The sequence below is a fragment of the Miscanthus floridulus genome, chromosome 3 (genome assembly GCF_019320115.1).
Source record: "Miscanthus floridulus cultivar M001 chromosome 3, ASM1932011v1, whole genome shotgun sequence".
Classification (NCBI taxonomy): Eukaryota; Viridiplantae; Streptophyta; class Magnoliopsida; order Poales; family Poaceae; genus Miscanthus; species Miscanthus floridulus.
This window is the reverse complement of record NC_089582.1, coordinates 45,253-103,324: the sequence shown is the minus strand read 5'-3', so window position 1 is coordinate 103,324 and position 58,072 is coordinate 45,253. Positions and strand designations below refer to the sequence as shown.

The window sequence follows — 58,072 nt, the reverse complement described above, 5'->3', positions numbered from 1 at the left end:
CTGACCATCTGTCTGAGGATGATAAGCGGTACTGCGAATTAAACTAGTTCCTAAGCCTTTGTGTAAATGTTCCCAAAAATGAGCCGTGAACTGTGAGCCTCTATCAGATATTATGGTCTTGGGTATACCATGCAACCTCACAATTTCTGCGATATACTTCTCGGCATATTGAGGTGGTCGATAATCTGTTTTGACAGGCAAGAAATGAGCGGTCTTGGTAAGACGGTCCACAATTACCCAAATCGAATCATGTCCTTTTTGAGTAGTGGGCAAACCCGTGATAAAATCCATACTGATATCGTCCCACTTCCAACTAGGGACTGATAAGGGTTGCAACATACCGGCAGGTTTCATGTGAATGGCTTTCACTCGACAACATGTGTCACATCTGACAACATATGCTGTAATTTCTTTCTTCATTTTGGTCCACCAATAACGAGATCTTAGTTCTTGATACATCTTACTACTTTCGGGATGGATAGATAGCTTAGACAGGTGAGCTTCATCCATGAGTTTATTCCTAAGCTCTCGATCCTTGGGAACCACAAGACGGTTGTCAAACCACAACACACCCTGTTCATCCACTTTAAAGTGTTGAGACGGCTTTTCTTTTATTTTCTCTTTGATGTGGAATATCCCCTTGTCAATTTTCTGACCTTCTATTATCTTACTCTCCAAAGAGCAACTAATCTGAATACTACTTAACACAGCAGGATGCATTAGATCGAATCCATCTTCAAGTAAGGGCTGCACAGTCAAGTAATGTGACTTTCTGCTCAAAGCATCTGCCACTACATTGGCTTTGCCAGGATGATATTGCACATTCAAGTTGTAATCTTTGATCAATTCCAACCATCTACGTTGTCTCATGTTTAGCTCTGGTTGGGTAAAGATATACTTAAGACTCTTGTGATCCATGAAAATATTGCACACATTACCAAGTAGGTAATGTCTCCAAATTTTTAGGGCGTGCACAACTGCAGCAAGTTCAAGATCATGTGTTGGATAGTTGACCTCGTGCTTTCTCAATTGACGTGATGCATAAGCTATGACTCTCCTTTCTTGCATAAGAACACAACCCAATCCAGTCTTTGATGCGTCGCAAAACACATCAAATGGTTTCTCTATATCCGGTTGTGCTAGAACAGGAGCAGTGGTCAACAGTTTCCGCAAAGTGTGGAAAGCTGCTTCACACTCCTCTGTCCACACAAACTTGTGATCCTTCTGTAGGAGACTCGTCATCGGTTTGGCGATCTTTGAGAAATCTGGTATAAAGCGACGGTAATAACCCGCTAGTCCTAAGAAACTTCTAATCTCAGGAACTGTGGTCGGTGCTTTCCAATTCATAACTTCTTGCACCTTACTTGGATCGACTGAAACTCCATTCTCTGACAGAATGTGACCAAGGAAAGGAACTTCCTTCAACCAGAATTCGCATTTGCTAAACTTAGCATACAATTGATGATCTCTAAGTCTGGTCAAGACAGTTCTCAGATGCTCTTCGTGATCTTTCTCATTCTCGGAGTACACCAGAATGTCATCGATGAACACTACCACAAACTTATCCAATTCTGGCATGAAAACTGTATTCATCAAAAACATAAAGTATGCGGGAGCATTTGTCAAGCCAAAAGACATGACAAGATACTCATACAACCCGTATCTGGTGGAAAATGCAGTTTTTGGTATATCCTGTGGCCTAATCTTGATCTGATGATAACCGGATCTCAAATCTATTTTTGAGAACACCTTGGCCTTGGATAATTGGTCAAACAGAACATCAATATGTGGCAAGGGATATTTATTCTTGACGGTCACAGCATTGAGTGGCCTATAATCTACGCACATTCTCAATGTGCCCTCTTTCTTTTTCTTCACAAACAAAGCTGGACATCCCCATTCAGACTTGCTTGGCCGAATAAACCCCTTTTTCGACAAATCTTCTAATTGCTTCTTTAGCTCAGCTAACTCGTCGGGAGGCATCCGATAGGGCCTCCTTGAAATCGGAGCTGTTCCGGGGACTAACTCAATTCCAAACTCAATCTCTCTATCTGGCGGAAGACCAGGTAGCTCATCCGGGAATACGTCCGGGAATTCACACACTACCGGAATCTGATGAATAGGAATGACTGCCGTAGCGCATGTAACACTTATAAGGTCTGTTCTTCGAGGCAATGGTACTTGGAAAGTACCCTCACCCAGGGGATCCTTAAGGGTAAGTACTCGACCTCCAGTATCTATGACTGCTCCCCAATCCTTCATCCAATTCATCCCTATAATGACATCCAAGACTAACCCAGGCATAACTATCAAGTTCACTCGGAACTTTCTGCTACCTAATTCAAGGGTTGCCCCTCGAACCATCCGGTTGGTCAAAACATCAGCCCCTGCTGAACTTATACGGTAACCATAACCCAATTCTGTGCATAGTTGTTCATATTTCTGTGCAAATGCTTGACTCATAAAAGAATGCGATGATCCGGAATCAAATAGAACAACTGCAGGGTTTTCATTGACAGTAAACTTACTAGCAGTGACGGGCTCTCCCTCTGGAATTTCATCCACTGTTGTACTGTGCACTCTAGCATTATAAGTCTGCTGCTTCTTCTTGGGCGGGTATGGACAAAACCTCGAGAAATGACCGGGTTGATCGCAGTTATAGCAGGGTCCTCTCACTGTCCCGGCAGATCCCACAGCTCCCTTGGAACTGCCTTGTACCGCAGTTGCGGCTGCTTTGTTGGGCTGTACTGCCATCTTGTACGGCTTTTGAGGTCCACGGAAATTCTGGCTTCTTGGCTGAGGTGGCCTGAATCTAGCGCCAGGTGCCAATGGGCGATAAGGAGGACGACCTCCCATAGGTGCTCTAGCTTGAGACGGCCCACCTTCGAAGGCTCTCTTGCGTGTCTTGGCTGCGGTGCTGGCGTTGTTATTCTTCTCCTGCTTCAGACAGTCACTGATGAAATCGTTGAATCTGACGCGGTTGTTGATACCAACATGCTTCATCATTTTTGGATTGAGACCCCTCTTAAAACTGGCTATTCTCTTAGCATCTGTGTCAACCATGTCGGGAGCATAGCGACATAAGTTGTTGAAAGCATGCAGGTATTGCGTCACGGTCTTGGTACCCTGGTTCAATGCCAGAAACTCTCCCAACTTCATCTCTGTCAGCCCGGGTGGAATATAGACTCCGCGGAAGGCCTCAGCAAACTCTCTCCAAGAAATCTGAGCATTTGGAGGGAAGGTGGTGCGATGGTGCTTCCACCACATTCCCGCCGGTCCTTGCAATTGAAGTGCAGCATACTCCGTTTTTAGCACCTCAGTCATTCTCAACACACGGAATTTATCTTCCATCGTGTTGATCCATTCCTCAGCATCAAGTGGCTCTGTTGCTTCCTTGAAGACTGGTGGCCTGGTGTCCATGAAATCTTTGAAGCTGCTATATTGGTTCCCTCCCATGCCACCACCTTGATTGTTACCACGTTGAACGTTGTTGGCGATGGTTCTGAGAAGATCCTCCATGTTCTTCTGAGATTGTTCTGTGTTGCGCTGACTCCCGAGTAGCTGTGCGAGGAACATTTCGGGGGTAAACGGGGGCGGAGGTGGCAAATGCGGTTCATGGGGAGGTTCATTGTTGTTGCTGTGGTTTCCACCACCACCACCACCACCACCGGTCCCTGCACCGTTGGCACCGGGCTCAGCGGCCTCATACGTGGTTCGGCGAGTGTTTGTCATCTGCATATTTCAGCAACAAGTATGATTGAGTGAAGCTGTAATAATTGCGAGTGAGGGAAAAATTATGCCATACTGAATTTACTGGAGAGAATAAATTCATACAATAAAAACAGAGGCACAACAATCGCAATTCTAATTAAAACAACAGCACTTAATTGAGTTACTTAAACGGCAAACATCGCGTCCATACAATCACATTGCCAGTATACATACACTGGACTTTTTATGCGTTCAGATATCGCATTCGAAAATCAAGTTCCAAACACATGCCAATTCTCATACGTTCGAAGCAACATACGATAGATTACATGCCAACAAAAGAAAGGTCATCGCGACAAGACCTAGATACTAGCGCAAAGCTACTAGCCTACTCCTCGGGGCCATCGTCGGGATCGGAGACGTCACCATCGCCTCCAGGTGAAACTACAGGCTCATCCTGGTTGTCGTCGTCGATGTCCATGCCAGCGGCGTTCGGTGGAGCATATGGGCCAACCCCATTGTAGAGCGCGTGAAACTCCTTGTGCAAGTAGCCGTTGTATTCCTCTAGCTCATCGACTCTCTGCAACAGAAGGTTTCTTGCGTTCCAGGCTTTATTCCTTTCCTGAACCAACTGTCCAATCATGCGATCTGCATTGTTGTTGGCTTGAGTCAACGTATGCACTCGCTGCATAGCTCTATCACCTCTTTCAACCGCCTGATCTCGCTGTAGATTCATATCAGCCAACTGCTCCTGCAAGCTAGCTATAGCTCGAGCCTGTCTCTTCTTCTGCTTCTTCCCTTTGAGCTTATCCTCACTACGCAAGCCAGTCAAAGTCCAGTAGGTACTCTCAAGACCCTCATACGCTCTGATGGCGGCGAACATAGCACTCATTGCCTGGTTGTCGCTAGCCTGTCCCTCAGCTGGACCTCTGACCAATGCGCTTCCTTCAGGCTGAACCCAAATGGCATCGCGGGGATCATCCCTAGGAAAAGTACCAGCTAAAGCTGCTGCAAGCTCACTGGGAAATCTGCTCATAATGTCCCTGATGACACGGAAGGCTGCTCCCTCTGCACCCTCAGCTGGAGTGCGACCCTCAAACTCCAAATGCCAACCATCCCAATCTGGAGCATCACCGAGAGCAGGAACCGTGATCTCCACCACTGCAAGTCCATCATCTGCTAACTGGCTCTCATTCCAAGAGTACACCGGCTCCTGACCCTCTGGGTACCCCACATCATGGAGCACTCTCCAAAGCAAAGTCGGCATGCCAAACTCGCTCAAGAAGGTGTCCGTGGTGCGGTGCTCCCTCAGGGCCAACGGACGTCGAGGTGCTCTTCCTCCGGTGGACTTACGGGCGGTCTGCTTCGTGCGGGCCATCTGTAGCAAAAGCTCTCTTATTACCTCGGGGAAACATATTTTAGGTGATACAACTTTTATCAAAATGAGATAATCAATTTATAAGGGGAGGTATGCATGAGATGAATGAGATGCACAAGTACATGATGTATGTACGGGTCGTACGTTCTCACAAACTTAGGAAATAAATAATTTCTAACGACGAATTCGGTGGCATAACAACGATCTCTCATTTACGTAGCTAATACGTTCTACACGATAGCGTTGTTATGTACCTGCAGAAGATTCATTTCAGCCCAATTCCCAATGAATGCATAAAAGCAGTAAAATTTTATCTACACGCTCTACATGAATCCCCAGATACGTGTACAACGGTAGTAACTACCCGAATCATCATCCTAATGATGGCATCGCCTCCACAGACGGAAGACCCTCACATGAGATACCTTGGTAAAACATGCATAGAACATGTAATTACTCCAGTATCATATAAGCATTCACCCTAGATCGGCGGTGTATCCGATCATGCTCTCACAACTCACACTTACCGAGGCGTAGAGGCAATTGATCCATTCATTACCACTCAAACAAGTGGCACTCATACAATAGCACGCCGTATGAGCGACGAAAGAGAAATATGATGCAAGAACCCCAGTTAGTACTTAATTAAGCCACCTAAAGTCCTTAACTAGGCATAACGGATATGATCACTGGCACACTTTATAGTTTTAAAATCACGTTTTCCAATGCCTTTTTGTTTTAAATACACTTGTGAACAGTAACACGCTAAACCATGCTCTGATACCAGCTGTGACAGAACCGACCAATTATACGAAATTAAGTAAGAAAATCATCCGCCAGCGCAGACGCTTTAGCAAACTTAAGCCCGTATAACCCGGTAGTCCGTGAAATCACGAAGGATTTCAAACCAACTCATGTCCCAGCCATGATCGTACTAAGTTTAGCGGTCACCAATCACATATTACATAAAAGTTTGCATAACAGATACATCAGAGTTTAAACATAGTTATTACAAAACAAGTTCGAATAAAAAGTAGCGGAAGTCATTTGCTTAAAACCACACACACTCACACGGAGTTCAAATATAGTGCCAGCAAATGATCATCTCCAACAAAAGCATCAGATGAGACGTAAGGAATGACCATGCCCATGGTCCTAAGCATCACCCATCGCAGGATACAGGCAGTTGATACAGTAGCCATAGTACATTTGCCCATCTGCAACAAGTGGGAATAAAACCCTGAGTACGAGAATGTACTCAGCCAGACTTACCCGACATAACCGAAAATAATGACACCAAGGATTATGAAGGGCTTTATAGTAGGGTAGCTGACTCATTTGCAAAAAGAAGCATTTTTAGCAATTCAAGAACCTGTCTAAAAGCATTATTGCCAAGTTAATTATTATTAACCTGTCAACTAGGTTTGCACCTATGCTAGAGTAAACATGTGATTAAGCAGAGAATGATAACCAATGATCATTAAACAACTTCCATACTGTCATATTCACTATAACTGTCCAAGTGTTCCATAGCATTTACTACGATGAAGTAACTCAAGTCAAGTGCTCACTATCCAGGAGCGATGGCGATTCGAATCGATTCCTAACCAGCTGGTGATTTATTCCTTACACAAACCTCACTCACCCGCTAAAGTGAGATATTGATCACCGAGTCAACTTTCCAGGAATCTCGAGTTTGCCAGGAACCACATGTACCCGGGGGCCGACCGACTGCACTTTGGTCTTATCATCCCGCCCCCGTGTCCTACCACACCTGCTCCGGTACAGTGCGTTGCGGGCAATCTACTCGGCCCGAAAAATCTCCCAGCTTCGCGGTCGGAAGGTACTTTATCCGGCCAGCTAAATGTAAGGCATGCGTTCAACATGACTCGAGGCCCAACAACGGTCGGTCCTTAATCGACACAGACGGAAACACTACAGTTCAAAACTCTGCAAGTCTCCGTCCGGTCTCAACTTCATTTAACACTTAGTTATACTATGACTTCATAGTCATCCAAGCAGATCCAGGTAACCACCTATAGCTCGCAGGTGACAGGAAATCACCCGACTTCTACCGGTCTAAGCCAGCTAAGCATTGACTCGACTGCGGATACCAGGGTAACAAGGATATAGTATAACAAAGGTAAACAAGGTATAATGCAGCAACGGTTGCAAACAACTCCTGAACGTAATGCATCAATTAAAGTAAAGCATTTAATTGATTAATTGCAAACCGGGAGAAAAATGCTCCGGGGCTTGCCTCTCTCGAAGGAGCTCGGACGGTGATCGGGGCACTCCGGAAGTTCCTCAACGTCCTCCTCGTCGGCTTCTGGCACTTCCTGCTGCTGCACCTCGAGCTGCTCCTCGGGCTCCTCGGGTATGACGACTGGGTTCTCGGTTTGCGATCCTGTATGATGCAATGCGTGAAAGTGATTATGCAAACGGTGCATCGAAGGAGATGAATGCAATGGATATGTTGAAATGCAAGGTAGTCAACATCATCGAAGAACTATACTACAAGCACATGTCATCTACTGCATTCTCTTCTACTACTAATATGTTAAGTTAACCTATCTTATGAAATGCTTCAAAGATACACCAAAGCTTTACGACTTTCTTAATCACACTTAAAGCGACACTGGCTTAAACCCTAGTTAATAATAGGTTTGAATAGCAACCTATGTTTCTGATGCTCCTAAAAATCTGAGAAAATTGCAGTAGCATACTACTACCCTAAACAGACTACCATAAAAATTTCATGGCATTTGGATAAGTAAACCATCCTACACAAAAATGACAAGCTATAGCATAAAAATGAGCATGAAATTACTTTGTACTATGAAAAGTGTCAAACAACAGAATTAGTATTTTTCCTAAGTTCTTAATAGCATATAGTGACTGTACAAAAATTACCACATGCATGTTTTATACAAAGTTTGCTCTCTAGCAAAAATAACAAAAATCAGTTATAAAAGGAGCTTGAACTACACCTCAAAATTTTTCCACAGCACATGCATGAAACATATTTTTCCTAAGGAGTACATGACACAAGAAGATTAACAAACTTGAAATCATATTTTTCTGAAGCCTATATATTTTTCTACATATTTTTCAAGTGATCAGCAATATTCATGATTAAATAAAGTTCTACAGAAAAGTATCTCAAAAATGACATGCATAATTTTTCCCAAGTAGATCTGGTGATAAGGAACCTAGCAAATTTTGTTTCAACAAATTTGGAACAAGTTTGATCATCCAAACATTTTTCAAACCATTCTTGATTTCAAATAACAAATAATAAATGGAAAACAATTCGCTTAAGTGTTGCTGGGCCGGCCCGAAGGGACCCGACGGCCCACGACACGACGCAGCCCAAGCCTGGCTCTCTTTGGCTCGGCGGCTGACACGCGGGACCCCCGTGTCAATGACACAAAACAGGGGAGACGGCACACGTCGGCGCGGCGATGATCGAGCTCGCCGACGGTGATCTCCCCGGCGAAACCGACGGCACCAACGTGACCTACGTGAAGAACCGCGTCGATTGGTACCCTAACCTTGCTCCCTACTGACCCCTAAGCACTCCAGCCACGGAGCGCGGCGGCTCGGCCATGGCGCACGGCGGTGCGCGGCCGCGTTCCGGCCAGACGGAGCCGGCGAGGACGGTGACACCATCACTCGAGCAATAGCGCGCGACGGAGAAGACAAAACAAGAGGTAGGGAAGGCAGAGAGAAGCTGTGCCGTGCTAGCCACGGTGAGCTCCAACTCCGGCGAGTTGCGGTGGCGGCGGGAACTCAATTAGGCCACTACCTTGGGTTATCCGGCTCGACGGTGAGATGGAGTAGCTAGGGGAGGTGAAGACGGAGCTGAGCGCTAACTGGAGGCGGCAACGACACGGAGGCGAGCGAGCTGAGCAGCGGCGACTCTCCCTGCGGCAATGGCGGAAGCGCGAGCTCGGCTCGGAGGGGACTGACGATGCGAAGGAGCGCGGGCGAACCAAATAGGCCAGCTGCGGGGCGCGTGGCGATGTCGTGGCAGCGACGGTCTGACCTGCGGGGGCTGCGACGGCGTACGGACTCCACTTGGCGCACTGGGCCTGACGGCGGTCGGCCACTCGGCCTGACGAAGACGATCATCAGACCCGCGATCAGAGCCTGACGACGCCATTTGACAACGTTCTTTCTACTAAACCGTGAAGTATTAGCTCATACCATCTACACAAGAGTGGTAGCTCTAAGTACCATCTGTAATTCATCTTAAATGATCAAGACCTAATTCGCAAAGGACAGAGAGTAAAATCATGTCAAAGTCGGGTTCAAGAAACTGAAAACTGAAACTTACACTTAGAAATTTCTAAGTGTTGAAATCAACCCAAATTCTGACTTGTGGGACCATTTTGAGCATGTTGTGCACATTTTCATGACTTGGTCACAAAATAACTTTTGTTCCTTATGTAATTTGCTACAACTTTGTTTTAGGTTGCTCTGACATGCAAACATTCCAAGTGGTACTTTTTAAACAGTCAAACCAAAAAGTCCTAGGGTCAAAACAAGTCAAACCATGATTTGAAATCTTAATTGGGCAAAATGATCAACTTGAACATTGTTCCTAATGACTTTCTAAGCATAGCTAAGATGTTTAACAATAGATTTAGCTATATCACACATTGGTCATACAATAATCAAGCACTAAAAGTGCTAAAATGATGAAAACACTTGAAATGATACATTTGTTTCAAAGTCATGTTTCCCATGTTTCAAGTGACATATGCTCATGAATTGATGAATGATGCTCATGAATATGAAATGCAAGTGCAATTAGGCAAGAATAACACCAGGGTGTTACAAAGGATTCTGGGAAGATCAGAGTCTGTATTGATTTTAGAGATCTGAATAGAGCTGCTCCAAAAGATGAATATCTTATGCCTATAGCCGATATGCTTATCAATGATGCCTTAGGACACCGGATTATTAGCTTTCTTGATGGTAATGCCGGTTATAATCAGATTTTCATGGCTGAGGAAGACATGTCTAAGACGGCCTTCATATGTCCTGGGTTTGTTGGTCTCTTTGAGTGGGTTGTGATGATGTTTGGGCTGAAGAATGTAGGTGCTACTTATCAAAGGGCTATGAATTTGATTTTCCATGATCTAATTGGGGTGATTATGGAGGTATACATTGATGATATTGTGATTAAATCGGCTGCCCATAAATCTCATTTGGCCGATTTGCGTCTTGCTTTTGAGAGGATGCGCCGCTATGGATTGAAGATGAACCCACTCAAATGTGCTTTTGGAGTATCGGCTGGAAAGTTCTTAGGCTTTATTATTCATGATAAAGGCATAGAGGTTGATCCCAAGAGGATAGAGAAGATCAAGAATGTTCAGGCGCCTACATGCAAGAGGGACTTGCAAAAGTTCTTAGGGAAGGTGAACTACTTGAGAAGATTTATTGCTAACTTGTCCAGGAAAATTATTCCTTTCACCCCCATATTAAAGCTGAAGGATGAATCTAAATTCACTTGGGGGGCAAAGCAACAAGAGGCATTTGAGAAAATAAAGGAATATTTGTCAACACCACCGGTTCTTCGTGCACCTAGAAGAGGAGTTCCTTTCAAATTATATATTGCTGCCGAAGAGAAGATAATTGGGGCTGTTTTTACTCAAGAAGACGAAGGTAAAGAATATGTGATTGCTTATCTTGGTCGCCGTCTTCTTGATCCTGAGACAAGGTATGCCCATATAGAGAAATTATGCTTATCATTGTACTTTGCTTGTGCTAAGATGAGACATTATCTTTTGTCTAGTGCATGTGTTGTTGCTTGCTAGGCCGTTGTGATAAAGCACATGTTATATCGGCCAATTCTTCGTGGAAGGATAGACAAATGGGCATACACACTAATAGAATATGACTTGACTTTTGAACCATTGAAAACATTGAATGGTCAAGATCTTGTTGATTTTATTGTTGAGCATGGTATTGATTTAGATGATAAAGTTAATTACCTTACTTTTACTCCATGGAAATTATACTTTGATGGATCAGTTTGTATAGATGGCCAAGGTGTTGATATTATTCTTGTTTTTCCTAATGGTGCTGAAATTGGGATGTCAAGCCGATTAGATTTCTCTGGTACCAACAATCAAACCGAATATGAAGCTTTATTATTCGGGTTGATCATGTTGCGGTCCATGGAAGTAAAACATGTTGAATCCTATGGTGATTCCTTGCTGGTGGTATAGCAAGTTGTTGGTGAATTTCAATGTTTAGAAGGATCACTAAGAGCTTGTCTTGATGTTATTGACTATTTTGCAGAATTCCGAATTCGTCATATTCCAAGGCATGAAAATCAAAAGGCCAACATGTTAGCTCAACAAGCATCTGGCTATTACGTCGATGGGCGTAATTTCCATATTCAAGAACAGTCGATGCATAAAAATTTCAATTTTTCCTATGCAGGTGCAGACCAGTCGGCTCAGCTGAAGCCCAGTCAGCTAAGCCGACTACCCTAGTCGGCCAAGCTGACACCTCCAAGTTGGCTCAGCCGACTCCCCTATGACCAGCCCGGTCAATTCGCCCGAGAAGCTACCAAATCTGCCTGATGTAACTTTCAGTGATGTTGAGGCCGATTTAGAAGATTGGAGGACTCCCTTGTTGAGATATTTACGTGATCCAAGTGCTAAGGTTGATAAAAGTGTTTGATGGAGCGCTTTCAAGTATGTGTTGCATAATGATAAACTCTATCGGAGAACTGCCGAAGACTTGTTGCTTAAGTGCTTGGGATCAGATCAGGCAAGAGTGGCTGTGGGAGAAGTCCATGAAGGCATTTGTGGTACGCATCAATCGGGCCCAAAAATGAAGTGGTTATTGCGTAGAGCCGGTTTTTATTGGCCTACTATGATGTCCGATTGCTTTCGTTACTATAGAGGATGCGAAGAGTGCCAGAAGTTTAGAAATATTCAGCTTGTGCCTGCTGCTATGCTTCATCCTATCATCAAACCATGGCCTTTTCGTGGTTGGGGGCTAGACTTCATTGGCCAAATACATCCCCATCTTCAAAGGGATACCGATTTGTGTTGGTTGCTATGAATTACTTTACTAAGTGGACTGAAGCAGTTTCTTTAAAGAATATGACTCACAAGGAGGTAATTGAGTTCATCACTGAGCATATTATTCATAGATTCGGCATCCCTCAAGCATTAACTACAGATCAAGGGACCTCGTTTGTGTCCAAAGAAGTGAGGGAATTTGCCAAATTATATAAGATCAAGTTGCTTAATTCATCTCCATATTATGCTCAAGCCAATGGCCAGCTGAGTCTAATAATAAGATTTTGATCAAGCTCATCAAAAAGAAGATTGAGGAGAATCCAAAGAGGTGGCATGAAGTTTTGTCTGAGGCTCTATGGGCACATCGTATTTCAAGGCATGGTGCTACAAAGGTTACTCCTTTTGAGTTAGTATATGGTCAAGAGGCCGTGTTGCCTATCGAGGTGAATTTGGATGCATATAGGCTTGCTAAACAAAATGATCTATCAGCTGTTGTGTATCATGATTTGATGATGAATAACATCGATGAGGTGACTGATATGAGATTAAAAGCTCTCAAGGAAACAGAGAAAGATAAAGCTTGAGTTGCCAAAGCATACAACAAAAAAGTCAAGAGCAAATCCTTCCAAGTGGAAGAATTAGTATGGAAAACCATACTACCAATTGGATCTAAGAGCAATCAGTTTGGCAAGTGGTCACCAAATTGGGAGCGTCCTTACAAAGTGATCAAAGTCATATACGGTAATTCTTATTTGCTAGAGACATTACAAGGTGAACGTCTCACAAGAGCAATCAATGGGAGGTATTTGAAAAGATACTTTTCAAATGTTTGGCAAGAAGCCTAAGTGCTCTCCGAACAATGGCCAATACATGTATCGCCCTTAGAATAAAAATGGCCGATGTATACATCGCCCTTAGTCGCTGAGCAGCCGATGAGATGGGTATCGTCGCTGCTTGGCTTTGTTTTGTTTGATTAAGTGTTTTCAGGTTTATGCATCATTCACCTGAAAATAGAGGGCATATGTTGACAAACAAAATTTTCTATTTTGTGAAGTTGTCAAAATATGGAACTGACTTCACCATTGCGTTCCTCTCGTTAAGACGGTCAAAAAACATATATGGAACGCCTAATTCGGAGTTTGGATGAAGTAGTTGTTCCCTCAAGAAAATCTCACCTTACCAGAACTTCTGACCCCTTGTCAGAACCTCTGATTTTCGCTTGGAGGTTCTGAGTTTGTGCGAAAATCAGAACTTCTGACCACCTATTAGAACTTCTGATTTTCGCCTAGAAGTGCTAGCTTTGTGCGGAAATCAGAACTTCTGACCCCCGTCAGAACTTCTGATGTTTGCCTGGAGGTGCTGGCTTTACGCGAAAATCAGAACTTCTGACCCCCTGTCAGAACTTCTGATTTTCGCAGTCTGAATCAGTGAGAGTCCAAACTCGATCCCAACTCTTCCAAACTCATGGGAAACTTGGAGATTAAGTCTTGGGGAGGTTTCCTACTGGGATAAGACCACCCCCTCTATATATATGAGATGATCATGGCCGATTGAGTTCCCATCTATCCAATCGTCATACAAACCAATCTATCAACTCCTTTTGCCCTAATTCCCCTCTCTCAACCCCTCTTGCTCTTTGTTGAGTTTTCTGGCGAGATTCAACGGCATCCTAGGCGACCTTGCTGGTCCTAGGAGATCCTCCCCGATGGGTCTTCCCGGGAGAAGTTCGAGAGCTTTTCCAGACGAGAACAGGTTCTACATCGGTCTCATCGGTCTCTAGATCGGTTTGATCGATTACGTCGCGTTCTTGCTGCGTTGCAGGTTGTGTGCAATCTCTTTGGGCGTCCAAGGCCCTGCCGGTGTGTTGGCTTGGGGTCATCTTCAACGTCAACAGAATCAAATTGATGTCCACCCTCACGTGTACTGGTGTATAAATGTCAAGAGTGAAGAAGATACGGTGGTTATAACGTACGAAAGGTCTTCTCTATCATGAGTATAATACTCCCTCCGTTCCAGTTTTGGGTTTTTTAGATTCATAGTTTTTTCTATGTACCTAGATATATATTATATCTAGATACATAATAAAATATATGCATCTACAAATGACAAAATGTCTTATAATTTGGAACAAAGGAAGTATAATATAGTCACAAAATGTAGCGTCACGTTCACGGTTCACACAAAAAAGAAAACAATAATCAACATTGCTATAGTATATGTATATGTACAATAGGGTACTATATAAAGTTCAAAGGACTCAAATGGTCAAAATTCTGGAACGGATCTGATGTGTTTATATAAAATAACTTTGAGTGATACGTGTAATGTTTTATTTTCGTTTTTCTTTTGAGAACGTGCGTGCGTGGCATGCGTTTCATTATTTGGTTCCGCTAGGTTTAAGGTGGTGGAATCAAGCAACATGCGTTAAATTCTGCGGCATATTTTGGTTTCAAATATGAATTGCTTTTACTTCCAAAAGTTGGGTTAATTCCTCTGGAATTCTGGCAGTAAAGCTCCGCTGCCTAGCATGAAAGGCCGGCAGTGCTGCGTGAGATCCAGTCCCAATCAAATCTTCTGTGACGGTAGAGACTAGAGACACAGAAAAAGGTTGTCCCCCAAGGTCCCAACATATGGCTACACCATGTATGTTGATCTTTGGACCGAATGGTAGCTAGGGATGGCCTTTATCTTCTGGACATGCCATGGTCGTCGTACCTATTTTTTCAGAAAAGTATAGCTAGCTATACTACTAGAAGAATTAGCTTACTTACCATCCTGAGCATTGAGAATTAGGTTATCTAATAACATGCTATCTCTGTTCTAAAAAACAATTTTTAGAATCACCGAAATCAAATTGCAAGTTTGATCAATTTTATAGGAAATAATAGTGAAGGCAGAATGCCAACTGACTTGAATTATGTTTACACAGGGATTACAAATATATAGAGCCTTAGCCTAGGAAGGCCAGGGGCTAAGCCCACATAGGGTGGCGCATAGCAGAGTAATTAGGAGTAACTAACACAATAACCAAGGAGACACTATGGTAATCTAACCCCCCCCCCCCCCCCCCCCCGCAGTCGGAACGTCACTAGAGCGGACATTCAGACTAGAACGAAATTCTTGAAACACAGAAGAAGGAAGACCCTTGGTGAAGACATTAGTGAACTAGGAGGTGGTGGGCACATGAAGCACACGGACAGCACCAATGGCAACGCGTTCTCGGACGAAATGGAGGTCGATTTCCACATGCTTGGTGCGCTGATATTGTATAGGGTTGGTGGAGAGGTAGACGGCGCTGACGTTGTCACAGTAGACGATGCAGGCGGAGTCGAGTGGGTGGTGTAGTTCCTGGAGAAGCTACCGCAATCAGGAAGCTTCAGCGACGCCGTTGGCGACAGCACGGTACTCTGCCTCAGTGCTAGAGCGAGAGACAGTGGGCTGTCGTTTAGAAGACCAGGAGATAAGGCTGCCACCTAGGAATACAACATAACTAGAGGTGGATCGGCGAGTGTCCGGGCAGCCAGCCCAGTCAGCATCAGTGTAGACGACGAGCTGTGTCGGAGAAGTCCGAGGAATAATGAGACCATGATCAAGAGTACCCTGGAGATAGAGGAGGATCCGTTTGGCAGCAACAAAGTGAAACTCCCGAGGATCGTGCATGTGAAGGCAAACTTGCTGGACGACATAAGCAATGTCGGGCCGGGTGAAGGTCAAGTACTGAAGAGCTCCCACAAGGCTACGGTAGGCTGTGGGATCAGCAACAGGAGGACCATCATCAGCAGAAGCCTTGGCGTAGGTATCAACAGGGGTGGAGCATGGTTTGTAGTCACTCATGCCATGGCGAGCCAGGATGTCTAGAGCATATTGGTGCTAGGAGAGAAATAAAGTGTCACCCCGTCGTTGGACTGCCATGCCAAGGAAGTGGTGAAGTGGGCCAAGATCCTTCATGGCGAATTCCTTCATCAGAGCATCAATGACCCGGCGAAGGAGCTGCTGGGAGGATGCAATGAGCACAATGTCATCCACATAGAGCAGCAAATAAATGGTCTCTGTACCGCGACGGTAAACAAAGAGAGATGTATCTGATCTTGCTTCAGTGAAACCCAGGGAGAGCAAGAATGAAGCAAAACGGCTATACCATGTACAGGGGGCTTGCTTCAAGCCATAGAGAGATTTGTTGAGCCTGCAGACGTGCTGAGGAAGAGCTGAGTTGGCGAACCCTGTTGGCTGAGAGCAGTACACTGTTTCTGAAAGAGTCCCATGGAGAAAAGCATTTTTGACGTCTAGTTGATGAATTGGCCAGTCCCGGGAATGAGCCAAAGTGAGGACTGTGCGAACAGTTGCAGGTTTGACAACGGGGCTGAATGTTTCATCGTAGTCAATACCGGGACACTGTGTAAAGCCACGAAGAACCCAACGAGCCTTGTATCTGTCCAGCGAGCCATCAGCGTGAAATTTATGTTTGAAAATCCACTTGCCTGTGACCACGTTGGCCTTGTCGGGGCGAGGAACAAGGTTCCAAGTGTGATTTTCCATGAGAGCAGCATATTCATCTTCCATGGCGCGACGCCAGTGAGGATCAGTAAGGGCGTCGTGGCAAGACCGGGGAATCGAGGATAGAGCCTCGGCGTGGAGATGGAGGTGCGACTGTATGTATCCAGACTTCCCACGGGTCATCATGCCATGAGTATTGTCGACCGGTGGGATGGGGACAGCACCAACAGGACGTGGAGGATCAGCTTTGATGAACTATGGTGGAGATGGGATGATGTTGGAGCGGCGAGGAGGAGCGGCAGCTGGTGGTGGTGTCGGCGGGGAAGGAGGAGCAGCTGGTGAAGGGCGTCGGGAGTAGACGTTGTTGAAACGGGAAGCAGGCAGGACCACAGGGGGCACTGGGGATGCTGCCAGAGGCGGCACAGGGGGTGCTGCTGGGGCCGGGGCAGCTGCCAGAGGCAGCACAGGGGGTGCTGCTGGTGCCGACGGGAGCACCTGGGAGGGCGCTGAAGGCACCGTTTGTGGCTGTTGTGCCACGGGCGGTGCGTGCCGAGGCGCGGAGAAGCCTGGTGGAGGAGGCCGGGACGCTGGCCCAGCCGGGCTGAGGGGCCAGAGCACCGATGATGTGTCATCAGGCAACTCGGACGCAGCCTGCGGCACGGTCTGCAGAGGGGCGTCGAGAGGCCGCACAGATGTACCTGCAGAAGGTGAAAGAGCTGGTAGAGGCTCACCATTAGTTAGAAAGTCAAGCTCTTCGGGAGGTGAGGTCCGGTGTCCAGAGAAAGGAAAAGTCATCTCGTCGAAGATGACATGACGAGAGATGATGACACGGTTGGAGGTGAGGTCGAGACACCGGTAGCCTTTGTGATCGGGGGAGTAGCCGATGAAGACACACAAAGTGGAGCGTGGGGCAAGTTTGTGGGGGGTGGTGGCAGTGAGGTTGGGATAGCAGGTGCACCAAAAAACTCGAAGTTCATGGTAGGAGGGTGGAGTACCATGGAGTGCGAAGAAGGGAGTAGTCATGTTGAGGGTCTTGGTGGGAAGACGGTTAAGAACATATGTGGCAGTGGAAAGGGCGTCGGCCTAGTAGGAGGGGGGCATGGACGCTTGGAAGAGTAGCGTGCGGATGACATTGTTAGTGGTGCGGAGGGTGCGCTTAGCTTTGCCATTTTGCTGAGAGGTGTAGGGACATGACATGCGAAGAGAGGCACCGTGAGAGAGGAAGAAGATGTGGGAGACAGAATTGTCAAACTCGCGACCGTTGTCACATTGGACAGATTTGATGGGGCACCCAAATTGAGTACGAACATACGCGAAGAAACTAGAAAGAGCGGAAAAGGTGTCCGACTTAAGGCGAAGTGGAAAGGTCCATAGAAAATGAGAAAAATCATCAAGGATAACTAAATAATATTTGAATCCAGATACACTGAGAACAGGCGATGTCCATAAATCACAATGTATCAGATCAAATGGTTTGGAAGCCCTCGACGAAGAACTAGTAAACGGAAGACGCACATGACGTCCTAGCTGACAGGCATGGCATAAATGGTCGTCAGCAGGCTGACTGCAGGCGATCGAAGAAGAGTGAGTGAGGCATTGAAGAGCTTCCTTGCCGGGGTGACCAAGACGGCGGTGCCAGATGGACGATGAAGGAGTGGCGACAAGAGTGCAGGGAGCAGAAGGCGTCGATGGTAGCTACAAGGTGTAGAGGGGCCCGAGCTGTTACATCGAAGGAGGACGTTCCTGGTACAAAGATCCTTCACAGAAATGCCAGAAGGGTCAAACTCAATAGAAAAATGATTATCAGTAGTGAATTGGTGAACTGATAAAAGGTTTTTAATAATGCCCGGAGCAAGAAGAACATTGTTAAGGCGAAAAGGACCGGGAATGATCGAGTAGCCAGTGCCAACAACAGGGAGAGTGGCACCATTACCCACCACGATGGAGGGGGGAAAGGGGGAAGAGGATGTGCGGGTAACAATACCAGGGTTGGAGGCGCCGGAGTCGAAAACCCAGTCCGTGCTGTTCGGTGGAGTGGGTGGAGTGAGCGAGACGGTGCTGAAAGCCTGGGCGAGGGAATGAGGATCCCAGGGAGACCACACTGGAGGTGGCGCATGAGGAGTAGGTAGCAGCGGCGGTGAGTAGAGGCCCGGCCCTGGTGGAGGTGCCAGGTAGCCAGGGGAAGGCATGCCAGCCATCATGGCGTGCTGCTGAGGAGGAGGGACGCCGGCGCGTGCTGGTGGAGTGCGAGGACCGCCAGGCGTGGGGCCGGGCCACATGTGAATGGATCCGGACCACGGGTTGTAGAGGGACGGCCACTAGGGGCCGCCTTGGTTGCCCTGGTTGCGCTCGCCGCGGCGACGCCGGCCACGGCCACTGCCTGAAGAGCCCCTACCGGTAGGGAGCATGCCCTGAGGATGAGGGGGGTGCGGAGAGGCAGAACTGGGTGCCGGCGCAGTGGAGGGCGACCTACTTGATGAGGAGGCGAAAAGGGCAGAAGGAGCCGCTGAGGGCTGCACCATGTTGAGCTCGGCGAGACGAAGATCAGTGCGGACGTCCGCAAACGGAGGGAACGGCTTCTGCCGAGTGATGAGTTGAGCCATGAACTGGAACCGCTCATTGAGGCCCCGCAGGACGTTCAGCACCAGTGTGCGGTCGTTGAGGGGTTCACCAAGATCAGCGAGGGCGTCAGACATGCCCTTCATCTTGTGGCAGTAGTCATCAACGGAGAGATCGCCTTGAGAGAGGTTGCGGAATTCAGCATCAAGGAGCAAAGCCCGAGACTCACGGTTCCCCAGGAATTGCTGCTCAACCCCGAGCCAAGCCACCCGAGCAGTGACACCGTCGTGCTCGTGGATGATGTCGAGGAGGTCGGTGGAGATGCTGTTGAAGATCCAGGAGACGACCACGCAGTCCATGCGGTACCAGACTGGATCGGTGGGGCGGGAATCGTCGCTGAGGACATGGTCCTTCAGGGAGTACCGACCAAGAGCAAGGAGAAGGTAGCCACGCCACTTGGAGTAGTGGGGGGACTTGAGGTCGAGGACGATGGGTACCAGATACTTGATGTTCTGGACGGCGCAGGCCTGGCTGTGCAGGTGCGCAATAGCAGCAGCCTCAGAGGAGACAGAGTGCTCGTCGTCGTCGTGAGCTTCATCGTCGTGGATGGCCTCTAGACGAAGTCGCTCCCGGATGGCAGCCGCTTGCGCCTTCAGGGCGTCGGCCTGTGCGCGCTCCTTGGACAGGGTGTCGGCAGCAGCACGGACGTGCTCCTGGGCGGCGACGGCGGACTTGAGAAGGTCCGCCTCCTTCTGGAGCTGGACGGCGCGCTCGGTGTTGGCTGCTCGAGTGGCGGTGGCTTCTTCCTCGAGCCGCAGGGCGGCCGCGGTGGCATCGTCGCGCAGCAGGGCCGCGTTGGCGGCAGTAGCAGCGGCTGCGGCAGCCGAGGCGCCGGTGCTGGAATCGCTGGTGAGAGGAGGCGGTGCGGCGGCTAAAGCGGCCATGGGCGCGAGCGGAAGCAGAGGAGAGGAAGGGGTGGAAGCAGAGGAGAGGTGGGCGGGAGAGGAAGGGTCGACACAGGACCCGAATTAGACGTCTGATACCATGAAGCCAGAATGCCAACTGACTTGAATTATGTTTACACAGGGATTACAAATATATAGAGCCTTAGCCTAGGAAGGCCAGGGGCTAAGCCCACATAGGGTGGCGCATAGCAGAGTATTAGGAGTAACTAACACAATAACCAAGGAGACACTACGGTAATCTAACAAATAGCATCGCTTATGATACTAAAGAAATACGTTATGAAAATATATTTCATGATATATCTAGTTATACTAATTTGGTGTCATAAATATTGGTGTATTTTTTCTCTATAAATTTGATTAAACTTGAAATTATTTTACTTAGGATCACTCTAAAAGTTATTTTATTTTGAGACAGAGGTAATACATTATGATTATGAAAGTAGGCTTGTTTCCTCTTTTTTAGCTGAGCACTTGGTTTTAATCACAGGGCCATAAGTGGCTGCTGAGTAAAAAAAAAAACTCGGCTGCCTATATTCATCTATACATATGGTCCCGTACGTGCCGTGCAGCAGCATCAAAGCCCGGCAATGCTGCGTGAGCTATAGTCCCAATCAAATCATCTCCACGACGAAGGGACCCAGAAAAGGTAGTCCCGGTCAACGTCATGGCTTGCAAGATGTGTTGATCTTAGAACAGGATGCAAGCTAGAGCCAGGTCCAGTCTAGCGAGTAGAACAGGATGGCAGCTAGAGCTAGGTCCAGTCTAGCGAGATCGAGATGGCCTTGATTTATCTTCTGGACATACATGGTGTGGACAAATTCTAAGCAATTAGTTGTCGTCGTCTAACTTTGTAGTTGAAAACGTATGTTTTTATCAATCGGTGGTAGGCTTGTGTAATTATTTTAGTGATTTTCAGTTTAACTATGTATATGCTCTTTCTTCGAGGTACGTCGAGGGATTCTAAAAAAAATAGAATATTATAGATTAAGAGTTTTTCTGGCAAAATAATCAGTATAAGAAAAAAATATAGACTTAAAATGAGGTTTAGCGTGCCAACCTAGGGAACAAGGATGGTTAAGAATTCAGAATCTAGATTTATAAGCGTCTCCTCAGTGAATGGTTATACACACTTTGTCATGAAGATAGAACGTGACACGAATTATTGCAAAATAAGTACCTAAAAAATAAAACACTTTCTCAAGTTCATAAGAAAAAGCTGAGGATTCTCATTTTTGGATGGGCTTAATGGCGACGAAGGATCAATCCTTAAGCTACAAATTGTGTAGATTAAGGGTGGGTTCCCTAAGCTACAAATTCCCGAATTTGTTCAACATAGTTCACAAAAAATATGCAACAATAGCCGAAGTATTCAACACTGTTCCCCTTAGTAATCTGATTGCAAGTATGACAGAATGTAAACTTACAAGCAGAGAAGGATACTATCATATGGACTTTAAGTAAAAGTGTTAGTTTTATAGTTAGGTTGATGTATAGATACCTAATTACTAATGACATCATGGTAATACAGGAAATTTGGAGAGTAAAAGTACCTCTTAAAATTAGGATATTTCTTTAGTTCCTCAAAAAGACGTAATATTAACTAAAGACAACCTAACTAAAAGAAATTGACAAGGAAACAAATATTGTTGTTTTTGCAGTAATTTTGAAACTATTCAACATATCTTTTTTGAGTGAAATATGCTAAATTCCTTTGGCGTGCGTTGCATATGGTGTTTGAACTTCCCCCACCGCGAACTGTGGCAAACCTTTTTAGGAATTGGTATAAGCAGTGTGGAAAAGATTTAAGCTTGTTATTACTAGTAGGGGTGGCCACCTTCTATTGGTCCTTATGGCTCACTAGAAATGATAGTGTTTTTCACAAGTACAGTCTAAAATATTTTTGCAAGTCTTATTCAGGACACATTGCTTCTGGTTTTGAGGTCAATTGCAGCGAGGTGAAGATAAGAAAGAATGCATCTAAAATGCCTGTCAGACCTATAGACATCGGCTCTAGGTTTTTTTTCCTCCTATGGATGGCCCACTATGTCTAAGATGGCCCACTGTGTCTAAGATTACGAACTGATTTTCTATTATTTTTGTGAGTCTGCTTTAAACATGAGTGTGAGAACTTCTTTTGTAATAAGGTGGTCTAATTCCTCACTTGTGAGCAAGGATGAAGCTGAACATTTATTCCATTATTAAAAAAACTCATAGTAATAAGATTGTAAGATACTAGGTGAATACCCCGTGCGTTGTCACGGAAATTGCTGATGATTTAGAATAAAATTACTTATACAAAGGGATCAACAATTATAAGTTAATGTTAGTGGATGACGTGGCACGCTAATGTGGACAACTAAATGCATGTTAGTGGATGATGTGTCTTGCTGACATGTAGATCATAATTGCAAATGCTAGTTGGTCATAAATGCATCCGATAGTGGATTGATTAGGTGGACAACTTGCATGTTTAGAGAAATAGCTAGTGGGGTTTAGATTTATAGAGTTTATAGATTCCTTCCGTTTTGATATACATAGGGGAAAATATATTTATCATAAGTTAAAACATACTCAGAACAATAGAAAATCTATCATATTTCAGGGCAGATAGGGTATCAGTTTGGCTTGGTTGAGGATTTGCGGCAGGTTCACCAAGATGGCAAGGTCCTCACTTCCTTACTCGATATCCAACGAATTGACAAATTATCCACGATTTGCTTTTGGTATGGAAAAGGATATAAATGGGAGGGTTTTTTGTTGGTGTTGTATTAATTAGATTCTTATACTTAAAAAAGGCATGGGCCACAAGTTAGGCCGAAATGTTTCTCTCCAACCTTCCAATGGCTGACGTACGCGTAGGCTGGACGCAAGGTAAATTAGGACCTTGAAAAAGATCGGACAGTAGATTTTCTTTACGCTGTCGTGGACACTGGACAGCCTCTCCACGCGCGGAGCTCAGCTGATTTGCAGAGAGTAACATGTCAGCGCTGTGTACATATTCCAGTTTTTATAACTGCGTCATGAGAATGTCAGGGGAAAAATACAAAAGCTGGAATCACCAACTGGAATGAATGTCCCCCTATCCAAGCCTCTCTGATCACCAAGGGGATCAGCAAGCCTGGATCCAACCAAACAAACAACGCAAGCCAACCGAGGCTGCTAAACATGTTCACTTAATGATAACACAATTGCCATCTTCTGCACCCAGCTTCATTATATATATATAGATACAAGATTTCACTTATATTTTTGTCTAGTTTTTTTTTTCCTGCCGGTGCCCAATTATTTATGTCAATCTGGTCAATAGCAGCACAATTATGCAGTTCCTTTGCAACTTTTCTGATAAATGATCCAGCAACGACTGAATAATTCCTTTGCAACTTTTCTGATAAATGAGAATCTCCAGAACATGCAGTTCTTTGCTGTAGTTGTTTATATCCACCAGCCTACCACAAATAATTGGGCACCGGCAGCAAACCTAGACCACCAAGTCAGCATTTTTGCAATGTCGTCATGAAAGCCAAAACAGTGACCTTCAGTTCACACATGGCCATGGGATGGATGAGCTGAGTTATTGATGAGCCAGTACGGCATGGATGCATATATGCCTTTCATCCCCTACCACCGAAACCTAACACGCATGCATCCTGGTGTTGCCTTGATGTGCTTATCTGAAAACAATGCCTGCCTGCCTGCCTGCCTACCATAACAAAGCAAGGTTGCTCTCAGTTGCCTAATCATTCACGTACATACAGTGGACCTTCAGAACTGTTACTACCCAAGTCTTTCTTAGATGATTTGCAGTCAAGCAGTGTCACTTCAAATCTTTGATGAATGAACTCAAGAATTATTGGGCTGTGTGATGTACGAGTAGCCTATTCTTTGGGTTTCCTCTGCAGAATTATCATGGTTCACATGTTTAATTCACAACATGTCTGTTCAAAAATATTTCACAACATGTGAAGGAGAAATAAAATAATAAAAGATATGGGAGAAATTGCAGGAAAGTGACTACCACATCTTTCATTATTTGCCAATGATGCATGCACCTTGTGCCTTCATGGATTTTACAAGCACAGCATCTGCAGATCTCCACACATAAAGGATCACCGACCTGTCACCACACAGTATCCATGGATGGAGACCCATTATATTACTCCTACTTCTAGAAGACCCTTAGATTGTGGCAGGCCTGCAGGCTCGCCCTGTTCGTTTGGGCTTGTTTGACTGATAAGCCATGGCTGAAAGTACTGTTGGCTGATTTGGTGTGAGAGAAAAATATTGTTCGTTGGCTAAAAAAATACGGCTTATAAGCCAAACAAGCCCAAACGAACAGGGCGAGCCAATGCCATCATATCTTTAGACTTTAGACTATGGTAAGTAACTTAAATATTCTCAGTAAACTAGGAGTATCTATAGAAGGGATGTGCACTTCAGAAAGATGTTAAGGGTGTGTGTAACTAACTTATCCTTGTCTTGTTTGGTTTGATGCCCAAGAGTGGTGCCACATATGTGACATGTTGTCTTACCAAACTTTGTCAATTTTGGTTTTGTTCCAATGCCAAAATGTTGGCAAGGTGGCCCCTTCTGTCCATCCAGTTCATTTTGAAACCAAAGTTTGGTTAAAACCTATGCAACTACCTTGGCAAGGACTTCATGTGCTAGTGCTGCATTTGAGCACAAACCAAACATGCCAAAAATATCCTATATACAAGATGACCATCTATCTTTTGGGTCCAAGCTAGTGATGAAACAATTGTATATCCCTTTGTGTATTATATTGAGCCTCCAACTGAACAAATTGTTGTAGTGTGAGAAAAGCATCAGTGGATACCTCCCCACAATAGCTGGCAATTTGCAAGTTTGCATGGTTGGTATCTTTTATCTTGGCATAGATGTCTCAATCATATCTAGGTTCCCTTCCACTAGGCTGTACAAGGAAGAAGAGTTCAGCTCCCAGTTTGGTCCTGGGATGCAGCTTTGGACAGGACCTTTGTTTCTCTAGCTTTTCCTGCCTAATCTAGTGCATAAAGGCATCCAACTTGCCATGCCATCTTTCATATGTCAGCTCAGGAAACTTTTCTGCATAATAATACTGGATGCTTTTTCTGCGTCTTAGCTAAGCATGCATGTCCCTCTCCGTGCTGCTTTTTGGGATGGATCACTGAATAGGATCATGGATACAGCATCTCGAATATGCAACTGTCTTGTTTATTTATTCATATGTACTATTCTGTATAAATTCTGTAAAACTGGTTTAGAGTGAAAAACAAAGGGCTTAGATTCAGATTAGTGAAGCACCTGCTGTTAAAACTTCAAACTAACCACTGTACTCAACCAAAGCTACAAAAGTCTACTTACAAGCAGGTGAGGCTGCACTGATGACATTTCAGATTTTTTTTCAGTTTCTTGCCTACCAAATTCGCCTTTGAAAATTGAAACAGGAGACATCAAAATCAATGCCATTGCTCATCAGTACAGAGTTGCTCTGTGCAAGGTGTCGGTAAGCAATATAACTCTGTCACAGTAACTTTGTTTTGTTAACTGCTGGTGAAGATTGCTGTCAGCCATCCTCATCACAATTCACAAGGCTGGCCCTCAGATCTCCCTGATCATGGTTCATGGTGGCGGCACCGACATGCACAGTTTTCCTTATCAGCAAGCAGATCGATCGGTGCTCTGTTCCCATGCCAACACACCATGATCGGTGATCGGTGATCTTATCACTAAACGCTAAACAGGATTTGCTCCTGTGAGAGAACCAGGTCAAGGCTGGTCTGAACGTTCGGTAGTGCCATCCTGCGCGATGCCATGGACGCCCTCGAGCTTACTGTCTCCATCTCCGGCACAGTGCTCAGCCTGGCCGCCTCCATCGTCGGAGCTGCACCCAGAGCCCTGGAACCGCACCGGCTCTTCGTCGGCCTGGAACGTGATCTCCTCGAACCGGCCGTGCATCTCCGCGCACCGGCAGCCACGCCGCGCCGCCGCCGCCGCCGCCGCCGACATGTAGTCGTCCAGTGACCCGGCGGAGGACGCGCTGGACCGGCAGTTCTTGCAACGATCTGCAGCGCCTGACGTGCCCGGACCGCCGCCGTCGTCGTCGTCCATGCCAGGTCCCGGCCTCCAGTGCGGCAGCAGCGCGGCGACCGCGCCGTCGATCATCTCGGCGATGTGCGTCACCTCGTGGTCGGTGATGTCCAGCTCCGCCACCATCTCGGTGGCCACGCTCAGCGCCGTGTCCGCGTCCGCGTCGAACGGGAAGTAGATGTTCCGGACCCTCCCTGTACGTGGCACCACAAGAAATTGAAATTCCGTAGAACACAATTAATAAATAATCTTATACGGACAAGAAAATTAATTTCTCGCGTTGAAAACAAGATCCTAAAAATATCAACTTTCAATGGTCAGAGATGGAGTGTCATCACCTGTGCCATCTTTGTCGGCGATGCGCAGCCGGAGGAAGATGCTTCCGTCCTCCATCCTCTTGCCCTTGATGGTGATGTCGACGCCAGCGACGTGCAGCTCGTCGTCCTCGTGCTCGTTGAACAGCTGGTCGATGCCTTGGAACATGGTCCCGTCATCGTCGTCCTCACAGTCGTCGTCCCATCTGTCGCCGCCGCCACCATTCGACACCACCCCGTTGCTCGCCGTGGAGCCATTGCTACCGGCGTTGTGGTGGTGGTCCAGGCACGCCGGCTGGTGCAGGTAGTTGTACATGGCGATGTAGTCCGCGTCGTCCCCGTACCAGAGGCCGTCGTCTTCCAGCTGCAGGAACGGGTCGCCGAGCAGCTCCGCCGCGCTCGGCCGCCGCGACGCCGGCGCCAGGCACTTGTCGATGAACCGCCTCACCTCGGGGTCTTTCACCTTGTACAAAGCCGCCGGCTTTATCCCCTGACCGACCAGAGACAGACAGCAGAGACGCCGGCCGGCCAGCCACCATGATTAATCGATCGATTGATGAAAAAAAGGGAAAAAGGAATTGTAAATGGTAATGATGATGTATAGAAGGAAGCTTGAAATTTCTTACGGAGGTGACCTTCTTGTAGATGTGCACGGGGTGGACGCACTCGCTGTAGGGGTACTCGAGGGTGACCATCTCGAGGACGCACATGCCGAAGGAGTAGACGTCGGCGCGCTCGTCGTAGTCTTCCGCGTACACCTCGGGCGCCATGAACTCCGGCGTGCCGACCACACATCGCGCCGGGTCCCCGCGGCCGCGGCGCCGGACCACAGCGGCGAGGCCGAGGTCGCCGATCTTGACCTGGCCCTGGCTGCCGTTGACGAAGATGTTGTCGCACTTGAGGTCGCGGTGGATGATGCCGCGCGCGTGGAGGTAGCCGAGGCCCTCGAGGATCTGGCGGCACCAGCGCCTGACCGCGGCGGCGCTGGCCCGCGGGTGCCGGCGCCGGTACTGCCGCAGCGTGCCGGAGGTGAAGAGCTCGGTGACGAAGTTGACGGCGGCGCGGCGGGGCCGGGGCGCGGTCGCGTCGGCGTTGGCGGCGTCGACCCAGGAGGCGTGGAGGCGCATGACGGCGCGGTGGCGGAGCGACTTGAGCAGGTGGATCTCGCCGTACAGCCGCTCCAGCTCCCCCGGCCCGCGCAGGAAGTCGTGCAGCTGTACCTGGTTCCACGCCACCTCCATGCCCCGGTGCTCGTCGAAGGCACGGTACCTGGTTGGGCGACGTCGTCGGCGATGCATGGTCGCCATGGCATGGACACACGCGGAAACAGCAATCAGTCCCACGAAGCTAGCAGTGATCGACGACGACGCTTGTTAGAGTTAGGATTGATGACGGCGATGATCATAGTATCTTACACTGTCTTTGAGGATCCCTTGCCGAGAATCTCGTTGTACTGCAATCAGTCGGTGGTTGGAACAGAGGAGGGGAAACAAGATTTATTAGTACCACGATCGACCACGACAGCATGGCGAAAGAAGAAGACGACGAGCAAGGAAGAAGAAGACGAGCAGATATCGATCGACCTTACCCTGCCATACCTCCCGGTAGGATCGACCTCCGCGTAGCCCGGGTCCGGGAAGAGATCCTCAGCAGCAGCGCCGTCGCCATTGCTCTGCACCTGCAGAGCTCCCATCATCCTCTTCCTCTGCTCTGCTAGGTACACTGCTACACTGCACGGCACCGCACCTCAACTATGCACCTGTCCTCCAGGCCCTGCTCCTCGCCCTCGCTTATGCTAGTATTCTTCTTCTTCTTGTGCCGTACAGGTACAGGCGGAGGAGGAAGAAGACGTGGCACGCGGTGTGGGATCTCGAGGGCATGGCATGCGATGCGAGACGAGGACGAGGAGGAGGTGGAAGAAGCAGAGGCACACGCCTCTCTGTCGCTAGGCTTTTAAATAAATGTATGTATCCCGGGTAGGGTAGCGATGAGGAGCAGTGATCCGCGCGGTGTGGCGGCCGCGGGATGGCGACGAGGAGACCGAAGAAGGAAGCTCTGGCTGCCACCGCCGCGGCCGATATGGTGGTCGGCTCACGGCGTGGAATCCCGTAGCCGGCCGAGACCTCGTGCAGGTGGTGCAGGTGCAGTAACAAGAATTTAGCCCGTTCGTTTCTCTTATAATCCGTATTTTTTTAGTTTATTTTTTAGCCAAAATAATATTTTCTCTCATGATAAATCAATCGAAACAGTATTTTGATTTATTTTTTGAGCGAAACCAACGAGAGCCAGCTTGGATTGGTTCAATCGGGGACGCCGTACGCAATTGTTTTTACCGAGGTTGGGTGTAGATCTCCATGGTCAGCTCCTCTGCACTTCACTAGTTTATTCATTCAATTTATTTATATTTTTATTTATATATACAGCGTACGTACCAAAACTAACAAAGGGTAAGCCAATTACACTTTGTCATTACACCCGATCCCCATGAGCTTATATTTAATTATTACATTACTCTGTCAAAGGGCAGCAGTCTCGTTGATACGATACGGTTGAGCAACCAAAAGTCATACTAGTACCAAATTACTATGCCAGAGTTGAGGAAAATGCGCCCCCAGGTACCCGCTCCGTTCCTCTGCCGTGCTCCGATCCTAGCTCGGACTTCCGGTGACACCAGGAGCTCCGGAATTGACCCGATGTACCCTGGCCTGGACCTGGATGGTACGCGTACGCTAGGTCGCTACCGGCCTCTGCCTGCCTGGTGCTGGCTGCTCCTCTCCAGTCTCCTCTCCTCCTCGCCTGCTGGGCGGGATGCTGCTGCACGTACGAGATGTTGAGATGAGACAAGACGAAGGAAACTAAAGCAAGGCGTGTGAGCGACCATGCGCTGACAGTTCCTTTCGTCGCTTTAGCCTTTACAAATCCGCACGGTTTCTACATGTTGGTAGAACAGGCGTCTAACAGAGCATGCCCCATGTACGGATGCTGTTGTTTAAGCGAATTCTCTTTGAATTCGAAAATTTCATGTTTTTCATTCAAATTTATTTCCATACCACATTTCAGGGACGACATATACTACTCTTATTTAACGACACATCAATCATTTTATATATCACCTACCCGCCTCCATCGGTAATGCATGTTTCATGTGTCAAAAACAAACATTGATTACAAGGCACAGATATTTTTAATCACATGTACTGACACTACCAAAATAAGATGGATTAGGTCCTCATGCATTTTGCATTGTACGTCTATGCTACATTCATATTTGGACATGAAAAGGCCTCCTCTCTGGCCAATGTTTTTGGATGTATTGTTGGGTCCTTTCCATTCACTTACCTTGGCCTACCCATGGGCCTCACTAAGCCACAGGTGAAAGACTATGCTCCTCTAATCTGTAGAATTGAGAGGAGACTGTCAGCCAGTCCACAATTCCTTTCCTATGCTGGTAGGCTTCAGTTGGTGAATTCTGTGATTTCCTCCCTTCCAACATACTACATGTGCTCACTAAAGCTCCCAGTCACTGTGATTGATATCATTGACAAGCATAGGAAAAACTGTCTCTGGAGGGGAAGTGATTTTAGAAAGAAGGGATATAACTTAGCAGCTTGGGATTTAGTCAGGAGACCCAAGAGTAAAGGTGGCCTAGGAGTTATTAACCTGAGTCTACAGAATGATGCTCTTTTGTTAAAACAGCTGGACAAATTCTATAGAAAGGAAAATATTCAATGGGTTAATCTTATCTGGGGTAAATACCATCGTGCTGGTGTTCCACATCTTGCAAGAGAAAAAGGCTCATTTTGGTGGAAGGATATTTTGAGGTTGCATGCCCAATTCAGAGGAGTTGCCACTTGTGCTCTAATAGAGGTGACACTGTTAGTTTCTGGGATGATCTCATTGATGGGAAAATCCACTCTCAGGTGTTCCCCAATTTATTCATATTTGCAAAAGAACCAGGTATCTGTCTTTGGAAGCTGAGAAGTGCAGAGCAGCTGCTTGACTGTTTCAGAATTCCCATGTCCAGGCAGGCTTATAATGAATTCTTAGATTTGCAGAATGAGTTAACTCAGCTGCAACCTGTACTCCCAGATGTCAATGACTGTTGGAGTTTTATTTGGGGCTATCAGAAATATACCTCGAGTAAATATTATCAGTACCAGTTCTCCTCCCTGCAACCTCACAGATCTATCATATGGATTTGGAAGACTAAGTGCATTCCAAAAATAAAATTCTTTGCTTGGTTGCTGTTGAATGATAGGCTGAACACCAGAAATATGTTAAGAAGAAGAAACAAGTTCCTAGAAGAGGGATATAACTGTGTTTTATGTCAGAATAGCATGGAGGAAACTATTGAGCATCTATTTTTTTACTGTCCCTCGGCTACTAGCAGATGGTTTGCCTTGGGGATCATTTGGGATGAGAGTGCAAATATTCATGAGAAGTTGTACATTGCTAAACAAGGATTTATGCAACCTTTTTTTTCATGGAAGTCTTCATGATTGGGGCCTGAAGGGCGGGCCTGGTGCAAGCGGTAGAGTCTTACCGCCTGTGGGTCCCGGGTTCGAGTCGCGGTCTCCTCGCATTACACAGACGAGGGTAAGGCTTGCCACTAACACCCTTCCCCAGACCGCGTACAGAGCGGGAGCTCTCTGCACTGGGTACGCCCTTCATGATTGGGGCCTGGTGCCTATGGAATGAAAGAAATGACTTAATCTTTAATGGGAAAGTCCCAAATTTCATCTCCTGGAAGTCTGCATTCAAGATAGAAGTTACTGCACACCTCTTCAGGATCAAGCAAAGTCTCCATCAGTCTGTTCTCTTGTGGCTGGATGCTCTGTAATTAGTTGCTGGCTGTTCTGTAGTCCTTTGTATAGCTAGCTAGTTGCTGCTTTTTCTTTCCTTCCTTTCGTGGCTAACCTCTGGTTAGACACTTGTTGTAAGTTTTGTCCTGTAAGACTTCTTTACTCTTTTTATTAATTCTAAGCCGCCGGGGGTTCATACCCCACAGTTTCAGTTCAAAAAAAAACATACCATGGCCGCTCTGGTTCATAGACACTAACTAATTAGCCATTAATTTTGATGCAAACTCTACAAAGAATGTAAGAATGTCATATTCTTACTGTCTAGGGACAATACAAAGATCAAACAAACACTCCCTCCCCCTCCTTTGTATGTTGCGATTTTTTCAAGCTGGTGCTTCAGACATCCCTTGTCTGAATGGAACAACTTGGGGAAGATGGTGATGTTATAGTCAGCCTCATGTTTAAATACAAGCAGCTTAAGTGATTATTTTTTAAAATCATTTGCAGAAGCGGTTGGCTTAGTCGGCCACCCTCTAGCAGTAGGTATTTTCAGAGGCGATCGTTTAACCACTTGCCTTTGAAATGCTCGCGATAGTTTTTATATGCGGGACTTGGCCTAGGTCCACCTGGCATAGTGCATGGCTAGAGTGCATTTGTTCACAAAAGGATGGGAGGTCTAGAAAAGCTATTTTTATAATAGTGGGCCAGTGGTACCTCTTGAAGTCTACTCCCTCCGTCCTACAAAAACTATAACCTTGGGATTCAAAAATTCTCCCAAAAAGAATGCACCTTACATAGATCAGGTGGATCCACTTGCTTAAAAGAACCATCTCAAAGCTCACGCCCATCTATCTCACCTCTACATGACCACAAACTACCGCACACACGCATAAAAAAATCAATTGCACAGATCCTATTTTGAGCTTTGTTCATGCCGCACGGCCACGTAGTAGCCTTTCTACGGGTATTTTTGTAACTTAACATCTACTATTGGTTTCCGTGTCCCATTCTTAGATTGCATTCTTTGTGGGACAGAGGGACCGAGGAAGTAGAGAGCAGAGACAATGATAGCCCGAATTGGACAAATGAACAAACATAGGCCTTGGTTAACCTGAGTGATTTTTGTTTATTTATTTATTACTTCCTGTTTGAACTATAGTGTTCCACGTAGTCAGGGAGCAAGTGGGTATCCAGTGGTGGTTCTCATTCACCACACCACTATCTTAGCTTATTTTAGTTCTATTTTTCATGCTTATTTGATCTGATTAGTTCAACTCGACAAGTTTTGGGTCAGCTTAATAGCCTAGAGATATCGAAACTTGCATCATATGGCTACAATGCGACTTTATTTTCAAACTTGGCATTGACGTGCCTTGTGGTATCCAAGCCACTGTTATTGTCGAAAAGGAAGTGGCAGTAGGAGTCAGGCAATGCTGATAGTTACTAATATCTAGCCGGCTGGGACGTTGCTTGTTACTCCCTCTATTCTAAACTAGGAGACGATTTTGCTTTTCTAAATACATTACTTTAACTATGTATATATCTCGATATAGTATCTGAGTGCATAGCAAAACCTTAGTATTTGAAAGAGCCAAAACGTCTTATAATTTTGAATGAGAGAAGTACAATCCATAGTAGCAAACAACTTAAACATTCTTGCCACGAACATTGTGTATATATATTAGATGTTCCTCAACGTACAATGATTCCGAGTAATTGAGTATTACCTCAACCGTTAGTGAATGTCAACAACGACGGCAACCCAACCAGTGAGTGTGAGGTTGATTGCCGACAAATACAACAGTGCGAAGGGAACAATATAGGCAGTCTTGTACAGCGGCAACGAGAGCAACAACAGCATCATTACAAAAAAAGATTAACCAAACAATTGACAACAGTGCAATAGGTTCCTTTCAAAGTACGGACCTCCTTTTCCAAATCCAAACTTCTCCATGACAAGCCTCCTTTGAAATGCAGAATTTATTTTTCTCCCAATCATTGTCGAAGATAGGACACTCGGACTGAATATTGTGCCATTATTTCCTGTATTCCGAGAGACACACAAGCTGAATTCTTCATCTGACCACCCGTTTGAGAAAATGGCGGGGGAGAAGACAGGCGCGAGGTAGACAACGGGTTGCGCATTTCCCAAACATGTGACCTGTCGCACATTAGCGTCGTCCAACAAGAATCCAACTTCGACCAGTTCGGTTGCAGATGAATTTGCTGGTGAATTAATTTCCATTGTCAGCTGCACCAAGGGTAGTCAACCTCAGTTACATCCATTAGTTGGTTTGGGGTCTATCATCAAGGCTCTCTCTCTCTCTAAGTATTAAGAGCTATTCCAGTACGAAACAAAGAGTTAGCACTGGCTGTTCTTCCTTTTTTTTTAGTCGGGTATGGTTCACCCAACCAAGGTAACGTGAAATTTCAGACAAATGCGTTGGCTCCCTGATCTTTGTGTCCGGTGCTGCCGGACACATCTTAATCGCGGTGACGTAAGGAGTTGCGAAATAAACCTGGCCTAGGGCTTGGGATGGCACGCTAGCTGAGTCTGAGGTGTTTCCTTTTCCTGCTTCGTACAAGGGATGAGACAAAGAGAACCAAAGCCCACGATGCACCAAAGATTTCCTTGTCCCGTTGATTTTACCCTTTTGCGAGATCTAGAAAGTTCTGCATAGTAATCAAAGCTCTAATCATAGTTCCTTACTCCCTCCACCCATTTTAGGCTTATTTTGATTATATAAACATCAAATAGTGAGTTTTGATCAAGTATTAGTCAAATTATATGCACGTTTGGTGTACAAAGTTAATGGAAATTAAAGTCCAATGTATGCACGTAAAAAAATACCCATCTCCGTTAATCATCAGGAGACATGTCTCCTAAAATCTTTTGTTAGTAGCGTTGGGTACATTATGAAATATTTTCATAATTTACATCTTCAATGTGATGATGTTAATACTTTTGTTTATATAAAATCCGATTGAACTTAGCATAGTTTAAGACAAACTCGCATCCTTTATATTTCAAGACAGAGGAGGAGTAGCAACTAAGAATTAGAAAGAGTGAATCCAAACAGACATGGTATGCTAACTGCTAGCAAAAATTAGCAATGTAGAGATTGCTTTGCTAAAACTTACTTAGCATGCTAATTTTAATGGATCCACACAAAGGCTCTACTACTTGCCATATTCCCTATTGTAGTATTGTTTGATGTTACCCGTAAACAACAGGGCGTCAGTTGAACGTTAACAATGATGGCACCAGTGAAGTTGATTGCTTGCAGTATGCGAGGATGCGAAAGAGTTGGTGCACGCGTATGGACCGTTGTAAATGTTGGATTCGCAAACGGTCTACTTAAAACAACCTAGTCCTATATAGGCTGGTCTATGGACCAATGTACTTGCATCCTTATTAAGTACTTGATCGAGTAGGCAAAGGACAAATAGGCAGCCTAGTTAGTGGTGGATATCAAACCAGCTTGACTCGTACGAGATTGAAATTAAAAGAAGTTTGCTAGTCTTTAATCCAAGCAAATGGCAACATAAATCCATGTCTAGGCAGGAGCGTCACCCGTGTGCTGGCGCCAGAGGTCGGCCAGGTGGAAGACAGACAGACAGAGTCACCGGAGTCAGGGACTCAGGACGACTGGAATTGGACTGTGGCGCTGGGCCAACTGGAGTTGGGCTCCCGGCCTGCTGATTGCCCTGGCTCATTCGGCCAGCTTGTTATCTCTAATAACAGCTAAACTTGTTCAGAAAATACAACGAGCCAAGCTGAGCTAGCCAGCGCCAGCGGATTCCTGATACAGCGGAATCTGTTATGCTAACAAAGTAACAAGCATGCTTATATCTACTGTGCAAGTGCACGATTCCAAAATTACCGCATTGTAATTATCTCTGTCAGACCCCACCTATTTTCTCGTCATGTTCGCCTGCACGGCTGCAGCTACTACAACCTGATTGAATGCCTTCTTGGCTTCTTCTGCAGAGTCTGGAAGGTTGATCGTCACATCACTTCTACTTCTTTGCCTGCCTTCTCGCTGCTCCAAGCAAGAGGACCTTGCCTACCAGCCCGGTGTTGAGCACACAAACCGCTGCCACCGCACCACCAACCACCACCCACTTCCAGTCGAAACCATGCTGAACCGCTTGGGAGCTGCCATCCGCGTCACTGGTTTCATCTGCCATGGAGATGTCTTGATCCAACGGACCATCTGAATCCGTGATGGATATCTTGGTGGTCACTCGAGCCATGATGGCGCTGTGTGACAGGGTGTTTTCTGTCTCTCTCATTTGCTGATATGCTCTGAATCCAGACTGGAGTTTCTTCACAGCACCCCACATGCCGTGACGGACAGCAACCCTGGCGACATCTTTTGGTATGCCCATGTCCTCGTAGTGAACCAAAGTTACTTCACACGCAGATTGCTGACCCACATGTTTAGGCGATTGAACTGCATTTCACAAACAAACAATATGATTATAGCATCAAGGTCTAAGCATTTGTGTCCATGCTTGACTGCAAACCTTTCATGTTCAGAAAAAAAAACAGCGCTCAAGACAACATAATGATACTAAGAAAAAGAGTTACCAGCTCTAATACGCCAACTTGAGAAGTACAGCTCCACACGCCTCGGCTTTTCTTTCTTGGGCAATGATGGATATGGGACACCCTGCCAAATGGAGGTTGCTGAGCGCTCAGATATATGCACTTACGTAGGATGTTGGCAAACACTTTCAACACACAGCAATATTAATGTATTGAAATCCCTGGAATCTTATCCATATTTCACAAACATGCCAGACAAGGCAGCATGTCGCTCTAATATACGGAGACCTGAGTTTGATTTCTCAGCAAGATGTGTGTGAAGTTTAACAATAATAGCCAGAAAAAAAATGTTTGCATTATGTTGGTTCAATCTTAAAGATACTGATGAAACTATGCAAGCAGTTCAATTGAAAAGACGCTGATAGGTAACTTCAACACATCATGCAGTCATATAATAAAACGGTTTACTATCTGAGTAGTTAATAATTTTGGGTTACTGTTTTGTGGATGGCAAAAAAGAAAAAAAGAAAATTCATGAAAATTATCATGCTTTTGGAAAACAAGCATTTATATTAATTACAAGGCCGCTTCTGAAAAAATTCTGCAGACTAAGTTCAAACAGTAGAGAAGAGCAAAACAAGAATGTTATAGTAAGCAATCTCTCGGAGAAAAAAGGGGTAGAAAAGGAACATAAATTTCATGCAATAGGTACGAGCTATAAGTAAAGCATAACCATTGAGCAGGTTGTGTCAGTTATACAATTATATGAATCTTTTTTTCAGATAATGGAGGGAGCATAACATTACATGAGTAAAAGTATCTGTTAGTAAATACTGTGTACACATACCTTTGTAACACAATAGTAAGTCTTCCCTGATTCCCATATGCGTCCTCCAAAGATGTATTCACGGTCACTGCAAAAGAATGGGAACTAGAAAACAAACAGCATGTTGGAATTGAGATTTTAACATGAAGGTACACAGGGAACAACAGAAGCTGGATACCTTTTTTATCCAGTGGACAATTGTTGCTCCACTCTGAGGGAACTCATCCAAAGTTTTGGAGTATGCAAGCATTGGATCCCACTTTAGACGAAAATCACCATCCCAGAAGAAATCTCTAACTAGTTCAGGAGTAGCATCCTCAAAAATAGTGCGGCTGCAGTACATAATAGGTCCCTCCTAATAAATACATTTAAAATAAACTCAGGAGATGTACACAAAGATATTATGGTAAAATATGTAGTCATGACACAGATTTACAGCGATTTTCTAATTGTTCATGCCAGTTTATGTAGATTAAGAAACAAAAAAAGGTGATCGAACAATCGAGTTTGAGAATTCCAGTTTCAGTTGAAAAGGCTAATATTACCACCTCTCATTTCTATTTCTTAGTCTGTTTAATTTCAGATTATGTAGATTCAGTAAAGAACATGCTAGAATCTAACAAAGGTACACTAAACACTTCAACGGACACATCATGTGTAATCCACTGGCCAATGAAATGATAGTATGTACCATGAGGGGAACTGAAGAATGGACTTTCAAAAATTAGAATCCTAGTCCTTTGCCATTTTAATTGAACACCCAGAATTATTTCAGCCTGTTCGGCTGGTTGGGCTGGATCGTGGATTATTTACTGCTGGTTGGTTTGGCTGGTTTGGTGTGAGAGAAAAATACTGTTCTAGCTTATAATCCACGATCGTATACGATCGTTTACGGCCTGCCGAACAGGCTGATTCTTTGCAGTACCTTTTATAATATCCTATATTATTAGGATTTTTTTTTTCACAAGCCACTGGAAAGACTAACCTCAGGCTCACGCCGCCAGGCCTTGTAGGTCATGTTGGAGGTTGTGCGCTCCATCAAATTCTGCCAAGCCGTATCCCCACTTTCCTTGTTATCTAAAAGTTGCAGAAGATGTTCTAGGTCCTTCTCAGTGACAGTATCTTGGTCGCCCTCAAAAATTGTCCTGTTGATAAGAAAAAAATTAAAATTGAACTAAGTTTTCACTGCAGAAGAATATAGGAAAATTGTGGTGCATTCTTATGTCTAAAAGAACAAGTCGTGTGGTCCTGTTCTACTTGCATCTACTGCCACAAGTTCCTAACGTCACTCTATGCCACTAATTCAAAACACAAACGCGCAAACCCTATGGACATGTGTCAGTTCATCGAGTCAGCTGGAATAGAGTAATTTTCATGAGGGGGAAAAAAATATCAAATCTCCTAAACCGCCTTCAACACAAGGACAGGGTCGCCCCTGAATGAACCTCAAGGTCATCAATTCAATTCCGAACTGACAGTTGACAAGACTGATAGGCGCTGCATTTCCGCCTCCTAGCCGGCCAACCCCGCCAGCCACAAGAGAAAATAGATTGAACCCCTAGACGCAGACGCTGACCTGCCGTCGGCGCAACCTGCGTCGCCCGGGGCCGCGACGGCATGATCCTCGGGGGAGGTGGCTTTGTCCTGGTGCTTGCCTCTGCGGCGGCGGTGGCAGCGGAATGCGGAGGAGAGGAGCCTGGGCGCGACGGAGCAGGCGGAGAGCGCGGTGCAGGCGAGCCAGAGCCTCCGGGCCCCGAGGCCCGGCGGCACCCAGAACCAGAGGATGCGGAGGCGGCTGCGGAGGCCGAGGAAGAGCAGCCCCGTCCAGCGCGGGCGCCAGGACCAGCCGACAGCGAGGCCGATCATGACGGCGGCCCAGATCGGCACCGCGCAGAGTAGAACGTCGACGGCCAACTCCGCCACCGCGGGGCGCCGCAGCAGCGCCACCGCCTCCTCGCACCACCCCACCATTGCTGCGCTGGAGCTGGAAGCTTCCGCCCCTGCTCCCTGATCCCTTTCTCCAATCCCTCTTTTTTTTCCCCTTTTCTTCCTCGATCGACGAGAGGGGGCAGACGAGCTGGGAGGGGGAGTTGATTTTGGAGGAGGTTCCTGCCTGCGCGCGCGTGTGACGTGTCAATAGCGGCGGAAGAGGACAGTTGGCGGGCGGACCCACGTGTCGGTGGCACCGCGCGTCCAGCCGTGTTTTTCTTTACCCGCTAACCAAGGTTTTCATTTTCGAAAATTAAAATTTATCGGGGTCATTGATAAAGAGGATAAACAGGATATATCGAAAATATCAGACCAAATTCAAATAAAATCTAATTTGAATTTAAGTAAATTTAAATAAAATTTGTACGAAAAAGATAGATATTTCCTTATCGGCACCTACGGATAAAGAGAATATATCGAAAATATCAGGAGATTTCGGCCGATATTGAAAACCATGCCTACAACTATATACTCACCGTTTTATATTATAAAAAATGGTTAATTAGATCATGCCATGATAACGCCGTGTCTTTTTTCCAGCACTGTTTTAGGTAAGTGCTTTGATAAGAAGAAATTAGTATATTTAGGGTCTGTTTGGTTTCTGCAGGACCTCCTAAAATTTCTGTCATATCGAATGTTTGGATACATGCATGGAGTAATAAATATAGACTAATTACGAAACTAATTGCACAACTTGCGACTAATTTGCGAGACGAATCTTTTAAGCCTAATTAGTCCATGATTTGATAACGTAGTGCTACAGTAACATATGCTAATGACGGATTAGTTAGGCTTAAAAAATTCATCTTGCAAATTAGCATCCATCTATGTAATTGGTTTTGTAATTAATCTATATTTAATGCTCCTTATTAGTATCTAAACATTCGATGTGACATGAATTTTATGAGCGACTAAAGAACCAAACACCCCCTTATTAGCAAAGTCCGCACTTAGGAATTCCAAGGCTCCCATTCCGCCCTGTTCATTTGAACTTATCAGCCCGTTTTATTAGCTATGGTTACTTTTCTCTCACAACAAAACAACATCAGCCAACTTATCAGCCATAAAAATCATCAGCCGAACAGCCCGTAGCCGTAGCCCGTAGTCAACATGGCCCAACGGAATGCATTGAAAATCATAGCCGTAGCCACTAGCCAACATAGTTCCAGGGCCGGTCAAAAAACCACTGTTGTGCCCTTTGATTCCCAAGGGGGCACGAGAGAAATCGGCGACGCGGCTGCCTGCGTTTCATAGCGGGAACTGACAGGTCACTCCAGATTTCTTTACATTCTACTTTCGGGGTACTAGCGTCCGGACGTTCGACGTCTGCAGCGTGTCCGGACGCATCACCAGTCCTCGGACAACCGAACCATGGGCTAGCATCGTGACCCACCAATGGGACCATCTCAGCATCCCACGTAAAATAGAAAACTAAAGGGGACCGAAGCGCTACCTGCCCGCGTAACGGAAGAGGACAGCGTGCGCTCGCGTTCACGCCGCAATCCCCTAACTTGTCTCGTCCACCGGCCCTCACTACGCCCCTCCGCAATCTAAGAAGGATGCAAGGCAGCAGAAGCTAGAAGGCGAGGAGGAGACACCAAGGCAAGGTAGTAAAAAGTGAGAGGGAGATGCAACACCGATCTACATTTAAAACATCCAGATACAACACTTGCACATACGTTTGAAGATAGATGAAACATTTAAAACATGTGACTGAAACACTTGCAAAAACACCTGAAAAAAAACACTTAGAAACAATTGCAACACATACGCAACATCCACATAAAAACGTTTGCAACATATGTGTAAAACATATGCAACATCCAGATAAACACACTTGCAACGTACGCCTGAAAAAATAAATGAAACATTGGGAACAGACGTTTGCAACATATGTGTACAACCATTGCAACATATGCAACATCCTGATCTACTTTTGCAACATCCATATGAAACCCTTGCAACATACCTCTGAGACATATGAAACACTTGAAATATATGCTTGCAACATGCGCTTTTAGCGAAAGCATAATGTCACCTTGCTGCTTGGACGAATGGAGCCCATCGTTGTGGAGCTCGACACTGTGAAAGTACAATCAAGCCCTAATTGTGGGTTTTGGTGATAATGACCACACAATTAGAGAACTAATGAGATTTATCGAAATGACAAGCAAGGAATTCATGTTCGAGGATGCTACACAAAACGGAGAAGCCCCGAATTATAAATGTAGATGGCTTCAAACTCAAAGGAGGTTTAAATTCTTTTATATTTTGAATTTGAGTATAGAAAAAGCCATACTATAAAGGGGGACATAATGCTTAAGCTAATATGTTCTATCAAGTGCTCAAACATACACATGCATCCTCAAATTCGCAGCTAAGACAATCTACACTTTACTCTTACCCTTGTTGTCTTGCGTGGTGCGGCACTGCCGCACCTAAAGAGAGGCACTGCCGCACTCGAACCACGACACTGCCACGACTTAAGTGACCGTTGGGGGCTAGGGGGTATTTATACCCTTCCCCTTCCTCTCCAATGGCTCTCGGCCTCTTCTTCCTTACTCTAGCACGCCCAAAACAGAAAAGAAGCCCTCTCTCTTCCTCCATTAGTGACCTTGAGCCCTCAAGCAAATCCATTGATTTCTCCATCAATCCTTGAGAGAAAAGGGTCCAAAACTCAATTAGAGAGCAGCTCCATTGATTCCTCAACTCAAAAGGGCACTTGGTTCACGTTTTGACCGGCGGTTGTGTTTGTTACTCTTGGAGCTTGGCACTTAGTCGGCTAGAGCGTCGCCCGTGGAGCTTGCCAACTTATGTGGCAGCCCCATGAGGTTTGTAACCGTCTCTTGAAGCTAGTATGCTCACCCCTCATCTTAAGAGTTAAGTCTCTTGACTTGAGAACGAAGAATGGTTGGAAAGCCCTAAGCCTTAGTGGCTAACCTCAACAACATGGAGGTAGCCAAGCCTTGGCGGTGAGCCAAACCACAGAATAAATTATTGTGTCACTTGTGCTTTGTAAGGAAAATGGATCCTAGGCCCATTTACTTTGGATTTTGGTGTTTGATGACTAACACAACCAAATTGGACTAATGAATTTGTAAGTATTTGTTTTGTAGTTCAATAGGGTGTAAGACGTAACTTGGACAAAGGCGACATGATGATCCGATGATCAACACCTCAAGCAAGACCTTAGGAGCACAAGAGAAGACCCAAGAGATCAAGCAAAGTCCAAGCATGAAGATTGGAACCAAGCCGTACGCAAGATCGTGAAGAAACGAGCTCGCAGAGGCGACCGGATGTTGGACCGGACGCTAGTGGCTCGGCAGTCGGGACAACCGGACGCTGGACCGGTGGCTCGGTAGTCGGGACAACCAGACGCTGGACCGGTGGCTCTGGAGTCAGGACAACCAGACGCTTGACCGGTGGCTCTGCAGTCAGGACGACCGGACGCGGGCGGCAAAACCGACCGGACGTAGGGAAGCATCGTCCCATCGAGTACAGAGAGGTTCTAGAATGGCGAAACTGTGACCGGACATGTCTGGTGGCAGGTAATCAGATGCTGGCAGCGTCCAATCAGTGGTTCACAGTTCAATGGTTGGGACGACCGGACACGTCTGGTCAGGACGATTCAGCGTCCGGTCAGTAGCAGTTTCGCGGGAATTCGACCCCAACGGCTGCTTTCTCAGTGGGGCTTATAAATACAACCCCCAACCGGCCATTTGAGGTAAGTGGAGCAAAAGAAACATACCAAGGGTGTTGATACACCATTTTAGTGATCTCCACTTGTATAGAGCTTAGTGATTCATTAGGTGATTAGCGTAGGTGCTTTGCGAAGTGCTTAGGTTGATTAGACCACCGCTCATGCGCTTGCTCTAGGTTTAGGCCTAGTGTTTAGTGAGGTTTGCATACCTCTTACCACTTGGTGCTTGTGAGCACCATTGTTGTACATCGGAGGGGCTTGAAGTCTTGCGAGATCACACCAACCACGTTTGTGGTGTGGCCGCCACCGTGTACCGGAGGGAACAAGGCCCACGGCATTTCGGCCGGAAGCTTGATAGTGAAGATGGCGGGGAGCATCCGGGAGAGGCTTGCTGGAAGGCACGTCGGAGACCCACTTGCGCGTGGGGAAGGTCTAAGGCTATCCACAGAGTTACCCGATCGGGAGCTTGGCCCTTGCGAGGGATTCCTTGCAAGGTGCTCCAACGAGGACTAGGGGGAAGCTTGCGCGCTTCTCGATACCTCGGTAAAAATACCAGAGTCGTCGACGGGAGTTTGCATATCTCTACCTTGCTATTTAGCTTCCGCATTTACATTGTTTACTTTACTACGTTTGCGGTAGAGATAGCAACTCACTAGCAAAACCATAGTTGCACATCTAGATAGTTCATCTATTCCATATGTTTTGCTAGAGTTAGAAAAAGAGGCCATAGTTTTGTAGTAGAATTTTTAAGTTGTCTAATTCACCCCCCCCTCTTAGGCGTCACGATCCCTTCAATTGGTATCAGAGCCGGTTGGCTCAATTTGGACCTTTGGCTTAACCGCCGTTGAGCCGACGCTATTTAGAGTGGTTGGGATAGATACCGCTAGGCCTTCGCACTTTGATGGCACTAACTTCCCATACTATAAAGCTAGAATGGCTTGCCACCTTGAGGCAGTTGATTTGGGTGTATGGAGAGTCACTCGTGATGGGATGAAACCCATCAAGAATCCCGAAAAACCCATAAAGAGTGATGAAAAAGAATTGCACTTCAATGCTAGAGCTAAAAATTGCTTGTTTGAATCACTTAATATGGATGTTTTTAACCAAGTATTCACTTTAAATACGGCACATGAAATTTGGTTAAAACTCCAAGAGCTCCATGACAGCACAAGCAATGTCAGTGAGCAAAAACATTGTCTAGCAAAGCAAAACTATGATTCCTTTACTATGAATGATGATGAGCTTGTTCGTGATATGTATTCTTGTTTGAATCTAATTATCAATGAGCTCCATTCTATAGGATTATTAAAGCTAGATGATGCAGACATCGTGAGGAAGATCATCTCCGTGCTACCACAAAAGAAATATGCAAGCATCATCACCATCCTTCACAACATGGAGGACTTGAGCAACATGACCCCGGGCATAGCCATTGGTAAGTTAGTGGCATTTGAAATGTCACATAAGATGGGTCAAGAAGAAGCTTCTTCATCAAGCAAAGGCAAAGCTCTCGCTTGTAGCGAGAAAAAGAAGATGAGGAGGATGATGATGATGATAAAGATTCAAGTGATGATCAATCTTCCTCCTCCACCTCCGATCTTGATGAAGAATCAATCAAAGTGATCAACAAGGTGGAGAAGATGATCCAAAGGCTCAATGTCAAGGGTGTGCCCATCCAAATTCAATATTTCATTTTCACAAATCAAAGAAATGAGCAAAGAAAGAGAGGATGCTATGGATGCGGCGAGTTGGGGCACTTTGTGGAAGTTTGTCCAAACAAGCCCACACCCAAGACAAAGAAGAAGGCATGCAAGAACCAAGCCCTCACATCAATAAGATCATGGGATGATTCTTCAAGTGAAGAAGAACCCCATCACAAGAGGCGAGGCCGCAAGCACTCATCATCAAGCTCTTCTTGTGTGTGCCTTATGGTACGAGGTAACGAAAGCTCTTCCTCTAGTGAGAGTGATAGTGATGATGATATGCCTTCTTATCATGAACTTGTGCAAGAAAATCTTAATTATGCTAAAGCTTGCACTAGTCAACAAAAGAAGCTCAAAAGTTTAAAAGAAAAGCTAGATAGTTTACAAAAAGCATACAAAACCTTGCTTGAATAATATGAGAACTTTGCTAATCTCAATGTTGAACTATCTACTAAAATTGAGAAACTTGAGACTAGTGTAACAACAAATGCATGCACAATCAATGATGAGCAACTCTTAAAGAAAAATGAAAAATTAAAAGAAAAGTTAGCTAGCTCACAAGAAGCATATAATAGTTTGCTTGCTAAAATGGAAACCATGTGCAAACATTATGATGAGCTAACTAATAAAGTTGCTAATCTTGAAGCCGTTAGCACAACCCCCACCAAGGCATCTAAAAAGAAAAGTTCTATCTTTAACATGTCTAAAAAGGATGCCTCTACTTCTTGTAATGATTTATGTTTAGACTCACCTTTGTGCAACCAAGTTTGTGTTGAGAAAGTTGTTGTAGATACATGCACACAAGAGGTTGCAAAGGAGAATGAGCAACTCAAGCAAGAAGTAGCTCGCCTCACCAAGGACTTGACTCAAATGAAAGGCAAGGCGAAGCAAACCCAACTTCATCAAGATAACACTGTCAAGGGAGTGAAGAAGCTTGATGAAGGACAAACCGTGGTTTGTTACGTGTGCCACAAGGAAGGTCACAAGTCCTATGAGTGCAAGGTGAAGAATGGGGGAGGAGCAAAGAAGAAGGAGAAAAAACAAACAAGCAAGCTCTCCAACACCTACACCAACAAGGTGGACAAGAAGGCCTCCACACCTTATCTCTTGAAGAAAAAGAAAAATGACAAGGTGGTGGCCATCAAGGTGAACAAGCAAGCCAACAATGGGGTCAAACGCTTTTGGGTGCCAAAGGAAATCATTTCAAACATGAAGAGCACCAAGAAGGTTTGGATCCCGAAAGAGAAGTGAGAAGTCCGTCGAACTTCGGGGAATTTGGAGACTTGGCAAAGTATGGGTGCATTTCATGTGGTGCATCATGATGGACAAAATCATTGCCAAGTGGGCTAGTGAATACTATGGACCCAAATTCCCCTTTCCATGTTAGGTAACTAGATGTTATTACTTTTTAATTGGTATATCTTGCAATTAGTTTTTCCTACAATTGGTATCTTTAAGCATCTAGTTACTCTTCATGCCTAGGTTTGCATTTGCATGCTTATATCTTTTGTCATGCATACACTAGGTATATCTTATGATAGGCTTGCTCGGTCTCTTTTTTAACCCTTAGAGCAAACCTACATGTTTCAAAATTGTTTAGGAGCACGGCACATAGCTTGTCTTACTATTGTTCATCTAATATGTGCCAAAGTCCAAATTGTAGATAATCTCTCTCGAATATCTATTTTGAAAATGATTCTCACATTCATGAGATGTCATCTTTCAAGTGGTATTTTTGTTTCTAAAATCAATGTGCATGATTTCTACAAAGTATTCTACATTTGTGTGCACTTATTTAGGGGGAGTAATTCTACAACTTGGATGCTTTGAGACTAACACTTTTTCAAATGGTATCAATTTTTCAAACCTATCACATGTGTAGTAGTCTCATTGTAAGGAAATTGGAGTCCCCAGAGTTAAGCATCATTCTTAAATTGGCATCATCATGTTGATTTCATTTTGACATTTATATGCTTTCTCCATGCATTATATAGATTAAATTCCCTTGTGCAATAATGTGCCAATTATGCATATACTTTGCTTTCTATCATATGTATGCATATATTTAGGGGGAGCTTAATCTATATAATGTGAGTCAAATTTTGTGACCTATTCCATTCTACATTCAAAGGATCACAAAGTTTGACCCTCCCTTGTGCCACTAATGTCTTCCTTTTCGGTGTTTGATTCCAAAGGGGGAGAATTTAGAGGACCAAAGGCAAGCATTAATAAGGTGTAATGGTTTGAAAAAGGGAGGATAGTGGATTATGGATTGCCTATGTATTGGAAAAATTTGTAGGAAGCAAGGCTTAAATCCATAATGCCACATGGGGACATTTGCAAGGGCAAGATGGTCTTCAATTGGTATCTAAGTAGGATATTCTAGCATCATATAACCTTGCCCTTTGCATTGCATCCTACCAAGTAGATAGTTTTTAAATTTGAAATTTTTTATTATTTGCTTGCTTTGGTCATGTTGGCATCAATCACCAAAAAGAGGGAGATTGTAAGGAAAATGGACCCTAGGCCCATTTACTTTGGATTTTGGTGTTTGATGACTAACACAACCAAATTGGACTAATGAATTTGCAAGTATTTGTTTTGTAGTTCAATAGGGTGCAAGACGTAACTTGGACGAAGGCGACGTGATGATCCAATGATCAACACCTCAAGCAAGACCTTAGGAGCACAAGAGAAGACCCAAGAGATCAAGCAAAGTCCAAGCATGAAGATTGGAACCAAGCCGTACGCAAGATCGCGAAGAAACAAGCTCGCAGAGGCGACCGGACGCTGGACCGGACGCTGGTGGCTCGGCAATCGGGACGACCGGACGCTCGACCGGTGGCTCGGTAGTCAGGACAACCGGACGCTAGACCAGTGGCTCTGGAGTCGGGACAATCGGACGCTGGACCGGTGGCTCTGCAGTCGGGACGACCGGACGTGGGCGGCGAAACCGACCGGACGTAGGGAAGCAGCGTCCGATTGAGTACAGAGAGGTTCCAGAACGGCGAAACTACGACCGGACGCGTTCGATGGCAGGTGACCGGACACTGGCAGCGTCCAATCAGTGGTTCGCGGTTCAACGGTCAAGACGACCGGACGCGTCCGGTCAGGATGATTCAACGTCCGGTCAGTAGCAGTTTCACGGGAATTTGACCCCAACGGCTACTTTCTCAGTGGGGCTTATAAATACAACCCCCAACCGGCCATTTGAGGTAAGTGGAGCAGAGGAAACATACCAAGGGTGTTGATACACCATTTTAGTGATCTCCACTTGCATAGAGCTTAGTGATTCATTAGGTGATTAGCGTAGGTGCTTTGCAAAGTGCTTAGGTTGATTAGACCACCGCTCATGCGCTTGCTCTAGGTTTAGGCCTAGTGTTTAGTGAGGTTTGCATACCTCTTACCACTCGGTGCTTACGAGCACCATTGTTGTACATCGGAGGGGCTTGAAGTCTTGCGAGATCACACCAACCACGTTTGTGGTGTGGCCGCCACCATGTACCGGAGGGAATAAGGCCTGTGGCGTTTCGGTCGGAAGCTTGATAGTGAAGATGGCGGGGAGCATCCAGGAGAGGCTTGCCGGAAGGCACGTCGGAGACCCACTTGCGTGTGGGGAAGGCCCGAGGCTATCCACGGAGTTACCTAACTAGGAGCTTGGCCCTTGCGAGGGATTCCTTGTGAGGGGCTCCAACGAGGACTAGGGGGAAGCTTGCGCGCTTCTCGATACCTCGGTAAAAATACCGGAGTCATCGACGGGAGTTTGCATATCTCTACCTTTCTCTTTAGCTTCCGCATTTACATTGTTTACTTTACTACGTTTGCGGTAGAGATAGCAACTCACTAGCAAAACCATAGTTGCACATCTAGATAGTTCATCTATTGCATAGGTTTTGCTAGAGTTAGAAAAAGAGGCCATAGTTTTGTAGTAGAATTTTTAAGTTGCCTAATTCACCCCCCCCTTAGGCGTCACGGTCCCTTCATGCTTGATTTAGATTACTTGCATTTCATATTGTTGGTTGAGGTGATTTCTAGTTGATCTACTTGTGTGTGGTGTTCCTACAACTTCTAGCTCTTGATTTGTGACTATCATACCTGCAGTAAGCTAAGAAATTTCTCTGATCTAAGTTTCCGTTCACTGATTTTGAACTGTGGCTCGAAGTTGTCTGCAAGTGCGGCAGTGTCGCTGTTCTAGTCCAGCAGTGCCGCAGTTCAACAGTGCCACCCTCCAGAGCGGCAGTGCCGTAGGGTGAATTTGATAAAAGTTTGAGTGTTTGCTTTGATAGGCCTATTCACCCCCTCTAGGCCAACCAGAGATCCTACAAGTGGTCTCATAGCGGGTTACCTCATATACGTTTCACCGCATGAGGTATGGAGCCCGAAGGAGGAACTAGTGGCATGAAGTGGGTGGATGTCGACATAGATAGCATCGAGCTAAGCGCGTCGACAGCAAGCAACACCACGCTACCACATCTTGAGGCTACTTATGCCGAAAGAGTTCTCAATGAGAATGGGAGAAGAAGGAAGGAGGCCAGAAAGCTAAAAAGAGAAGCAAGAGAGAAGAAGAAGGAGGAACAACAGTTAGAGGACAAAAAGCAAAGAAAAGAAGAAAGAAGGCTCAAGCGAGAAGCAAGAAGAAAAAGAAGAGAAGCTAGGAAGAAGAAGGAAGAAGAAGAGAAGGCAACAAGTACATCATCAAGCATATCAAGTAGTTCCGAAGATGGAGATGATGATGAGTCATACCAAGTGTCGAAGGGGAACAAGAAGGAGAAGAAAAGAAAGGGCAAGGCCGACAACAACAAATATGCTGCTGTATCCTTTAACTATTCTTCTATTCCTATGACTAACCATGATCGGAGGTCTTTCATCAATGTGTCCACGGGCAAGTTACCTCATTTCAATAGGACTAACTTTGCCAAGTGGAAGCACTTGATGAGAGTCTATCTTATAGGTCTTCACTCTTGCCATTGGGAGATTGTTTGCAATGGATTTGAGCCACCGGTTGATCATAAGAACCCAACACTAGAAGAGATGAGAATCATTCACCTCAATGGTCAAGCCACAAGTGTGTTGCTTAGTGCCTTGGATGGTGATGAGTACAATAGAGTGATTGGAGTTGATGTTGCTAAGTAAATATGGGACACTTTGCACCTAGCATATGAAGGGATTGACAAAGTGAGAAAGACAAGAATTGACTTGTTGATGTCAAAGCTCAACCGGTTTGTAATCTTGGATGGAGAGGGGCCACAAGAGATGTTTGATACGTTGATGACAATGGTGGGCAAGATTAGAGGCTATGGTTGTGATGAGCTAGATGATCACAAAGTTGTAAAGATTATGTTGGAAGCTTATTCACCTAGAAATAAGACCGTAATCACTCTAATTGGAGACAAGAAGAAGTTTGAGTACTTCACACTAAATGATATACTTGGGAGGATCTTGACCTTTGACATGCAAAGAAAAGAAGCAAATGAGAGGAAGAAACTTGGAGAATTGTAAGCAAAGTTAGAGGGCATCAATATCAAAGATGTAGCTCTCAAGGTCAACAAATCATGCAAACAAGGCTCTACAAGCAAGTCCAAGATCAATCAATAAGTTTCAACTAGCAAGCCCAAAGCAGGCAAACAAGTTCAAGAAAGAGTAGAGACCACATCATCTTCAAGTGAAAGTGAAAATGATGATGATCAATATGAGAGGATTGATGATGTTGCTCTCTTTATGAGGATGTTTCACAAGGGGCTAAAGAAGCAAGGCTATAAGGTAGTGAAGAGAAGCTACCCAAACAAGAAAAAGAGGACATGATACAATTGTGGAAGCACCGATCACTTCATTGCTAAGTGTCCATCTGAGATCAAGGACAACAAATACAAGAAGGATAAGAAAGAGGACAAGGCCAAACGTAGAAAGAGCAAGAAAAACATGGGAGAGGCTCACATTGGGCATGAATGGACTCAACTAAAGAGAGCACAAGTGAAGAGGATGAGAATGTTGCAACCATTGCTATTCACAAGTCATCCCCTACACCAAAGCTCTTCAACAACATGTCCAATGATAACTACTACTCCCCTCACATTTGTCTCATGGCAAAGCGTGAGAAGGTAAAATCCAAATCAAAGGCCAAATCTCCTCCACCTCCTAGTGATATATCTAGTAGTGATATTAGTGATAGCTCTAGTGACGATGAATCTAGTGATGAAGAAATAAACATGATAACTAAAAATTTGGGTGGAAAGACCAAATTATTCATCACTGTAACACCCTAAAATTTGCATGTTTTCAAAATAGTTAAAATTGATTTAAATATGCATTTTGTGAGCATTTAACATAGGCTAAATAAATAGTGTTGTGAAATTGAAATCAAATATAAGGTTAGATACATGTGTGTGCACTCATGCTGCTGCATATTTTCTGTTGTGTTGATTGGTTTTGACTAAAGATGAAAAGGAGTTCAAAATCTCTTGAAAATGAATTTCAGTTTCAGAAAAAGGAAAACTCCTTCCTCTCTCTTGTTTTTCGGCCTGCTGGCCACTTTCCTTGCTCGGCTGGAGGCAGCCCGAGCCGCTTCACTGGCCCATTATTTCGGCCTGCCCTCTCCCTCTCTCTGGCTGACATCATGGTCCCGTGCCATCTATCGCTGACGAGGAGGTCCCACGCGTCGGCGTCGTCTCCCACATCCAGCCGAAGCCGAGCGGGACTTGTTCCGGGATAGGAAATCCACAGCCACGCTCGTATCTTCCGTGGATTGTGGCGTGCGTGCCTCACCCTTGCCCCTATAAAAGCTAAAGCCCGTCGTCCGTGCCCCGGGTTCCTTGTACGCCGCCACCTTTGCCCTAGCTTTGCCCCGCGCTGTGCCGTTTGGATCTCGTTGACAAGCAGACGAAGTCGCCGCCGCTGTTGACGACCTTTGCTGCCCTGCCGTCTTGCCTAGACCGTTGACGTATTCTGCATCAAGGTGAAGAAGCTTCAGGTGCGGTTCCTCCTCTTTGTCTTGTTCTGCGTTCATCACACGTCGCCGTCGAATTCGTAGGTAGCCGCACGCTGAGCCGTTTCGTTGCATCACCGATGAATTTGACTCCTTGCCGAGCTCCACCGTCGTCGTTTTCAGTTCATGCATGGCTCGAGTCAGCCCAAAGCAAGATGAGCCAAGCACACCGTCGGCATGCCTTCATCGTCCTTCAGAAATCCCTATGTGAGCTCTCTGGATCCTCCTGTCTCTTCATGTTCCTTTCCAGAGTCAAACCAAGAGCTTGCATGCCTTGTTAGCTTGATGATGTAATTGTTAGCTTTGATGACATCATCTCATGTTTTCTTGCCGTTTTTCTTTAGAAAAACAAATCCACAAATACAATGAAAATACGGATGCTGGACCTTATCTCTGCTTTTCTTTCTTTTGTTCCATGCACCTTTTGCCACGTGTGATGTTCATAATCTAAAGACGCAAAGCAACTAGGCCTGGCGTATCTGATACACGTCAGCCTGTTGCTGGCCTCGATTCTATCGTTACCTATGAGGAATCCGACCATATTTCCTATACCAGAATATAGGCCACAACATCCATCTTTGTCACGTACGTCTTTAAATAGGAAACTCAGCCATCGCATCCTTTTCCAAACCCTTGCAATCCCAATCTAGGTAACCAAATTGTACGCAGCCCTACGCTGTCGCCGCCGCCGTCTCGTCTTGCATCACCGGCCTCATGCATGATCCTAACCGCCATGCCCGACCAAAGCTGTCCACGGAGTACCTTCGCCGCCCTGCCTCTGAGCTGCTCCGTGCCTCGTCGTCGTCGTCCGCTCGCAGTGGGACCTACGCGCTCCAAGACTGCTCAACCACGTCCGGTCATTGCTGATTCCATCGTCTTTGTTCGCTATCTTGTGAACCGCCGCCACGCCCGTCGATTCTGCCTTTGTGCCGTGGATCGTCGGATTCATTATCAAACTTGATCGGTGAGAACTCCAGGCACACGTTCATGTCTCCCTCGTCCATCACGTGTGAATTGCATCTTGCCTCGGCTTGGTCGAGTGTCTGTACCAAGCAAGCTATCCATCCATATACTGCTCAACCCGTTGCCTAGCAAGCACACCTGCACGCTTCCAACTCAGCGCCATGCATGCTTGTATACACACAAGCTAGTACCTTCATCCATGCACTACGCCATGCAGAAACAACTACTCGTCTACACCTCCAATTCCCTGTAAACTCTTGTGTATAATCTGGCCGTATTCTCATCTTAGCTTTGTTTTATTTAGTCCTTTCTTTCTGTGTTAGTTTCCTAAAGACGTGACGTACCCGATAGTCTGTACGTTCACCATGTTATCTATTTAAGTGTTTATATAATCAAATAATAATTTTATTAATCTACACGCAACTAGTTTTATAATAAAAACAATATAGGTTTAACGTCCCCCTTTTATATATCAAATGTTAATTTGATTTATTAGAACATGAATATATTTAATTTATACCCTGCTGGGTCTAAACACGTTAGGCATGAATCTCGTTTAAATTCTTATCATAAATAATGTTTGTTTGCTTATAACGATTCTTCAAAATAAAATATGACTAGACTGAACTCGTTGTTTTAATTAAAAAAATATAAATTGACTAAGTTATATTCTGCACATGATCCTATGTAATTAAAAGCAAACCATGTGCCTAGTCTTTTCTTTTATAATATAAAACTCCCGTATCTTGTTCATCGTAGTTTCGGTTAGAGTGTTTCTCCCGTCTGGGTGATCGTAGCAATGCGTATGTTGGTTTTCAAACCTTTTTATTGATTGGTGTATTGTTCTAATCTACTATGTTTGCAATGCATGTTTGTTCGGATGCTTGTGTGGTGCTTTGTGATTGGTCTCAGTCGGTGAGTTTTGCGTTGGTGATCTATAAGAAGTTGGAGATCAAGAAGAAGTTTACTGAAGGTTTTGGCTACAAGAAAAAGAAGATAAGAGCTTAAGGCAAGTATAGTTTGAGTTTTCTCTCTGTAACCATGATCTTGAAACTTGATTAATGAATATGCTATAAACATAAACAAGATGACTTTTTAGCAACAGAAGGATTTGTCTTGTAACTGATCATCCGGGATTTAACGTACAGCTGTGAGGGCTATATGGCTCTGGCTCTAGTTGCTTGGGAGACCTTTTCTAGCAGGCTTAGAGGATACTGCGAGTTGGGTATAGGACAGCCTCTGTCCTGTTGTGCCTTGCTATGGAAGCGGCCTTTTATTGGAAGGGGGGGTTCCTATATCCGATGACCCTGCGGCCCTTTCCGGTTAGACGAACTTCTGAGTAGCTTTATATGATTTCCGGTGTTTGGACCTTGCAAACCCATACATTTGGAAATCATGACTCACAGTGAAAGTGTACAACCTCTGCAGAGTGTAAAACTGTTATAATAGCCGTGCTCACGGATACGAGCGGCCTTGGAACACTTACATTAAGGGATAATGACTTTTACTTGTTAAGATAATCATTTGTGTTTAATGTTTAAGTTATTTATTATTCAATCACACTTGATCATGTGGTTATGGAATACTCTACCTTGTTGCTATATTTGCGGAGTTCGACATGGACTCACTCTTGCAATTTCCCCCACACCTCAGGCTGGATATCAGTTTGCTAGAGTCTAAAGGAGTTAGGCTTGTGATCAACCAGTCAGTTGGATCCAGTGGAGTGAAGTCTACATCCGGAGATCAGAGTTGTCTACTCATTGATTGTTTCTAAGGTTAATTCTTTTTACTAAGTACGCTATGTATTTAAGCATTGTTATTTGATATCACCCCTCAATTGTAGCTATATGTGAGATTTGATTCTAAAAACTCACATATGGTGTGCATCAGGTTTTGTCCTTAAAACCGGGTGTTACAATCACTAAGCTAATAGAGGATTTAGAGAGTGTCCAAGCCGAGCTAGAATCTAGAGAAGAGACTCTTATTCAACAAGAGGATCTCTACATTGCTAGCAAAGAAACTCTTGCATTAGAGATAAGTGAGGTGGAATCCTTGCGCGAGGCCTTGGCCAAAGAGCAAGAGGACCATGCTATCACAAAGAATGCAAATAAAGCTCTCAAGAAAAAGTATTATGACTTAGATGAAAAGCACAAAGAACTTGAGATACAATATAGCATTCTTTGGGATAGCAACTCACATCTCACTAAGGCAAAGGAAACCTCTACTCCCTCTACTAGTCAAGGTTGTGGAAAATGTTTTAATCTTGTCTTGAATGCTTATTCCACTAACCTTGCAAACATGAAAGCTATGAGAAAGGAGATTGCTAGGCTCAATGAAGTCATTATAAAAGGGTGGATAAGTGTAACCCAATCCAATGACAAGAAGGTTGATGAATCAAAAGGGCCACAATTCAAGCAAGAAAGGCATCCATCAATCAAGCATGGGCTCGGTCACACAAAAGGAGCCAAGACAAATGGAAGAAGGACAGTGAATTGTGTGTAGTTTGAGAGGAAGGGCAAAATTGGTACATAGCCTTCACAGACCATGGTAGTGCAGCATGTAACACCCTAAGCATTAGGATTGCACTTGCATTGTATGAGCATAAGCATCATTCATTCATAGATGAGCATAAGCATATAAAGTGTCATCTCAATCACCTTACTTTTGTACATGTGATGATAGCTATATGCATGTATATGCTTGCCATTGTGTGTGACCAATGTATGAAATGCTTGTGGGACCCTAGGAGTACCTTTAACATGTCTAGAATGTCACATGGAACAACTTTGGTATTCATGAGTTGGACCCAATTGGCTTCTAAGTCATGGTTATAGTGTAATTTACCATTTTCATGTTGCATGTTTGACCTAAGGCAAACCCTTCAAGATTTCGGATGTCACTTCACAAAAATCCCAATCTTGTGTGACAACAAAAGTGCCATAAAGTTAACCAACAATCCTATAAGCCACTCAAGAACTAAGCACATAGACATTTGACATTATTTCTTGAGAGACCATGAAGCCAAAGGAGATATCAAAATTCACCATGTGAGCACCGAAAAACAACTAGCCGATATCTTCACTAAGCCTCTTGATGAGTTAAGATTTTGTGCTTTGCGTAGTGAGCTAAATATTCTTGATTCTCATAACGTGGTTTGAACTATAGCACACCTTGATTGATGAACTAGCATGGATCGGAGAAATGAATTGCAAAAGTATAAACATTGTGCTTAAAATATTTTATCATAAGAAATAAGTGTATTATGATCATTGTTTGTATTGATTATTTGTTGCTGATCATAGTGTGCTTGAGATATGTGTCCATATCCTATATATAGAGGTATTTAGTTAGTAGCTAAATTTGTTGTACTGAGGAGTGCGGCTATGTCGCGCCTGCCCTGCGGCAGTGCCGCGTGTGACGAGCTGCAGTGCCGCACTTTCAATTCCAACTGGAGTTCGGCCCAAAAACAACAGTTACTATGGGGGCCCGTCTTACCTCTCTACTTCACCTAGCCCCCAAGGTAACTTCCCTTCTCCCTTATTCACCATAGCCGCCACCGCCTCTTCTTTCCCACACGCACGCACGCAGTTGTCGTCGTCGCCGCTCTGTCCAGCGCCGCACCGCCGCCTCCGGCACTATAGTGGCCTACTGGTGCTCTTCCTCATCATCACCAGTAGCAGCCAAAAATCGTGGACGGAGTCATTCTCTTCCTTTTCTCCTCAATCCACATAAATCAAGGTGAAACCCTAACCTAGTCTCGATCTATGCCATGGAGCTCTATCTTTATTGAATGATGGTTTCTAGTGACTGCATGATTAGGGTAGAAACTAGTTTGATGAATGAATTGAATCAAAATAAAGATTCATTGGTTGAGCCTCATCTATACCCACGGCAGTGCCGCATGTTGGGTGTGGCAGTGCCGCACTCAATAGAATGAATATGTAAATATAGATGTTGTTCCATCGATGACTCTCTATTTTGGTTGGATTTGTGCACTAGATGTATTTCTATCTTAAACATGTAGCTACTTTACCTACATTATAGATAACTCCATGTATTTGTTTAGGTCTACTCATTCTGAGATTGTCTAGTGGTTTAGGAGAATGGTTGAGAAATAGTCTGAATAGTTAAGAAAAAATAAATCGTGGGAGAGGTGAAGCACTAGGTGCGGCAATGCTGCTCCTAGGGTGCGGCAGTGCCATACCCTCTAACCAGATTGGTTCAGGGTGCTTTCCTAACCCAAGATTTGAATCATCTCATCTATCCAGAGTGTTTTACAAGTGTTCTTCTATACCTCTTATGTACAGTTTCTCATTTGGACCTATATTTGTTTGCATATATGGCCTCTAAAGGTGATGATGACCGGAGGGGGAAGAGGAAGATGACCGAGCCTCGAGATAAGCAGATGCCTCATCGTGGTCGTGGCAGGACCACAGGGGGTAGCAGCAGTGCAACAGGCAGAGATGTTGCTAGAGACAGGGGAGGAGAGATCAGTTGATCCAGGATGAGAACCTGGAGAGGGCTAGCCGCACCATTCCTCTAGGTGTTTGCCCAAATACTCCACCTCATCTTGAGGAGTTTGACAGGAGCTACATCAGAGAGTATTCTGAGAATGTAGTTATGAGGCGTCCTATTAACACACGTCCTCATCTCGTGCTCAATTATGCGGGAAAGCTAAAGATGGTGGAAGAAGCATGGGAAAACAATCCCTATGAGTAGCCAAAGGATTTGGAGATTGACTACAGGTTTTGGAATGAGTTTCTGTGGCAGAACCGCCCGAAATAACGCACTTACGGAGGCGCTTGTCTACCACTAGACACCAAGCACCCCGAGAGCGAGCTACATCAGGCGGATTTCGTTGAGCACACCCTAAGGGAGAGCCTAAATAATCCACATTTTTCTCGCATGATCCAATAATGAGAATGAGTTTACATTACTTAGTCCATTTCATACATCTAGAGTTCTCAGAAATATATTATTACAGTACCAAATTTAGAGTGCGAAAACTTAACAGCGGAATGAAAAGAAACATCTATCGATAATATACAAGGATCCATCTGTGCCCACCAGAAGAATCCGTCACACAATGGCTACTCCTCAAGTAGTACCTACAACAGGGGTAAATAAACCCTGAGTACACAATGTACTCGCAAGACTTATTCGACTAGTGGGAATAATTTCCCAACTCCAAGGGATATGTTAAGCTTTATGGTTTGTTGGGTTCCCTTTTTGTGGAAAGCAATACTAATAGTGAATCCTTATTTATGTTATTATTGGCAGTCATGATTAATTCATTACCTAGCCATTCTATGTAAGCACATGTTCTACTTTCAAGCAAGAGTTGAGCAAATAGTTCCATTTCATCACCTTTCATCTTTCAGTTCTTACTACGGTGCTAGACTATAGACAAGTCGTACTGAAACGTCGGTGATTTATGAATCAATGTGCCCAGCTGGGTACCCCGAAACACACGCCCCGTTTGTACCCTAGGCACAAGCAGGACCAGCCCATCACTCTCCTGTCATGAGGTCCAGGTCTCCATCCAAACTTAGACTCCAAGCCCCCGCTTCTAAGTCCTAGACTCAGTGCGGTGCTTAGACCTCCACCATCCCCGCCTCCAATCAGTCGGTCTGGAAAGAGCCGAAACCCATGACAAGAGAAGAACAAGTCTTCCCTGCGCCCATACCCAAGTATGTGCTCGGGATAATAAGTCTGTGACTTGCCTAGAACCCATTGCAATGGCCAGTCCTTAACCGATGCAGATAGAGAAAAAGTGTAACCAAGCTATGCCCTATTGACCACAGGACACAACCTCTTACACCCACCAATACCCATACCATATCCTTGCCTGGTCTCAATTTTTCCTTTCCACCATTTTATCATGAGTGATCATAATAATCACCTATTGTGAGTAACGGCAGGTTACTCACGCTACCGAAATCCTGAGCATAGCAGCTACTCGACCTATACTAGTAGGACTCATAGGTAAGTTTATCTA

General features: G+C 45.2%; 4 protein-coding genes across 7 annotated transcripts; all 4 read right to left on the bottom strand.

The window, feature by feature from the left end:
* Nucleotides 1-15,501: 15,501 nt before the first annotated feature.
* On the bottom strand, nucleotides 15,502-15,969 carry LOC136542924 (uncharacterized mitochondrial protein AtMg00810-like). Its single transcript, XM_066535537.1, has one exon. The coding sequence runs from the start codon at nucleotides 15,967-15,969 to the stop codon at nucleotides 15,502-15,504; it is 468 nt and encodes a 155-aa protein (XP_066391634.1).
* A 2,978-nt stretch (nucleotides 15,970-18,947) lies between these two features.
* On the bottom strand, nucleotides 18,948-20,132 carry LOC136542923 (uncharacterized). Its single transcript, XM_066535536.1, has one exon. It carries the CDS (start codon nucleotides 20,130-20,132, stop codon nucleotides 18,948-18,950), a length of 1,185 nt encoding a protein of 394 aa, XP_066391633.1.
* Nucleotides 20,133-25,463: 5,331 nt separating this feature from the next.
* LOC136541227 (probable serine/threonine-protein kinase WNK3) lies at nucleotides 25,464-28,556 on the bottom strand. 4 transcript variants are annotated; one of them, XM_066532997.1, is made up of 5 exons: nucleotides 28,146-28,556; nucleotides 27,973-28,010; nucleotides 27,193-27,826; nucleotides 26,582-27,047; nucleotides 25,464-26,437 (listed from the first exon to the last, which is right to left on the bottom strand). In XM_066532997.1, the coding sequence occupies exons 1-5, from the start codon at nucleotides 28,251-28,253 to the stop codon at nucleotides 25,923-25,925; spliced, it is 1,761 nt and encodes a 586-aa protein (XP_066389094.1). In that variant the 5' UTR covers nucleotides 28,254-28,556; the 3' UTR covers nucleotides 25,464-25,922. The 4 variants fall into 4 exon arrangements, with proteins under 4 accessions (XP_066389094.1, XP_066389095.1, XP_066389093.1 ...); XM_066532998.1 differs by having other exon boundaries at nucleotides 27,184-27,826; nucleotides 28,141-28,554; XM_066532996.1 differs by having other exon boundaries at nucleotides 27,184-27,826; nucleotides 28,146-28,554.
* A 6,022-nt stretch (nucleotides 28,557-34,578) lies between these two features.
* On the bottom strand, nucleotides 34,579-38,936 carry LOC136544726 (uncharacterized). The gene is made up of 6 exons (XM_066536790.1): nucleotides 38,314-38,936; nucleotides 37,723-37,882; nucleotides 36,916-37,092; nucleotides 36,759-36,842; nucleotides 35,954-36,035; nucleotides 34,579-35,816 (listed from the first exon to the last, which is right to left on the bottom strand). The coding sequence occupies exons 1-6, from the start codon at nucleotides 38,706-38,708 to the stop codon at nucleotides 35,380-35,382; spliced, it is 1,335 nt and encodes a 444-aa protein (XP_066392887.1). The 5' UTR covers nucleotides 38,709-38,936; the 3' UTR covers nucleotides 34,579-35,379.
* Nucleotides 38,937-58,072: the final 19,136 nt, after the last annotated feature.

Bases quoted from the DNA above. Each gene is read 5' to 3' on its own strand.
- LOC136542924 (XM_066535537.1), bottom strand. From the start codon at position 15,969: ATGAGTGACTACAAACCATGCTCCACCCCTGTTGATACCTACGCCAAG.
- LOC136542923 (XM_066535536.1), bottom strand. From the start codon at position 20,132: ATGGCCGCTTTAGCCGCCGCACCGCCTCCTCTCACCAGCGATTCCAGC.
- LOC136541227 (XM_066532996.1), bottom strand. From the start codon at position 28,253: ATGATGGGAGCTCTGCAGGTGCAGAGCAATGGCGACGGCGCTGCTGCT. The intron at 28,011-28,145 runs GTAAGGTCGATC...GACTGATTGCAG, and splicing joins CTACCGGGAGGTATGGCAGG to TACAACGAGATTCTCGGCAA. The intron at 27,827-27,972 runs GTAAGATACTAT...TCGCCCAACCAG, and splicing joins AAGGGATCCTCAAAGACAGT to GTACCGTGCCTTCGACGAGC.
- LOC136544726 (XM_066536790.1), bottom strand. From the start codon at position 38,708: ATGGTGGGGTGGTGCGAGGAGGCGGTGGCGCTGCTGCGGCGCCCCGCG. The intron at 37,093-37,722 runs GTTAGTCTTTCC...TGTATTTATTAG, and splicing joins CCTGGCGGCGTGAGCCTGAG to GAGGGACCTATTATGTACTG. The intron at 36,036-36,758 runs GTATGTGTACAC...TCCATTTGGCAG, and splicing joins CTTACTATTGTGTTACAAAG to GGTGTCCCATATCCATCATT.